The sequence below is a fragment of the Salvelinus namaycush genome, chromosome 32 (assembly GCF_016432855.1).
Source record: "Salvelinus namaycush isolate Seneca chromosome 32, SaNama_1.0, whole genome shotgun sequence".
Lineage (NCBI taxonomy): Eukaryota > Metazoa > Chordata > Actinopteri > Salmoniformes > Salmonidae > Salvelinus > Salvelinus namaycush.
The window spans coordinates 17,873,811-17,945,899 of NC_052338.1; the positions used below are offsets into that span (position 1 = coordinate 17,873,811).

The 72,089-nt window shown below is 43.0% G+C and overlaps 2 protein-coding genes and 1 long non-coding RNA gene across 3 annotated transcripts; 1 reads left to right on the forward strand and 2 right to left on the reverse strand.

Annotated features, from left to right (window-relative positions):
- Positions 1-17,517: 17,517 nt before the first annotated feature.
- Positions 17,518-34,212, reverse strand: LOC120026996 (succinate dehydrogenase assembly factor 3, mitochondrial-like). Its single transcript, XM_038971830.1, has 2 exons — positions 33,677-34,212; positions 17,518-18,508 (listed from the first exon to the last, which is right to left on the reverse strand). Exons 1-2 carry the CDS (start codon positions 33,851-33,853, stop codon positions 18,308-18,310), a joined length of 378 nt encoding a protein of 125 aa, XP_038827758.1. The 5' UTR covers positions 33,854-34,212; the 3' UTR covers positions 17,518-18,307.
- A 3,349-nt stretch (positions 34,213-37,561) lies between these two features.
- On the forward strand, positions 37,562-41,135 carry LOC120026731 (glycoprotein-N-acetylgalactosamine 3-beta-galactosyltransferase 1-like). Its single transcript, XM_038971442.1, has 2 exons — positions 37,562-38,182; positions 40,906-41,135. Exons 1-2 carry the CDS (start codon positions 37,577-37,579, stop codon positions 41,080-41,082), a joined length of 783 nt encoding a protein of 260 aa, XP_038827370.1. The 5' UTR covers positions 37,562-37,576; the 3' UTR covers positions 41,083-41,135.
- A 27,791-nt stretch (positions 41,136-68,926) lies between these two features.
- On the reverse strand, positions 68,927-70,120 carry LOC120027363. Its single transcript, XR_005473294.1, has 4 exons — positions 70,057-70,120; positions 69,858-69,890; positions 69,101-69,169; positions 68,927-68,999 (listed from the first exon to the last, which is right to left on the reverse strand). It is a non-coding gene; the product is annotated as an uncharacterized LOC120027363 (long non-coding RNA).
- Between the last annotated feature and the right edge of the window lie 1,969 nt (positions 70,121-72,089).

Here is a 72,089-nt window from a genome sequence, read left to right on the forward strand (position 1 = left end):
TATCAACAGCCAGTGGTTCAAATAGATCATTATCTTTTGATCTGATACAAGGTAATAGACTTACATTACCCAACTAGAAGAGTGAAATAGATTATACACTGATTATCTTCTGTCCCAGAGGAAGGGGTTTCTGTTTGATAATGCAGGATACTTACTTAGCAATCCAGCTCTTTTTACAGACCCTATTCTGCCATTGAATATTGACTCTTCTGCTTGTTTGTAATTTATATACACTATGGTGGCCTATGGTGTCATTCTCCTTGTGGATTCTTCATCTGTGGAAACCCTGTTTGTTACAGCATGTACACACCATATGACCATTTCCTGGATTCCATCCAATCGTGACATGAAAAAAGGCCTTGACCAAGTCTGCACATGTGACAACTTACGCAGACACCTACTCTATGACATTTTCTAAAATAATGTTCAAATCGTATTTGACATCCATTCACACCTTGACAGCAGTTCCTGATTGAATAAACATTGACTGAGTCTGTACAGTACATGTGTTGAAGAGTCATCACAATCATTACATAAAGCTGCACCATGATTGTTACATTGCTACCCCTAACCATATTCTTCCTGTCACCTAAAAATAACATGAAGTCACTCAAACCCTATCCCAGACTATGAGATATACAGTCTCTGAGTGTTAGAACCTGTGTGTGTTCAGAGAGGTGTTTTGTTGAAGCTCCCTATTGATTGAGTTGTCTCTGTCTGTGCATCATGATGCAGGCATCATCAACTGTGTGTCGCCGAAGCAAGCGTGCGGAAACATGGGGATAGATGGAACGTCATGCCTCCTCAATGAGGTGTCACTCACAACGCTGACTCCATTCTCTCCCCTGCCTCTTCACATCAGCCTCCTGATTAGCAGCAGGAAGATACATTCTGTCTCCTGTCTCCTCTCTCTGTGGCCAGCCTCTCATCCTCTGTGACGGGGTCAGTGTGTGTGTGTGTGTGTGCGTGTATTCATTCTAAGTGTCTCTGTATGGCCCAGCCTCCCTTCTCCGAGGCTCAATCTGTGGCACAAACATGGTGACCTCACTGCAGCTTTGTTCCTTTGATCAGCGGGTCAGAGTGTGTGTGCCGCTTATGCAGAGTAAAAAGATATCTGCATTTGCTACTAATTAACTCTGACCGTGGTGCTGAATCTGTGGTGTAAATTCTCTGTACAGCACTGAATGCGGAGCTGTACGTGGTGCTGAATTGTACACGTACAGTGTATTCGGAAAGTATTCAGACCCCTTGACTTTTTCCACATTTTGTTACGCTACAGCCTTATTGTAAAATTGATTAAATATTTTTTTCCCCCTCATCAATCGACACACAATACCCCATAATGACAAAGCAAAAACAGGTTTTTAGAATTCTTTACAAAAAGAAAATCATCAAATATCTAATTTACATACATTTGAAGTTGGAAGTTTACATACACTTAGGTTGGAGTCATTAAAACTAGTTTTTCAACCACTCCACAAATTTCTTGTTAACAAACTATAGTTTTGGCAAGTCGGTTAGTATATCTACTTTGTGCATGACACAAGTAATTTTTCCAAAAATTGTTTACAGACAGATTATTTCACTTATAATTCACTGTATCACAATTCCACTGGGTCAGAAGTGTACATACACTAAGCTGAATGTGCCTTTAAACAGCTTGGAAAATTCTAGAAAATTATGTAATGGCTTTAGAAGCGTCTGATAGTAATAATTTGAGTCGATTGGAGGTGTACCTGTGGATGTATTTCAAGGCCAACCTTCAAACTCAGTGCCTCTTTGCTTGACATCATGGGAAAATCAAAAGAAATCAGCCAAGACCTCAGAATTTTTTAAAATCCTGGTTCATCCTTGAGAGCAATTTCCAACCGCCTGAAGGTACCACGTTCATCTGTACAAACAATAGTACGCAAGTGTAAACACCATGGGACGTTCTGTCTCCTAGAGATGAACATACTTTGGTGCGAAAAGTGCAAATCAATCCCAGAACAACAGCAAAGGCCCTTGTGAAGATTCTGGAAAAAACGGGTACAAAAGTATCTATATCCACAGTAAAACAAGTCCTATATCGACATAACCTGAAAGGCCGCTCAGCAAGGAGGAAGCCACTGCTTCAAAACCGCCATAAAAAAGCCAGACTACGGTTTACATCTGCACATGGCGACAAAGATCGTACTTTTTGGAGAAATGTCCTCTGGTCTGATGAAACAAAAATAGAACTGTTTGGCCATAATGACCATCGTTATGTTTGGAGGAAAAAGGTGGAGGCTTGCAAGCCGAAGAACACCATCCCAACCGGGAAACACAGGGGTGGCAGCATCATGTTGTGGGGGTGCTTTGCTGCAGGAGGGACTGGTGCACTTCACAAAATAGATGGCATCATGAGGCAGGAAAATTATGTGGATATATTGAAGCAACATCTCAAGACATCAGTCAGGAAGTTAAAGCTTGGTCGCAAATGGGTCTTCCAAATGGACAATGACCCCAAGCATACTTCCAAAGTTGTGGCAAAATGGCTTAAGGACAACAAAGTAAAGGTGTTGGGAGTGGCCATCACAAAGCTCTGACCTCAATCCTATAGAAAATTTGTGGGCAGAACTGAAAAAGCGTGTGCGAGCAAGGAGGCCTACAAACCTGACTCAGTTACACCAGCTCTGTCAGGGGGGATGGGCCAAAATTCACCCAACTTATTGTGGGAAGCTTTTGGAAGGTTACCCGAAACGTTTGACCCAAGTTAAACAATTTAAAGGCAATGCTACCAAATACTAATTGAGTGTATGTAAACTTCTGATCCACTGGGAATGTGATGAAATAGATAAAAGCTGAAATAAATAATTCTCTCTACTATTATTCTGACATTTCACATTCTTAAAATAAAGTGGTGAGCCTAACTGACCTAACACAGGGAATTTTTACTAGGATTAAATGTCAGGAATTGTGAAAAACTGAGTTTAAATGTATTTGGCTAAGGTGTATGTAAACTTCCGACATCAATTGTAAGTGTTCTTTACTCGGTACTTTGTTGAAGCACCTTTGGCAGCGATTACAGCCTTGAGTCTTCTTGGGTATGACACTACAAGCTTGGCACTGTGCCTCGACACAATCCTGTATCAAAGCTCAATGGACAATTCCTTCGATCTCATGGCTTGGTTTTTGCTCGGACATGTACTTTCAACTATGAGGCCTTATATAAACAGGTGTGTGCCCTTCCAAATCATGTTCAATCGATTGAATTTACCAGAGTTGGACTCCAATCAAGTTGTAGAAACATCAAGGATGATCAATGGAAACAGGATGCATCTGAGTTCAATTTCGAGTCTCATAGCAAAGGTTCTGAATACTTACAGTACCAGTCAACAGTTTGGATGTGACCGGCTGGGTTCAAGCCTGGGTCTCCTACTAGCCACACAACTATGTTATCCCGCTGAACTAAAACCCTAGGCAGCCTAGCCCAGGGGAGCTAACACAAGTCATTGGGTCTCAAAGAAAGGTTACTCATCATGAGTGTGATTCACTGAACCACCTCTGTTACAGCGTGCAAAGACCCTGTGGACTGGAAGAAAGGCTGGGCTGAGAAATTAATGTTAGCTCACTGATATATGTGAGTTTTTTCTCCCTTCCTGAACAGTTGTGTCTGTAATAAAATACATCTCTATTCCTCAGGGCTCTGACAGTCTGTGCTGAGAAAGGCCTTTTGAGAGTCGGAATAAATAACAAACTTTTACATTGACAGATGGTTTCTGGGCATGGAGGTTTCCCTGTAGAAAATTCCTGAGAAAGTTGCTACTCTGTGGATTTTTAGTGGAGAGATGTTTGTTGAGAACGTATATGGGATGACCCACTGTTCCCTAGAAACCCTGCTTTCACAATTCAACTTCCATTAACCGCCTATTTGAATTTTAGGACCTCTGGGTATACAAAAAAAACATTTGATAAAATATTGAATTTGGCCTTTACTACTGTAGCCAATAGAAATGCATTGAATAACACATTCATAAATGGCAAAAAAGACATGAAAAAATTTACCATAAGGAATAAGGTTTTGACACATATTTAACCCCTTATTTTTCTTGGCACAAAACTACTTCCACCCATTAGTATGAGCTACCTTCAGACACGTCCCGTGACACTTGTGGAAAACACTAAACAGAGAACACCATCATGTTCGTGAGAGTCTCCCCTTTCCACAGTGGGGTCATATTAGTTTGTAGCCCAAACGGTTTGGACACTACAGACAGAAGTTGGGACATCAGGCGAGTACCGTGGGGCTTGTAGAGCAAAACGGAGAACACAATCCTGTTTATAGGCCAAACCGTTTGGAAGCTACAGATGTTTTTGTGAGAAGACCAATCTTTGGGATGTCTCATGGTCTGACAAACACAGCAGTAGCTCGGCCACCTTCCACCGCAGATGCGGCAGGCCGACATTGGCGGATTGAGACATATCTCGAGCTTAAACTGATGGATTTTGATGGGGATTTTTTTATTATGTTACTTAGATTGATGCACGGGTGCAAAGTCAATAGACTCTTAAGATAGGAATCTCTTTTAATAAGGGAGCCCTGGCATTTGAGGAGTTATTTTCAGTGGGGGAAAATGTGGTTGTTCATTGAACTTTACACCCATCATGCATTTTAAACCCTACTATAAATATGAATAGATGGGTTTTGTGTAGTAGAGGGTAATATGGTATGAAACTAGATAACTGATGTATGTGATGGAATTAAGGGAGTAGCTATTCATGTATAATTCCTTTCTGTTTTGAAAAACAACAATCAACAGGTTGTTTTATCATAAATAACTCACACGTATTGTCTGGGACAGTGTATTGATTTCTACTTCTTAGTAAAGTCCCCCACAATCCTTTAAGTGGATGTTGTACCATGGCTGACGCCGTGTATCTCTGCAGAGAGCGCATCTCTTGGGACTTTTACTACCTTGTATCAATGCCAAGGCACGAACAAATCAATGTCACTTGTGATGCCTTTGTTAAAATCTCCTCCTACCTCTCTAGAGAGAGAGAATGAGAGAACGAGAGGAAAAAGGAGAGAGAGAGAAAGGGAAAAAGAGAGCGGTAATGAGAGAGTAAGACAGAGAAAAAATAGAAGAGAGAGAGAGAGCGAGAGAGAGAAAGAGAAAGAGAAAGAAAGAAAGAGGGAGAGAGCAAGAGCACAGTTATCCACAGTGGAATCACAACTCCACTGTGGAAGCCTGTTGAATTAATTGACTTTTAATAATTAATGCTTCTTTCACCTACAGTGAGCTCCAGAAGTATTGGGACAGTGACATTTATTCTTGTTGTTTTGGCTCTGTACTCCAACACTTTGATTTGAAATGATACAATGATGATGAGGTTAAAGTACAGGCTGCTATCTTTAATTTGAGGGTATTTTCATCCATATTGGGTGAACCGTTTAGAAATTACATAACTTTTTCAACAAATGCACTTATATGTGTATTAATGTAGTGAAAATATTTGTATTTGGGCCCATATTCCTAGCATGCAATTATTATATTAAGCTTGCAACTCTACAAACTTGTTGGATGCACTTGCTGTATGTTTTGATTGTGTTTCAGATTATTTTGGGCCCAATAGAAATGAATGGTAAATCATATGGTATCATTTTGGAGTACATGTATTGTAAATTAGAAAGTTTCTAAACAATTCTACATTCATGTGGATATTACCAAGATTATGGATTATCCTGAAATATCTGTGAATAATGATGAGTGAGAAAGTTAGAGGCATATCATATCCCCCCAAAAAATAATTTTGTATTGTAATGGTGAGAGGTTAGCATGTCTTGGGGGTATGATATTTGTGCGTCTGTAACTTTCTATTCTTATTTACAATAACAGTGACTCCAAAATGACACAATACATTATTTACCATTACTTTCTATTGTACATTTGTATCATTTCAAATCCAAAGTGTTGGAGTACAGAGCCAAAACAACAAGAAAAAACGTCACTGTCTCAATACTTTTGGAGCTCACTCTACTAATTCTGTTGAAGAGTAAGTGTTACTGCTCTGAAAGAACGGAGAAGAGGCTGAACAATGATCATTGCTCAGTCTAAAGGAAGTAATGCATGCAGCGAATTCAGATATATATATATATATATATATATATATATATATAGAGAGAGAGAGAGAGAGAGAGAGAGAGAGAGAGAGAGTTAGAGAGAGAGGCGGGGGAAGAGAGAGAGAGTTAGAGAGAGAGGCGGGGGAAGAGAGAGAGAGAGAGAGAGAGAGAGTTAGAGAGAGTGGCGGGGGAAGAGAGAGAGAGTTAGAGAGAGTGGCGGGGGAAGAGAGAGAGAGTTAGAGAGAGTGGCGGGGGAAGAGAGAGAGAGTTAGAGAGAGTGGCGGGGGAGGAGAGAGAGAGTTCGAGTGGCGGGGAAGAGAGAGAGAGTTAGAGAGAGTGGTGGGGGAAGAGAGAGAGAGTTAGAGAGAGAGGCGGGGGAAGAGAGAGAGAGTTAGAGAGAGAGGCGGGGGAAGAGAGAGAGAGTTAGAGAGAGAGAGAGGCGGGGGAAGAGAGAGAGAGTTAGAGAGAGAGAGAGGCGGGGGAAGAGAGAGAGAGTTAGTGAGAGAGACAGAGGCGGGGGAAGAGAAAGAGTTAGTGAAAGAGAGAGAGAGAGAGAGAGAGAGAGAGGTGGGGGAAGAGAGAGAGAGAGAGGTGGGGGAAGAGAGAGAGAGAGAGAGAGAGAGAGAGAGAGAGAGAGAGAGAGAGAGAGAGAGAGAGAGAGAGAGAGAGAGAGAGAGATCTCCTTACATTTACATTTCCACATGTTTTATGTATCAGGCTGAGATAATCCTAGTAAACGGTCAATTCTGCCTTTTGTCGTCCTTTCTCACACCTATAGTCCCATATCTATTTCACTTCACGGAGAGTTGAGTTGTAGCAGGGTGTTGCGTTCCCTCTTCTTAGAGGCGTGCGTAACAGGGAAAACGACCCTAAAAGAATAGTAAAATATAGAAATCACCATTTCAGACAGCAACTCAGTTAATAACTTGTATTCTCCACAGCTCAGCTAAACAGTAGGTCCGGCTTTTGTATTTGGGATTCCCAATCAGATAATAAAGTATAGAATGTGATGCGTCAGCTGCCCTATTGGATTGGTACAAAGACAAAAGAAAGTAACATAATACCCTCCTAAAAAAATCACTAAAAACACCAAATGCTTTACATTACATTGGAGCAACTGAAGCAATTATATCATAAGACACGACAGCTTTATGTATTTAGGATTTGAACACACATTTGTCATCAGATTCAGTGCTTGGACAGAGGGGTTGATTGTTCACACTCAACGTTGCACGAAAAGGGAACAACATTCATGTTGAATGGAAACGCGTGGACAGCGTTCTGGAAGAGGTTGAACCATGTCGTAGAGGGTAAATAACAAGCATGTGAGAACCAGGAGTGGGTGTATGATGACAACTGCCTGAACTTTACATAGTGACATCAGACGATGCTGTTTTTACTAGTGCCGACCCTAAATACAGTCTCTTTCAAAAGTATTCAGACAACTGTGTCTTTGATGTGTCTGGGTGGTTTAATACATAATCCACAGCATATTAACTATACCATGTTTAAAGAGATATTCAATGTCTGATTTGATATTGTTACCCATCTACCAATCACTGCCCTTTTTTATGAGGCTTTTGAAAAGATCCCTGGTCTTTTGTAGTTGAATCTGTGCTTGAAATTCAATACTTGACTGAGGGACCATACAGATGTTGTATGTATGGGGGACAGAGGGAGGGTTAGTCATTCAAAAATCATGTCAACATCGATTATTTCACACAGTGAGTCCATGTAACTAATTATGTGATTTGTTAAGCACATTTGACTCCTGAAATAATGTAGGCTTGCCTAAACAAAGGGGATGAATACTTACGGAACGGCTATATTTGAGTTATGAATGTTTAATTTATAAAAATATATATAGAAGGAGAGGGACAGTGGGAGCATGTAGCGGACTAGTGTGTGTGTGTGTGATACAAGCGTAGATTGTACTCAACATGTTCTACTTGTTCTTAGCCTATACTTGAGATTTCATTTTGGTAATAATATGCTTGATAATAATATACTTATTTAAGTTATCACATTGTTCATGATATTTTTCATGTTTTATCTTCTTTGATGTATTTTGTTGAGCAACAACACAACATCCACAAATGCACGTCAACAATGATTTTTAGAGAAAGAGCGAGAGAGCGAGAGAGCGAGAGAGCGAGAGAGAGAGAGAGCGAGAGAGCGAGAGAGCGAGAGAGAGAGAGAGCGAGAGAGAGAGAGAGCGAGAGAGAGAGAGAGAGAGAGAGAGAGCGAGAGAGAGAGCGAGAGAGAGAGAGAAGCAGCTCCTCAGCCTACATGTTCTTGAAACACTGGTGCAGAAAGACAAAGAGAAACAGTTAGATAAAGAGGAGAGAAAGAACAAGTGAATAAGAGGAAGAGAGAGTGCTCTTCAACCTACATCAATTATTCAGTGAACAACAGGGCTCCAGTGAGTCACAGATGACCCTAACATCCTATGGTCCTTACAACCTCTAGCACACTCCTCTCTCTATGTTAACACAAACTATTTACATATTTGATCCACTTCTCCATTTTTTTATTTTCCCAGGTCGATGGAGCGGTCAAGTACGCAATGTTTTCTTTTCAAAGCACAGTGAAAAGCCTTGAATCCCCAAATCAATGCAAGAGTGTCCTTGTCATCCTCCAACTTTGTCTGACTGAAAATGTTGAGAGTGAATTTTCACACTACTTTTGGAGTTTAGAATGAGTTATGAAAGGAGTCTTTAGAAACAAGTTGAAGTACTGTCTTAATAGAAATATGCTGAACAAAAAGGAACTTCACTGAGTTACAGTTCATATAAGGGAATCAGTCAACTGAAATAAATGCCCTAGGTCCTAAGCTATAGATTTCACATGACTGGGAATACAGATATGCATCTGTTGGTCACAGATACCTTAAAGAAAAGGTAGGGGTGTGGATCAGAAAACCAGTCAGTATCTGGTGTGACCACCATTTGCCTCACGCTACACATCTCCTTCACATAGAGTTGATCAGGCTGTTGATTGTGGACTGTGGAATGTTGTCCCACTCTTCAATGGCTGTGCGAAGCTGATCGATATTGGCTAGGATCTGGAACACGCTGTCTTACACGTCGATCCAGAGCCACCCAAACATGCTCAATGGGTGACATGTCTGGTGAGTATTCAGGCCATGGAAGAACTGGGACATTTTCAGCCTCCAGGAACTGTGTACAGATCCTTGCGACAGGGGGGCGTGCGTTATCATGCTGAAACATGAGGTGATGGATGAATGGCACGACAATGGGGATCTCATCACGGTATCTCTATGCATTGAAATTGCCGTTGATAAAATGCAATTTTGTTCGTTGTCCGTAGCTTATGCCTGCCCATACCATAACCCCACCGCCACCACGGGGCACTCTGTTCACAACGTTGACATCAGCAAACCACTCGTCCACACAACGTCATACACATGGTCTGCAGTTGTGATCCTCGTTGGAAGTACTGTCAAATTCTCTAAAACAACATTGGTGGTGGCTTATGGTAGAGAAATTAACATTCAATTCTCTGTGGTGGATTTGTTTCTGGTGGACATTCCTGCAGTCAGCATGCCAATTGCACACTCCCTCGATTCTTGAGACATCGGGGGCATTGTTTGTGACAAAACTGCACATTTTAGAGTGGCCTTTTATTGGTGCACCTGTGTAATGCTCACTAACAGGGATGTAAACAATTGTGTGCACAACATTTGAGAGAAATAATCTTTTTGTGCGTATGGAACATTTCTGGGATCTTTTATTCAGCTCATGAAACATGGGACCAACACTTTACATGTTGCGTTTATATTTTTGTTCAGTGTAGAATGACTAAAACTATTATACGTCTTGCTGAATTCACCATGGTTACACATTTGAGTCCCAACCCTGTAATAATGTTGATGTACTGAGTCTGAGTTAGAATCCTCTCTTTGGGCATCCACCCATCTTTTTGTTGCCATTTGACATGCCTCTAACTTTCTCCCTCATTATTATTCACGACTCAGTCAGGATAATCCATCATCATGGTAGCATCCACATTCATGTAGAAGTGTTTAGGAACATACTCTATTCTTATTCACAATAACAGTGACTCCAAAATGACACAATACAATGTGCATCCAATACCTTTTAGTTGCCATTGGGGTTCCAAAATATACAGTAGTTGTAATAAAAGAAACGGGTGAAATAGGAAACAATAAAAAAAATGTAGCAAAATAAACAGAAGGAACAAGCTGTAATCCGCTCTGTGGAAACCCATGGCTTGAGGAGCAACTGTGCTGATTCTGGTTCAGATCCATTAAAAAACGACGGTTATAGTGATGCTTAACGCTTCCTCTCCCACAAAGAGACTATTTCCATAGAGAAACATTGTGTCATAACAATATCACAAAACGTTTTCCTTTTGTCATGCTAATGTGTTTACTCGGCGTGGGTGTTGTTTGTTGTTCATCCAAGACAACAAACCCCTGGTTCATGAATTATTCCCTGTGTAAACAAATAATAGAATCATCAGTGACAAAGTCTCTGGGCCCCTTCAGATAACACACACACACACAGGTGTCTCTGGCCCCCTTCAGATAACACACACACGCACGCACGCACGCACGCACGCACGCACGCACGCACGCACGCACGCACGCACGCACGCACGCACGCACGCACGCACGCACGCACGCACGCACGCACGCACGCACGCACGCACGCACGCACGCACGCACGCACGCACGCACGCACGCACGCACGACGCACGCACGCACGACGCACGCACGCACGACGCACGCACGCACGCACGCACGCACGCACGCACGCACGCACGCACGCACACACACACACACACACACACACACACACACACACACACACACACACACACACACACACACACACACAGGTGTCTCTGGGCCCCTTCAGATAACACACACACAGGTGTCTCTGGGCCGCTTCAGATAACACACACACACACAGGTGTCTTTGGGCCCCTTCAGATAACACACACACACACACACACACAGGTGTCTCTGGGCCCCTTCAGATAACACACTCACACAGGTGTCTTTGGGCCCCTTCAGATAACACACACACACAGGTGTCTCTGGGCCCCTTCAGATAACACACACACACACACACACACACACACAGGTGTCTCTGGGCCCCTTCAGATAACACACACACAGGTGTCTCTGGGCCCCTTCAGATAACACACACACACACAGGTGTCTTTGGGCCCCTTCAGATAACACACACACACACACACACACACACACACACACAGGTGTCTCTGGGCCCCTTCAGATAACACACACACATAGGTGTCTCTGGGCCCCTTCAGATAATACACACACACACACACACACACACACACACACACACACACACACACACACACACACACACACACAGGTGTCTCTGGGCCCCTTCAGATAACACACACACACACACACACACACACACACACACACACACACACACACACACACACACACACACACACACACACACACACACACACACACACACACACACACAGGTGTCTCTGGGCCCCTTCAGATAACACACACACACACACACAGGTGTCTCTGGGCCCCTTCAGATAACACACACACATAGGTGTCTCTGGGCCCCTTCAGATAACACACACACAGGTGTCTCTGGGCCCCTTCAGATAACACACACACACACACACACACACAGATGTCTCTGGGCCCCTTCAGATAACACACACACAGGTGTCTCTGGGCCACTACACACACACACACACACACACACACACACACACACACACACACACACACACACACACACACACACACACACACACACACACACACACACACACACACAGGTGTCGCTGGGCCCCTTCAGACAACACACACACACAGGTGTCTCTGGGCCCCTTCAGATAACACACACACACAGGTGTCTCTGGGCCCCTTCAGATAACACACACACACACACACAGGTGTCTCTGGGCCCCTTCAGATAACACACACACATGTGTCTCTGGGCCCCTTCAGATAACACACACACAGGTGTCTCTGGGCCCCTTCAGATAACACACACACACACACACACACTCACACAGGTGTCTCTGGGCCCCTTCAGATAACACACACACACAGGTGTCTCTGGGCCCCTTCAGATAACACACACACACAGGTGTCTCTGGGCCCCTTCAGATAAAAACCTGTCACTTTCCATTGGACAGAGCTCATCGATGCCAGTATACGCAAAGAAATAATATATTTGTATATGTCTCGTACATATTCATTTACAACTGATAACTGAATCTCTTCTCAAAATCATAGGTCTATAAAGTCAGCGATTTTAAGTAAACCATAATCACAGCGTTTATTTAAACTAAAATAACCTATTTTGTACTGTGTACACTACCTGAGGACAGAAGAACAGCATGAAGGGCTAGATGCACTAAACTATTTATCCGTTATTTCAGGTAGCCTGGCTACTTTGTGTGTGTGTCAGGTCTACTCCTGCGCTCGACGGTCTACTAACCACCAGTCCTGGCAACCCTCCTTTGTTATCACCCACCAGGCAATATTGTTTATGTTTCCGTGTTAGACGCTTCCCTTGTTTTGTATCGTTCCATGTTTGTCATTAAACTCACTAACTGCACTTGCTTCCTGACTCCCTGAGTCTACGTTACAGTGTGCATGGAGACTTTCCAACATCGAATATCACTAACATCTATCCTGAACATTTAATTGACTGTAATAAATGAAACGCTGTCTCTATTACTTCCTCCCGGGTGGTGTTCCAAAATTAGAGACAACCTCCTTCCTTACAGACAGATCTTTCACTTCCTCACCTCCGTACTGCAACCTATTTAGATCTGAAAGGGTGTATGTGCTTCCTGTCTAGCTCTAATATGGACAGAGCCTCTACAGGGGTAGATCAGACACACCATTCTAATGGAGACTATACTGTAGGAGATACAGCACATAAATTGACTAAGAATTGGTGAACCATCCAAAAGATGATATTTCTCCTGTGGCTGGGATTCCAACTAACTGAGAATCTGTGCACTGCAATTTACTCTTAAAGGGGATATCCATATGCACAATCGCCATGCGCAGGTTGTTGATCTGTGTTTATAACGTTTCAAGTAAGACCCAAATGCAGACTGTGTTGAAGTAGCAATGTTTATTACAGCAACAGAGGCAGGCAAATGACAGGTCAAGGCAGGCAGGGGTCGATAATCCAGAGTAGCGGGGCAAAGGTACAGGACAGCAGGCTGGCTAAAGGGTCAGGGGCAGGCAGAGTGGTCAGGCAGGCGGGCTCAGAGTCAGGACAGGAAAGGGTCAAAACCAGGAGGGCGAGAAAAGAGAGACTGGGGAAAGCAGAAGCTCAGACCAAAACCGCTGGTTGACTTGACAAACAAGACGAACTGGCACAGACAGACAGAAAACACAGGTATAAATACCCCGATGATAAGTGGGGAAGATGGGCAACTCCTGGAGGGGGTGGAGACAAGCACAAGGACAGGTGAAACAGATCAGGGCGTGACAGTGTTGGCTTGAATCTTGGCCAGAGTCTCCTATTTGACCCAGGTCTGTTTTTGATCCAGTGTCCCTCCACCATCACCCTGTAGATGCCCTTTAACTCCAACTCCAGTCACAGATTTTGTGAGAAGGGTCGTCGGAGGAAAAACGACCCAAACGAGGCACTGATGACGTAATCGTTCGGCCTTCAAAACGAGGCGCACCAAACAGTTGTGTGTCAGAGCGTACTCATCTGCCAACACTGCTGCCTGGGCCAATGTCGCCACTTACTGTTCATTTAAATGAACTCCAATTCTATCAGGGAGGTTACTTTTAAAATCCTCCAACAGCATCAACTCCCGAATATCAGCAAAGGTGTTAGCTTTGCTGGATGAACACCAGTGATTAAACAGACTCCTTGTCCCTAGCAAACTCAACAAACGTACGGTGAGAGGGTTTCTTGTGGTTCCTGAAGCGCTGCCTATAAGCTTCAGGCACCAACTCATAAGACCCCAACACGGTTGTTTTAACTATATCATGCTGTAAACTGTCTTCCAGGGAGAGAGCAGCTACTACTTCCTGGGCTTTCCCAGACAATTTACATTGCAACAGGAGCGGCCAAACCTCGAGTGGCCAATGCAGCACAGCGGCCACATGTTCAAACGCAGAGAAATGGGAATCAACTTCCGACTCCCGAAATGGAGGGACTAAGGCAATATTTTGACTCACTTCGAAGTGGACTTGATGATGGTTGTGGAGTCCCACTGGAGCCAGTGTCTCGCTCCAGTTGTCGGTTCCTCACGTCCTTGTCTGCTTCTATTTTCCTCATTTCTAAATCAAACTCCAGCTGTCTAATTATCTTTTTGCTCCATTTCCAAACGGGCCAGCCTCACCTTTAGCCTAGCGGTCCCGTCTGAACGACCCGAAGCAGAAGAGAAAAGGTCAAATCGGAGCAATGTAAAGGGGGTACGAGCAACCCCTTCCTCTGCGCCGTCCTCCAACTTGGCATCGGAAGGCCAACCCGTCTTCTCTCCTGAAGCCTCCCTCATCTTTCAACGAGAAAATGAATTCTCACTAAACCCTCCCTGACTAGGACCAAAAGCTCAGCCTTTATGGATTTCGTAATGAGAGTCCACAATGGTCAGCTATGGCGCAAAGGTCTACTTTACGCAGCCCCACCAACCAATCAACAGAGGGCACTTCAATAAAATTGGAGACGGCTGAGGCAGCCATTTTGTACACAGCAGCCTACTGAACACACGTAACCTAAACAAGTTATCCAAACTCACAACCTTACCACCACGCCACAATCACAGAGAGCTCAGAGCAGCAGGGTCCAGTGGGTTTAATGATCCCGGATGAGCCCCCATTATGTTACGTACCCCTCTTGGAGGAGGAAACGCAACACCCCGCTACATCTCAACTCCCTGTGGAGTGAAAAAGTATGTGATCATAGGTGCGGGGAAGGACAACAGAGGAAGAGATTAGACAGATTAAATACTAGGGGTTATGTATGCCCGTAGGCCTCTTGCCTAAACACTCCCAATGTGCGTTCCCCTTCCCCCCCTGGGAACAAATGAAAAATAATAACCAACACTTTAAGTGAAAAATGTAATCAACCAAAAACACAAAGTCCCATTGGCATACACATACCCCTGAAGGAGTGGCTACAAAATAACATCAACAAAACTTTCACTGACCAACAACCAACACAGGACATACAAAGTGCTCCTGGGGGAGGAACACTGGGTTTTATCAAGCTGGAGAAGGAGTTGGTATTGTAGAGACAACCGTTTCCCCTGACGAGGGGGAGGGGTCAGAGCGCCAATCAGTGATGGGGCTGACCAATCAGCTGCTTTAGGATTCCAGGAAGCCATTTCCTGAAATACACACACATACAAAACCACAACACAGAAACTGGGGAACGTAACAATCACGGTGTAGAACAACATATGCTTCTAAACTATGTGATCATGATGCAGGAGCATCCTTGTTTGTTTGTGCTTGTGTATCTATTGGTCTCATTAAGATTTCAGTATTACCACATAGACTGGCATTGATCAGTAAGAGGGGCAGGCGTGACTAAAGGGAATATTCCTCCATTCAGCTAACATAAAGACAGCAAATAAAGCTGTACTGGGGCCATTGATTTTTGTCACTTTGTTTAAGATCTTCTCCCCTCCTCCCTCTCTACATTGGAAGCAGCAGCAGCGCGTTGGAAAAGTTGCCAAACACGACCCTGGTTGATCACTCCTTTCCCAGTGTTCACAGACAGAGGCAGAGAGATTACACGCTACATCGCTCCTCGCCCCCTAATCCCCTGGATAGACTTCTTTTCTGGCTTGTCGGAACCGCTCAGAGCCAGGTGACATGCCCTTCTACTGACTGGTTCCGTATGGATCTATGCCCCGCTCCCTGTGTGTGTGAATCTTGCTGAAGTAAAGAGTGCTGCTTTTAAAGGGATACTTCAGGGTTTTGGCAAAAAGGCCCTTTATCTACTTCCCCAGAGTCAGATGAACTCGTGGATACCATTTATGTCTGTGTCCATTATGAAGAGAATTAGAGGTAGTTTCAAGGGGGAAATGCTAACTAGTGTTACCCCATAGACTTCTGCTAGCATGCTGTGTCTGTTAGCATAACATCGTGTGTGTTTCCTGAGCAGGGTGTGTGATCTTAGAGTCTTTGACACCTACCTCCCACTGTGTGTGCGTAATGAGGGAACATTTTCAGTTTCAGGTTTCAGTTTCAGGTGTGTGTGTGTGTGTGTGTGACAGTACAGCCATACACTACAGACCAGCGGTCCGTCAATGTGTAAGATTGAGTACATCATACTGGGATGTGAAAACCAAGTATAAAACGTCTGACCAAGCAACAGACAAAAGGAAAAACAAAATGGAACATCGGATGGAATATTGTAGATATGATCATGAAACAGAATCTTTCAGCAACAAAAAACATAGAACCTATTCTTAGATATGAAGAATATAACTCAGGTCCCAGACTGACACCAGAGCCTCAGTGCTATTGCCATTTGATAAAGCAATAATTGAATTGTGCGACAGGTAGCCTAGTGGTTAGAGCGTTGGACTAGTAACTGCAAGATCGAAACCCCGAACTGACAAGGTAAAAAATCTGTCGTTCTGCCCCTGAACAAGGCAGTTAACCCACTGCTCCTAAGCCGTCATTGAAAATAAGAGCTTGTTCTTCACTGACTTGCCTTGTTAAATAAAAAATAAAAAAGGACCCATTAGGTAAAAGCAGGCTGTCCACTGTCCATCTTGTTGATAATCCCCATTCATTTTGCCATGTGCCATTCTGTGTCTGCCCGATGCAATGTCTATTTCTTTATCCCAAAATGCTCTTCATTGTAGAATAAAAAGTGTGAGCTTTTGAGCAATATGACATGTGTTGATGCACAATGACTTCTGTCACATTGCCTTCACTCCCTTAATCTTGGTTCACAGCGTTCACTGCTACACGAGGGGACATGTTCATATTTCTACATGACTGACAATGAAACACACAGACAAAGACAGACACAAACACGATTCCCTTACAATGGATCAGATTATGCAGTGGGACCGAACAAAGGTGGCGTTATTGATTCAATCGCTTATTTTAATACTTCGCATCTTTGGAGGAAAGATGCATCTTCTCTCTTTGCTATCGTCTCCGTTTTGTCTCTATATTGAGACATGAGTACTGCTTCACGCTCCTGCGAGAAGCTTCCCATGAAGCTAATTACTGACAGTGTTAGGGTCCAAAATGGCACCCTATTCCCTAAGTAGTGCCCATGGGCCCTGGTCAAAAGTAGTGCACTATTTAGTGAATAGGGTGCTAGTTGTGACGTATCAGTGTGACAGTGTAGTGACAGTTTCAGGTCCTCTCCAGGAACCTCCGTTGTCCTCACAAACACAACAAGAGAGAAAGGAAATTAACACAGAGATACTGAGCATTCAGTGGTATTTTTATTTCACAGACAGTACTTTAATATAATTATAACATTTCCTAAAAGCTTCCATTTCATTCGGGGCTTGAGTGCAGTTCGTTTCTTCGGAGGTGTACCAGTCAGAATACCTCAGATTTTGCGGCAAGTCTAAGTCACACATCCCTTACTCTTCTCCCTGGCTCCAGCGCAATAGTCTAAAGCAGGGGGGCAACTAGAGGCCAATTTCAACCACAGGCCAATTTCTGTCATTTGCACACTGCAAATTGACCAAAAGCAAGCCCAAAAACAGACTGTATTTGAAAATAACAATAATTTCATATCTTGATTACATTGAAACACCATCACATATGTCTCTCTCTCTACATTTCTGGAAATACTTGGGAACAAATGTTCCTGAATTAAATTTTTTGGCTGAATTCCTGAAGATGCTAGTCTTTTTTCACTAAAAACTTTGTCGGGCCAAACAAAATCACTTGCGGGATGGTTTTGCCCCGCGGCTTGCCTGTTGCCGACCCCTGGTCTAAAGTGTCTTCCTCCCTCGTCACCTTTCTTCATCTGCACTGATGAATTGGACATATCTGTGGGGTGTCCACTGTGTGAAATGAAACGTCTCTCTCTTGAATAAGTGACTAAATGAGACATATAACCTGTCCTGTAAAAATACAGGTTCAATGAAAAAAAAGAAAATCGTATATGAAGGAGAGGAGACAAGGAAAGAGACACTTTAAACTATTGAGATGCACCACCTCCCTATCTGTTCAGTATGGGAGCATCCTGGTCTACTCCTTCACTTCTTGAATCCTTCCTCCTGGATGTCGAACTGTCTGTTGGGCTTGGTGGACTCCAGCATCAGCTCATACAGCTGTCCCACCTGCTCGTCCTGGAACAGTTTGAGATCCCCCTCCGACAACTCTGCTCCAAACTCCACCTTCTTCACACGGTCCCTTGCAGACTCCAGCACCTGGGTCTGCAAGGTGTCACGGTAGTTCTAGAGCAGAGACAGAGAAGGAACATTTAGACTATCCTGGTAGTTCTAGAGCAGAGACAGAGAAGGAACATTTAGACTGTCCTGGTAGTTCTAGAGCAGAGACAGAGAAGGAACATTTAGACTGTCCTGGTAGTTCTAGAGCAGAGACAGATAGGGAACATTTAGACTGTTCTAGTAGTTCTAGAGCAGAGACAGATAGGGAACATTTAGACTGTCCTGGTAGTTCTAGAGCAGAGACAGAGACGGAACATTTAGACTGTTCTAGTAGTTCTAGAGCAGAGACAGATAGGGAACATTTAGACTGTCCTGGTAGTTCTACACAGAAAAGAGAAATAAAGGATCATTAAGACAATTCATTTCCGGTAACACTTTACTTGACACCTACCGACATAACACGTTATGACACGGTCATAACCATGTCATAACAGCTGACACAACTTGTCACAATATGGTCGTAACACTGTCATGACCTATATATTTACACCTGTTGTGACATATATTGCGTTTTATGCCTGGTTATGACACCTACATAAGAGTATCAAAACCCACATTTGTTCAAATGTGTTTTTTCCCTGCCAAGAAGATTCCTTTCTATTGAAAGTTTGTTTCTTAAATTCTTTGTTGTTGTTGTACTGAATTCTTTAAAGTCATGTTTTCACACTTTGACACTGTCAAGAAGCATTATGACCATCCTGTGTCACTTTACTTGGACTAAGAAGATATGCTTTTTGACAGTGTCATAAAGCATTATGACCATCAATCATAAGCCACCCAGGCTTATCACGTACATGGCCTTATGTCAGTCATCAGTCAAAAAGAGGGTGTCTTGTCCTAATCCTGAAATGTGCTCCTGCATTCATCCCAGTCGCCAGAAACAGAGCATTGAGGTAGCTGCATGTCTGACATCAATGTGTGCACAATTACAATGATAATTTAATATGGTCAACTTCAGAAAATGCTATATAACATAAACATACTGCTGACAAGTAGGCTATGGTGTAATGGAATGTTTTGCCTTGTGTGGTAGGTTTTGAAACTCTTATGTAGGTGTCAAAACCAGCCATAAAACAACGCAATATACATATATGTCACAACAACTATAAATACATGTGTCATGACAGTGTTATTATTTATTTTATTTAGGGCTCTGGCGGTAATGACATTTTGTCAGCCGGTTATTGTCATGCAAAAGACTGCTGGTCTCACGGTAATTGATCGTTAATTAACATAAATGTTTAGCATCTCCAGGCCTCCATGAATACAAACCACTGATGAGCATCTTTGGAACATCTACAATTTAAAAATTCTAATAAATCAATTGAATATACACCATCACAATAAATCCATTATTTATTTTATTCAGGTCTAAAGAAACATTATGATATGAAGAAAATGTATTTCAGAGGAACAGAATATGAGTTGGTCTACTGTATGTTATCTGGCTATGTGCCATAGACTGTAGGCTTGTTCAGTTAGCAGACAAGATATGTTTATAAGTCCTGAGCCATTATTTTATATGATTTTAAAGTAATAAAAATATAATTTAACTTAGCTGAATAAAATAGAAAGGATATTTATCCCATTACGGAGCGAGTGTGCATATGAAGTGGCTATGTTGAGTGTAAAAGTGATCATTTGAAACAGGTCCTATATGCTAGATTTAGAGTTATTTGGCAACTTTAGTTGTGAATGATACAAATATTAGAATGTCTTAGAAATCAAAAGATATATGGGCTGCATGATGCGACTAGAGACTATTGATGACTTGAGAAAGTCCTCATCAAGTGATCGATCATATTTTCACCCATCAGATTATTCTCAATTGAATCTCGTATTTACTAATACGTAACATATATTTAGATTTAGAATGGCCCATTATTAAATGAGCAGGAACAGGGGCAGGGACAAAAAGACATATCTGCATGCATTTGAATAGTGAATGGAGGTGCTCTCCCACCGGTCCTTTTCTAGGCTACTTCAGGTTTATAGTGGAGCATGTGCTTAATATGAGCAGCTGAGAAATAAATATAACACTTATTTCACTCCACACATTACCACTGTTTGAGGCGCATGCTCTCACTGCGTGACAGGTGATATTCCTGTTTGAGGAGCATGCTCTCACTGCGTGACAGGTGATATTCCTGTTTGAGGAGCATGCTCTCACTGCGTGACAGGTGATATTCCTGTTTGAGGAGCATGCTCTCACTGCGTGACAGGTGATATTCCTGTTTGAGGAGCATGCTCTCGCTGCGTGACAGGTGATATTCCTGTTTGAGGAGCATGCTCTCGCTGCGTGACAGGTGATATTCCTGTTTGAGGAGCATGCTCTCGCTGCGTGACAGGTGATATTCCTGTTTGAGGAGCATGCTCTCGCTGCGTGACAGGTGATATTCCTGTTTGAGGAGCATGCTCTCACTGCGTGACAGGTGATATTCCTGTTTGAGGAGCATGCTCTCGCTGCGTGACAGGTGATATTCCTGTTTGAGGAGCATGCTCTCGCTGCGTGACAGGTGATATTCCTGTTTGAGGAGCATGCTCTCGCTGCGTGACAGGTGATATTCCTGTTTGAGGAGCATGCTCTCGCTGCGTGACAGGTGATATTCCTGTTTGAGGAGCATGCTCTCGCTGCGTGACAGGTGATATTCCTGTTTGAGGAGCATGCTCTCGCTGCGTAACAGGTGATATTCCTGTTTGAGGAGCATGCTCTCGCTGCGTGACAGGTGATATTCCTGTTTGAGGAGCATGCTCTCGCTGCGTGACAGGTGATATTCCTGTTTGAGGAGCATGCTCTCACTGCGTGACAGGTGATATTCCTGTTTGAGGAGCATGCTCTCACTGCGTGACAGGTGATATTCCTGTTTGAGGAGCATGCTCTCGCTGCGTGACAGGTGATATTCCTGTTTGAGGAGCATGCTCTCACTGCGTGACAGGTGATATTCCTGTTTGAGGCGCATGCTCTCACTGCGTGACAGGTGATATTCCTGTTTGAGGAGCATGCTCTCGCTGCGTGACAGGTGATATTCCTGTTTGAGGAGCATGCTCTCGCTGCGTGACAGGTGATATTCCTGTTTGAGGAGCATGCTCTCGCTGCGTAACAGGTGATATCCCTGTTTGAGGAGCATGCTCTCGCTGCGTGACAGGTGATATTCCTGTTTGAGGAGCATGCTCTCGCTGCGTGACAGGTGATATTCCTGTTTGAGGAGCATGCTCTCACTGCGTGACAGGTGATATTCCTGTTTGAGGAGCATGCTCTCGCTGCGTGACAGGTGATATTCCTGTTTGAGGCTCATGCTCTCGCTGCGTAACAGGTGATATTCCTGTTTTGAGGAGCATGCTCTCGCTGCGTGACAGGTGATATTCCTGTTTGAGGAGCATGCTCTCGCTGCGTGACAGGTGATATTCCTGTTTGAGGAGCATGCTCTCACTGCGTGACAGGTGATATTCCTGTTTGAGGCTCATGCTCTCGCTGCGTAACAGGTGATATTCCTGTTTGAGGAGCATGCTCTCACTGCGTGACAGGTGATATTCCTGTTTGAGGAGCATGCTCTCGCTGCGTGACAGGTGATATTCCGCCCAAACTCTGTATGCCGTGGGCTTAATTTGTGAAACATTAGGACCAGATGGAGGGACAATAGAGCCCTGAGTAACAGGCCGTTAGGACCAGATGGAGGGACTATAGAGCCCTGAGTAACAGGCCGTTAGGACCAGATGGAGGGACTATAGAGCCCTGAGTACCAGGCCATTAGGACCTGATGGAGGGATTATAGAGCCCTGAGTACCAGGCCATTAGGACCTGATGGAGGGATTATAGAGCCCTGAGTAACAGGCCATTAGGACCTGATGGAGGGACTATAGAGCCCTGAGTACCAGGCCGTTAGGACCAGATGGAGGGACAATAGAGCCCTGAGTACCAGGCCGTTAGGACCAGATGGAAGGACAATAGAGCCCTGAGTACCAGGCCATTAGGACCAGATGGAGGGACAATAGAGCCCTGAGTACCAGGCCATTAGGACCCGATGATCGTTAGTGAGTTGGGTACTACCAACACATGTCCAGAGTGCATGGAAGCAGACTCAACGGTCACATGGAATTTTACTGCTGGCATGACTGATGACTGCCGGTGTGGCGGTAATACAGTCACCGTAACAGCCCTATTTCTGATTACTGTACCCCTAATCACATGCTCAAAGTACCCCCTGATGTGCAAATGATCAATCGGCTTGTGTCTTCCCAAGTACCCTGTGTGGATAGGCCAGGTACACACAGAGAACCACGGCTTTAGACATATCAAAGAACTAACCATTCCATTCCCCTCCAGCGAATCCATTGCTCTGGCAAACCTATGCCTACAGAGGATTTTCAGTAGCCAATTCAACTGAATTAATGAAAACTATTAAGGAAACACAATAGATAGGCCATGTATGAATATATCACATCAATATGGAAAGCCCATATCCCTGGAGTCTATAGAGAAACATCATTGGCCTGTTTACCTGGGGAAAATATGATGTGCATGAATCAAGCCATTCTACAGCACAGATCTATTCAATATTACCACGTAAGGTTGATTGGTTATAAAGGAGTATTCTCTGATTCTTATCTCTGAATTCCTGGACTGACAGTATCATGGGATTTGATACGGACACTACAGGGGTCACTGGCGGATGATTTGAGGTCATTTTAAGGGTTAATAGAGGTCATAGCCCACACCTAACCTGCAACGCAGCCAGTCAGACCTGGTCAGAAATGGAGCGCAGGTCATACATATTGTCGCGTCAAATAAGCAATATACAGTGGTATTTGCAGAGGCGTGTGGTTCAGAACTGTTCAGGGCTAGCAGAAAATATTTTGGCAACTCAATGGTGTCCTCCAACATGCCAGTCTGTCACACTACAGTCATTCTCAAAACTTTTGGCCACGACACAATAATTAATTTTCACAAAGTCTGCTGCCTCAGTTTGTATGATGGCAATTTGCATATACTCCAGAATGTTATGAAGAGTGATCAGATGAATTGCAAAGTCCCTCTTTGCCATGCAAATGAACTGAATCCGAAAAAAACATTTCCACTGCATTTCAGCCCTGCCACAAAAGGACCAGCTGACATTATGTCAGTGATTCTCTCATTAACACAGGTGTGAGTGTTGACGAGGACAGGGCTGGAGATCACTCTGTTATGCTGATTGAGTTCAAATAACAGACTGGAAGCTTCAAAAGGAGGGTGGTGCTTGGAATCATTGTTCTTCCTCTGTCAAACATGGCTGCCTGCAAGGAAACATGTGCCGTCATCATTGCTTTGCACAAAAAGGGCTTCACAGGCAAGGATATTGCTGCCAGTAGGATTGCACCTAAATCAACCATTTATCGGATGATCAAGAACTTCAAGGAGAGCGGTTCAATTGTTGTAAAGAAGGCTTCAGGGCGCCCAAGAAAGTCCAGCAGCTTGTCCGGAGAAGACAAGGTGAACGCTACCATCAGTCCTGTGTCATGCCAACAGTAAAGCATCCTGAGACCATTCATGTGTGGGATTGCTTCTCAGCCAAGGGAGTGGGCTCACTCACAATTTTGCCTAAGAACACAGCCATGAATAAAGAATGGTACCAACACATCCTCCGAGAGCAACTTCTCCCAACCATCCAGGAACAGTTTGGTGAAGAACAATGCCTTTTCCATCATGATGGAGCACCTTGCCATAAGGTAAAAGTGATAACTAAGTGGCTTGGGGAACAAAACATCGATATTTTGGGTCCATGGCCAGGAAACTCCCCAGACCTTAATCCCATTGAGAACTTGTGGTCAATCCTCAAGAGGCGGATGGACAAACAAAAACCCACAAATTCTAACAAACTCCAAGCATTGATAATGCAAGAATGGGCTGCCATCAGTCAGGATGTGGCCCAGAAGTTAATTGACAGCATGCCAGGGCAGATTGCAGAGGTCTTGAAAAAGAAGGGTCAACACTGCAAATATTGACTCTTTGCATCAACTTCATGTAATTGTCAATAAAAGCCTTTGACACTTATGAAATGCTTGAAAATATACTTCAGTATTCCCATAGTAACATCTGACAAAAATATCCAAAGACACTGAAGCATCAAACTTTGTGGAAATTAACATTTGTGTCATTCTCAAAACTTTTGGCCACGACTGTACATTGTACAATATCAGGAAAGGCAAGAGTCTAGGGCTGACACTAACTATAAGAGATATGGGGGACGGGAATCCATTTTTATTTTCTAAAATGTCAACCCTTCAGAGTACCCTCTTGCAGCTCTCAAAGCACACACTACTGCATAAAGAGGACCAAACCACTTAACTAATACAGTGCAGTGAGTGCACTCCGCATAGTGATCACATTTGTGCAGGACAATCTGATCAATATAAGAGGCTGATCACTCTAACCGTGGAGTGGCAAATACAGGTAACAGAACAGTCAACCAATCCTTTTCAATGATTCCTTTTCCCTGGTATCCCCCTTGCTATGCTACTGGGACAGATGATGGGACACATCAAGCTAGTGTGACCTCTGCTGGACCATGTCCAAGACAACATAGTGTGTCATTAAACTCAGCCCAGACAGACATGTTAAATCTGTGTCAAGACCATTTACGAATCAACAACAAGGAGATATAGAGCAAACATCTGTTTTTATTCATACAAATTAAATACATATCCCTGTCTGGAGTTAGAACAAATGTTTGGACCTCGCATCGAGCCATTCATAAAGACATCGTAAGGTTCTGGAAGCGGTTCAATTTAACAAATAACAGGCCATTTGTCTAAAAGGCTTTCTCCTGTCTTGTACATAATGGAATTATTTAGAGTGTTGGCCAAGGGGTCATATTTTCTTGGAGACAGAGGAGAGCAGTCGTGTGCTGGAGCCAGGACAGACATTTCAATGTCACATTTATATTCAAACTTTTTTGGAAACCTGTTGACTGTCATGTAGAAATGAATTTCTCAAGGTTACAGTACAACTTTATTTGTCCATTGTAACAACAAATTCAGTATAAAGCTGATATCCAATCTATTCTACTTCCTCAGAGTAAGTTTTGAACAACAGACAATCTGTGTACTTTTTTAATGCATCTCTTCCGTAAACCTATTTAGTCTAAACTATACGACTAGATTTGCTCCAAAGCAATGTGGGTAAAGTAGTCCCTAGTCTTGCTAGGTTAGCTTTGGTTGGTCAAAACCTCCCTCTGACTCTCGACATCTCAAACGCATGGTCGGCTGCGAATCTCTCTCTCTCTCTCTAAAGGTAATTCCCACTCCACTCTCTCGCTCTCTCTCCCGAGTCCCTAACATACTGGCTGTATTAAGCAGACCTGGTCCCTGCTTCTGTGGCGTCTCTCCCCCTCATGTGAGAGCTTGTCTGTTTTGATACAGGGCGATTTATTAGGAGCAGCTCTATTCCACGGGGTCCTATGCAACTGAATCAGACTGAACACTCAGTGCTTGTAATCTGGTTAGGAGTCTGTGTGTGTGTGTGTGTGTGTGTGTGTGTGTGTGTGTGTGTGTGTGTGTGTGTGTATGTAATCACATTTAGGAGTCTCGCTCTTTGTCTGTTCTTTGGGCTCTGCCTGCCGCCCTTCTGCACTTCTCTGAGGCAGCTTGGATGGAGGAAGGGAGCGGTGATTCACCCACTCCTTAATGAATGAATAGAGAGAAAGAGAGGGGGAAGAGAGAGATGGGAGGATTCTGAATCCGAATGCATTGGTTACATCAGGGCTCTACAGCGCCACCATTTTACTGACATGTGCGACAAAAAAATATGTGCAAAATAAATTGCAGCCGTAGCTATTTTGTTTCACTGCATGGTAATCGCACAAAGAAATACCAATCCCATTTCCCATCTTGTATAGCAGCTGTGTCTGGGGGGGATGTGCGCCACAGAAATATATATATATTTTTAAATGTATACATTTTTTATTTAAATTGAACCTTTATCTAACTAGGCAAGTCAGTTAAAGAACAAATAGTTATTTTCAGTGACGGCCTAGGAACAGTGGGTTAACTGCCTTGTTCAGGGGCAGAACGACAGATTTTTTTACCTTGTCAGCTCGGGGATTTGATCTTGCAACTTTTCGGTTACAAGTCTAATGCTCAAACCACTAGGCTACCTGGGTTCGAGGTTCCAAGCCCGTTCTTTCATTCTATTTGGGGTAGCAGGTGGCCTAGTAGTTAGAGCGTGGGGCCAGTAACCGAAAGGTTGCTGGATCGAATCCCCGCGCTGACAAGGTAAAAATCTGTTGTTCTGCCTCTGAACAAGGCAGTTAACCCGGTAGGTTAATTGTGAATAAGAATTTGTTCTTAATTGACTTTCCTAGTTAAATAAAGGTAAAATTAAAAAATGTGACTAGTAAACTCAGCGGTACACTTAATGGCTGCCTGGTATTGTGATGCAATAATTTGACCAGAAGAAGATCTGTTTGGGATGGAAACGTTGTCAGTAAAGCTGTGAAGTGGGAGCTTTAACAGTGTGAGGGCCTTCAGGTTCTAGACTAGCATACTTTATTAGCCCAGCACTATGTTTTTTAAGGATGTGCGTATGACCACAAACTTTTCAACGTAAAGATAACTGCTAAAATAATGGAAACACTTGAGTAAATGAGGGATACAAAGTACAGTGCATTCGGAAAGTATTCAGACCCTTGACTTTATCCACATTTTGTTAAGTTACAGCCTTATTCTAAAATTGATTAAATAGTTTTCTTTCCCCTCATCAACCTACACACAATACCCCATAATGACAAAGCAAAAATATGTTTTTAGAATTGTTTACAAATTCTTCATTAAAGATTAACTTAAATATCACATTTAAATAAGTATTCAGACCCTTTACTCAGTACTTTGTTGAAGCACCTTTGGCAGCGATTACAGCTTTGAGTCTTCTTGGGTATGACGCTACAAGCTTGGCACACCTGTATTCGAGGAGTTTCTCCCATTCTTCTCTGCAGATCCTCTCAAGCTCTGTCATGTTGGATGGGGAGCGTCGCTGCACAGCTATTTTCAGGTCTTTCCAGAGATGTTCAATTGGGTTCAAGTCCGGGCTCTGGCTGGGCCACTCAAGGACATTGAGACTTGTTTCCAAATCCACTCCTACGTTGTCTTGGCTGTGTGCTTAGGGTTGTTATACTGTTGGAAGGTGAACCTTCGTCCCAGTCTGAGGTCCTGAGTGCTCTGGAGCAGGTTTTCATCAAAGATCTCTCTGTACTTTGATCCGTTCATCCTCCCCTCAATCCTGACTAGTCTCCCAGTCCCTGCCGCTGAAAAACATCCCCACAGCATGACGCTGCCACCACCATGTTTTACTGTAGGGATGGTGCCAGGTTCCCGCCAGACGTGACGCTTGGCATTCAGGCCAAAGAGTTCAATCTTGGTTTCATCAGACCAGAGACTCTGGTTTCTCATGGTCTGAGAGGCTTTATATACCTTTTTGCAAACTCCAAGCGTGCCTTTTACTGAGGAGTGGCTTCCGTCTGGCCACTCTACCGTAAAGGCCGGATTGGTGGAGTGATGCAGAGATGGTTGTCCTTCTGGAAGGTTCTACCATCTCCACAGAGGAACTCTGGATCTCTGTCAGAGTGACCATCGGGTTCTTGGTCACCTCCCTAACCAAGGCCCTTCTCCCCCGATTGCTCAGTTTGGCTGGGCAGCCAGCTCGCGGAAGAGTCTTGGTGGTTCCAAACTTCTTCCATTTAAGAATGATGGAGGACACTGCGTTATTGGGGATCTTCAATACTGCAGACATTTTCTGGTACACTTGTCCAAATCTGTGCCTTGACACAATTTACCACAGGTGGACTCCAATCAAGTTGTAAAAAGATCACAAGGATGATCAATGGAAACAGGATGCACAGGATTCGAGTCTCATAGCAAAGGGTCTGAATAATTACGTAAATAAGGTTTTTCTGTTTTGTATTCGTAACATATGATACGAATCAGGCACCCATTATGATACCATTGACTTGAATGAGGATGCCCATTCTATTCTTTCTATTTCTATACTATGTTTGCACTGTAGATCTAAGTGAAGTGCTGAAAGTTTAACAAAATTAAGCCTTACCACAGAGAAGTTTGTCTAATTTAGCCGGAAGTCTAGTAGTGTGACTTTGTCCTCGTGCTGCTTGGCTATTTACATCCTTTTGTTCACACACCAAGTTATTTTTCAATGTTAGTTTGAGTTTGCTGCATGTGCTAGCGAATAACAGAGATTCAGTCTCATTCAGAGACATGCGAGTTTCACTATTACTACGGCAACCTTAAAGGGACAACTGAACATTGTCTCAACTAAGTGACTAAAATATTTGGGGGTGCATTGTGCCTGATTGAGCATGGACCACGACAAAAACATTTTATTATTAACATTTTAGTAATTTCTTATCATTAAAACACTCTTCCTCAAATACATTGATTGTACCCCTAAATTTATTTTTATGCTCCTACTTTTTTCAACTTAAGGGCACATGCACCTTGTAAAAAAAGTCAGCATACATTCCAAACCACTCTTATCCTGTAACTCCTACTGTCATTGTCCAATGTTCACAGTTAGAAAAAAATGATGTTTTTGCATCTTTCTTTGATCCCATTTCCCTCTGTATCTTTTCACTACAACGTATCTAGGTTGATAGGTACACATACTGGGGCTGTGATGTTACCAGTACCGCAATACTTTTTCCATGGCAAAAATGAAAACACGAAGAAGACCAAACTCTTTGGTTCTTTTAAAAACCTGTTGTATGTCAAATATTGTGTTCTATAGCTTGGAATATGCATAAATGTGACTCTGGATGACAACATAATGATGGTTATGTACATCACTAGGGCTGTTTTTCTAAAGAAGTTAAATCTGCTTTGTGTTTAGTTTCCTTGCCACGATACTAACGAGCATCGCAATACTGGTATCGTCCCAGCCCTATCACATACCATGTCAAGGAGCAAGGCCCGCTGTTCACACTGCTCATGTAGCTAGCTATAAATCTAATTTTGTCACGTGCGCTCAATATTTGTCACGTGCGCCGAATACAACAAGTATAGATAGACCTTACAGTGAAATACTTACTTACAGACTCTAACCAAGTGCAACAAAGTATTAGGTGAACAATATGTAAGTAAAGAAATAAAACAACAGTTAAGACAGTGAAAAAAACAGTAGCGAGGCTATATACAGTAGAGAGGCTATATACAGTAGCGAGGCTATATACAGTAGAGAGGCTACATACAGTAGAGAGGCTACATACAGTAGAGAGGCTATATACAGTAGAGAGGCTATATACAGTAGAGAGGCTATATACAGTAGAGAGGCTATATACAGTAGCGAGGCTATATACAGTAGCGAGGCTATATACAGTAGAGAGGCTATATACAGTAGAGAGGCTATATACAGTAGAGAGGCTATATACAGTAGAGAGGCTATATACAGTAGAGAGGCTATATACAGTAGAGAGGCTATATACAGTAGAGAGGCTATATACAGTAGAGAGGCTATATACAGTAGAGAGGCTATATACAGTAGAGAGGCTATATACAGTAGAGAGGCTATATACAGTAGCGAGGCTATATACAGACACCGCTTAGTCAGGCTGATTGAGCTAGTATGTACATGTAGATATGGTTAAAGTGACTATGCATATATAATGAACAGAGAGTAGCAGTAGCGTAAAAGAGGGGTTGGCGGGTGGTGGGTGGCGGGACACCACGCAGATAGCCCGGTTAGCCAATGTGTGGGGGCACTGGTTTGTCGGGCCAATTGAGGTAGTATGTACATGAATGTATACATTAATGTATGGAGAGTGGGGAACGTGGTGAGTCATGACTCATGATTTAGCCTAGGCCTAAAGATAAACCATTTAACATAAGCCATTTCCACTGATTTTTAAAAACCTTTTATTTACCAAGGCTACGATCATATGAGAAAAAATATATTCTGCGAGAGCAACTGGACCAAGACAACCGCAAGTGATGAAGATATTTGTATGTAGCCAGGAAAGGATGAGGAGAAGAGAAGAGAGGAGAAGAGGAGAAGAGAGCAGAAGATAAGAAGAGAAGAAGAGAGGAGAAGATGAGAAGAAGAGAGAAGGAGAGAAGATAAGAAGAGAAGAAGAGAGAGGAGAGAAGATGAGAAGAAGAGAGAAGGAGAGGAGAAGATAAGAAGAAGAGAGGAAGAGAGAGGAGAAAAGAGGAGGTGACAGACAAAAGAACTACATTCTCTCTGCTCTGGCATCCAGCTGCCATTCCATCACCACTTCATTTGACTCATTAATGCAGGACGATGGACTCCCTTCCTCTCTAATTCATCATTACACTGGAAAAACACTATGTTGGTACCTCACAGACAGTCATTGTAGTACTGGGCCATATCTGGCTTCAGTTTACCACTATATCATATGAAGCATATTGAACAGCTGGTAGAAAGCACTAGGCTAAATCAATCCTATCAATTATGATTAGTTCATGAATAAGGATAATTCATTAATGATGACCCCCTGTAAGACAAATGAGATACATAATTATTGGTTAGATATATTATACATAAATTAATAAATGGTTTGCTAAACAAATCCTCGGAGGCTATCAGGACACAGGCCTATGCCAGTCTGCCTGTAAGGCAATTTTACAGACAGATACAGACAGAGCCAGTACCTGTCACAAAATACCTGTTGGATGAGTGTGTGTGTGTGTGTGTGTGTGTCTAACAACATAGACCCAACGTCTTAGAGCAGGGGTCCCCAAACACCGGGCCGCGGACCGATACCGGGCCGCACGGAAAGGATAAATACATTTTTAGCCGAAAGAGGAACCTGTGCTATCATTTTAGCTGCAGCCTCTCCTAAGAGTTCACAGCAAATGTCCTTAGCAGCAGGTAGAATCAACTCCTCGCCAATAGTGAAATGCTTCTTGGCCTTAGCAATACAGCTAGCCACTAAGTATGACTCTCTCAGTGCAGCCACGTTTGTTGATGCGTTGGCTTTCAAGACTTGCTTCTGTCCTTCTTGTTCACGTTTTCTTTGCTTTCTTCGCTCAAAGAATTCAACAGGTTTGTCTTTAAGTGCAGGGTGCTTGGATTCGATGTGCCGAAGCAGTTTTGAGGGCTTCATTGCCTCGTTAGATAGCCTATCTCCACATACTACGCACAGGGGGCTTGGAGCATGCGAGTCACCTGTCACAATAAAGACATATTTTAGGTATAACATCATATTTTCCATTGAATAAGGCTCTTTTTTTTCGCAGTCTCGGGCTCCGCTGTCTGCATTATCAACATCGTTGTTGGGCCTTTTATCTCCCTTACACCTTCCGAAGAAGCTCTCCAGCGACGTTGGTTTGTTTTTATTCATGTCAGCTAACATAGCTAGCTAGTACAAAGTTGTCGGGCAACACAGCTCACGCAGACCGCGATGAACTCGCTGCGCACGCATTACTCAAGTTCAAAGTCTGTGAACTGTTGTGGGCCTGACAGAGATATTAGAGTGGTAAGAAAGGGACCAACAGACTGCACCAAGTTCAATGTAATTACTGCACAAATAGCCTAAAATTGTATATAATTATTATTTTCTTTTACTGATAAATATATATATATATATTTATCCTTTCCGTGCGGCCCGGTTGCGAATGTCCGCGGCCCGGTGGTTTGGGACCGCTGCTAAGACTACAATATTATGCAAAGCTAGTATTGATGATATTGAACAACATTTCTTTATTGCCGTTTACATTTTGTGCTACTGCACCCTTTAAGCCAGTGGTCACCAACCGGTCGATCTCGATTTCATGTGTCTGAAGGTACAAATCAAGTGCACTATATGCCGACCGCTGGCATATTGGATGGCTCAGATTACCGTGTCTGCATTAACATAGTAGGCGTAAAAGAAAGTTACAGCAAAGTTGATACGGTGAGATTTCAAAACATTTAAAACCACGACCAGAGAGAGACTGTCAACGAACAGAGCAAAGAGCTTCTGTTTTTAAAAGTGAGTTTATGTTTAAGTTCTTACTCAGCACTGTCAACACTTTTTATTCAACACTTTTATAAGCCATAAAATGTGCGTTCTTCCTATTTCCACTCCTGCTACAACCAGCACTGCAGCTGTAATGAAGGAGCAGCAACGTGGATCACGAATTTGTGCATGATGCGACTCGAGTTTCGCCATCAGCTGGAAGACAGTTTTGGTGGAGGAAAGGGAGAGCGGAGGGACGTTGAGGTGGACCCTGTGACTGACCATCAGTATAATGTTTTTAAATGGTCTGAACAACAATAAATGTGCACGGTAGATCTCGGCTTGCATTTTGACTCAGAAAGGGATCTTGACTCAGAAAAGGTTGGTGACCACTGCTTTAAGCTCACCTGAGATAAATGTCAAACTGACAAAAATGGTATCTATGTATAACAATGCAAGGTTCATTTAACAGTAAAATAAGACAAAATGCATTTCAAAATGTAAGCTGTGAATGCCTGAAATCTATTATCTTGTAGTAGTTAACCAAATGATGCTGCTATTGTGTGACTGTGACATACAGACTCAATAACTAGCATGAAAAATATTTTAAATTGGTAAGAAATAGTAATTAATACCCATGAAATGTGCTATCCTGTGCATATTTATGCACATTAATATTTTAACTGTACATAAAGTATAATCTGAGAAGATACAAAACATATCTGGAAAATGTGTTTATCTGGGGGTCACCTCAACACCAACGTTTTTTTACAGCTTTGAAATTTGTCACTAGTGGGTACTTACACTGCTGTCAATAACCTAATAATAAAACATCTGAATGGCTTAAAATAAAAACGGTTATGGATATAACAACCAGATAAATTGGTTGAACCCAAAGATTGAAGTGGGCTTATGATGATAGATAACGTATGTTCATTGTGTGTGCTGTGCTAAAATCTTGAATCAGAGATGCAGAGATATTGTCTAGGCTCTGGAATTATGGCAAACACCGCCATCGTGCGGCGAGGGATTAAACGGCACATGTTCTTCTATAAAAGTGACCAACGATATTGGTTAAATTTCCTGTCCCCTCAAATATCCTCTATTCAAGGCAATAACTAGCATGACCATAAATATAAGTACGTGCTTATCAATTTCATTTATTAGCTACACATGTATATGTATTGACCGTGCACATGCAATGACAAGCAGTTCTGTAGTGTTGCCAACTTACCCCCCATTCCCTCATGAAGACAGTGACCTCCTCGGGCGCCGCCGTTTTGTTCCTTCTGAATTCATCTTTGACATACTGGTCTCCCAGCGCTCTCAAGTCAATGGGCAGGAACCGGTGCAACAGTAGAATCCTCTTGTACAAAGAGAAAACTCTTGATACATGGGAAGGATTCGCCATGAAGTTGTTGGCAAGAGAAACACGCAAAACAAATAAATCTAGTAAGATCACTAGCCAACTATGTATGACGGTTAGCTACTTGACTTTCCTTCAAAGACAACTTGGTGGCTGATTGTATGACAGGTGAATGTTAACTAAGCTAGCTATACTAATCTGTGATTGCTGGCTCGAACTCACAACTTTCAGGTTTCAAGCTAAACGTCGCGTTCACTACTATTTAAGTCCTTTCGTGACAAATGTCGCATGACACATTCAGATAAAAGCAAATACCTCTGTAGATGTGCAGTTTTGGCAACTTAGTCACATTAAAACAAGGACAGTTATTCAACAAAACAGCGTGCGCTTGTTTATCCCGGAAGTAGAATTTTCTTTGACTATTCATACTTGGATGGGAAAACCTCAAGATGACTGTTTTCTTATAGTGCCCCCTAGCGGTGAATTCGTATTTGGACGTACCGTTATTAACGTGAATTTCATATGTTCCAGTTATAGGAAATGACTTGCACCAAATGATATATGCATTGCAGCACTAAGCAGTAGCCTAAACGACAAAAACCAAATCAGTCAGGGGATTCTCAATGTCCATCGTAACCTGAGACAAGTATTATAAAGAGTGGTTATGAAAATGTTATAGAACTGTTACAAAAACAGGACATTTTTATTTGAGCTCCCTCTTCCAAAATAAAGAGAAAAAAAATAAAGGCGACACTGACTAAAACGATTTTTGTTTCCTAGAACATTCTTGTGATTGCAGGTAAATGGATGAAAGCACGATCCGTGTACCGTTCGTTCAATATCGGAATTTAAACAACAAATACGGATACCATTTGGATCCGTGGATATGATCACGCACAGACTGAAAATGTGTGAATTATAGCCTACTAGTGTACATACATACTTGCAGTCTCATCATCAGATGTATCAGGCAAGGCAAAATCAAGACAAACTGCTTGGTAACATTCCATGCATGAGTATAGGAGGTACCTGATAAACCGTGAGTTAATCTGCCTATAAAACTCACTCCCACCGCTATGTGCTCTTATTCTTGTCACTCCATGCTTCTACTCCGGCGTTATCCACAATCAGAGGAGAATATTTGTTTTAAACATTTTTGTGTGAACAGGTAAGCCCATTTTTCCCCAGCAAAAATTACCAACGATAATATCAAACTATTTTAATATCAAAATGTTGCAAGATGTGTTATTGTAACTTTAAAAGTAACAATAACGTTGATTGAGAGTCATTATGTATTTAAAATCCTTTATTTTAAATACATCCCCCCCTTGTAAACTGATCTTGAACAGGATAGCACAATCAACGTCAGTTGTATACTGTATATAGCATATTTGCTAATTATTTTTTGACAGGTTGGAATTAACAAGTGTTTGTTCACCTGCCCTAACTCACTTTTTTTTTTGTATCCCTCACAGGGTTTGGTCTGAAAGAGGGGAATTATGATCACTCTTTCACTTGTACCCTTTGTGTCTGGGCTGTGTATAGGATTTCTGTCTGTTCAATACTTTGTTTACTCAGACACCAGCACTGCAAAACGAGCTGTTTTCTCACTGGGTTACTCCAGTGGAGTTCATTATGACAAAAGGGTTCCAAGACACATACACTCAGGTAATTGACTTCTGAATATCCATTCACTGCATTTTAATTGTGGCTTTCTTAATCACAATATTGAAATAAAATGTTATTCATCAAAAACGAATATAAACAAATGCGTTTTGAGGTTTTCTCCACTTCCTATGACGATGTAAGGTCTAAGTCTAAGTAGAAAGCTTTTTTTTGTGTGTGTGAGAGAATCTTCTAACATCTGTGATTCCTGAAAGATTTCTGGTTCCAAGAGGCCAGTGGATTAGAGCACAGTGCTGGGAACACTACGGTTAGGGGTTTGATTCCTGCACAGGCCACATGTAGTTGTTTCAATGACACAACCAAATACTTTGGATAATAGCATCTGCTAAATCAGAGTTTCCCAAACTTGGTCCTGGCCCCCCAACAAAAAAACGTGGGTGCCCTAGCACTACACAGCTAATTCAAATACAGAGCCTTCAGAAAGTATTCATACCCCTTGACTTTTTCCACATTTTGTTGTGTTACAGCCTGATTTAAAATTGAATAAATCGAGATTTTGTGTCACTGCCCTACACACAATACCCCATAATGTCAAAGTGGAATTATGCTTTTAGACATTTTTACAAATGTATAAAAAATGAAAAGCTGAAATGTCTTGAAAAGTTGAAATGTGCTTAAGAGGTCAAACATAATAAATTCATGGACTCACTCTGTGTGCAATAAGTGTTTAACATGATTTTTGGTACCTCAGTCGAGCAGTGAAGTTCAAACATAGATTCAACCACAAAGGCCAGGGAGGTTTTCCAATGCCTATCAAAGAAGGAAAACCCATCTATTGGTAGATGGGTAAAAACTAAAATGTGACATCGAATATCCCTTTGAGCATCGAGAAGTTATTCATTACACTTTGGATGGTGTATCAATACACCCAGTCACTACAAAGATGCAGGCGTCCTTCCTAACTCAGTTGCCAGAGAGGAAGGAAACGGCGAAATGTCGGAATATTGCTGTGGAGACTTGCTTCCATTAAGCCACAAGAGCATTAGTGAGGTCGGGCACTGATATTGGGCGATTAGGACTGGTTCACAGTCGGCGTTCCAATTTATCCCATTGGCGTTAGATGGAGTTTAGGTCAGGGCTCTGTGCAGGCCAGTCAAGTTCTTCCACACCGATCTCGACAAATCATTTCTGTATGGACCTCGCTTTGTTCACAGGGGCAATGTTATGCTGAAACAGGAACGGGCCTTTCCCAAACTGTTGCCACAAAGTTGAAAGCACAGACTCATCTAGATTGTCATTGTACAGAATGTACATATAGGTAAGGATAAAGTGACTAGTCAACAAGATAGATAATAGACACGTAGATCCCCTGAACGCAGCTCACTCTCCAGATCCCAATCACCTGTTCACACACCTGTATGTCATTATCACACACTATTTAGTTCAGTTCTTTGCACCCTATCATTGTGAGGTATTGATTGTTTTCTGGCACACTTCCAGTTGGAGTTCTGGTTTTACTGTAATTTAATCCTCCCATGTATGATAGTTTTGGCCTGCCTCACTAAAAATGCATTTTGCCTATTCCCTGCCTGTACCTAAGCCTATCGGATTATATTTTTTACAAATAAACACCTGCTGTGCCCTGCGCTTGAAACCAGCTCTCTGTCTCCCATCATGTTCATGACAACAGCAGAGTATGTGACAGAGGAACTTGAAGCTCTCAACCTGCTCCACTACAGCCCTGTCGATGTGGATGGGTGCGTGCTTAGTCCTTTGTTTCCTGTAGTCCACAATCAGCTCCTTTGTCTTGCTGATGTTGAGGGAGAGGTTGTTGTCCTGGCACCACACTGCTAGGTCTCTGACCTCTTCCCTGTAGGCCGACTCATCGTCATTGGTGATCCGGCCTACCACCGTCGTGTCGTCGGCAAACTTAATGATGGTGTTGAAATTGTGCGCGGCCACGCAGACGTGGGCAACAGAGAGTACAGAAGGTGTCTAAGCACGCACCCCAGGACCGAGTTTGGGACACCATGTGCTAATTGATCACACTTTTTATTCATTATTTTTAAATTAACTCTTTCAGATGAGGACAGGAGTGTTGCAGCCAACCTGTCCCAAAATGTACGACTACTATGTTGGATCATGACTGGGCCTAAGAACCTGGAGTCCAGAACCAAACACATCCAGGCCACCTGGGGCAAACGATGCAACAAAATCCTCTACATGAGCTCAGTGGAGACAGAATTCCCCACAGTGGGGCTCAACGTAACTGAGGGACGAGACCAGCTCTACTGGAAGACCATCAGAGCCTTCCAGTACATCTACCAACACCACCGCAACGACTACGACTGGGTCCTCAAAGCCGATGATGACACGTTCGTGGTCGTCGAGAACCTCCGACACATATTGTCTAAACAGGACCCGTATAAGCCTGTATACTTTGGGCGAAGGTTCCGCCCGTTCGTCCAGCAGGGTTACATGAGTGGTGGAGCCGGCTATGTCCTCAGTAAAGAAGCCGTCAGAAGGTTCATCAAGGGATTCGACACGGGGAAATGTTCCCACTTCTCCACCATAGAAGACATGGCTCTGGGGAAGTGTATGGAGATGATGGGTGTGGAGCCGGGGGACTCCAGAGATGTGAAGGGAAGGCAGACGTTTCATCCCTACCCACCAGACATGTACTTGATCAAAGAGCCACCCAGAAAACTGCCCTCGCATCTCTTATACGACCACTACAAACCAAGAGAGGTAAGCATAGCCTAACCCTAATGAAGTAGACATTTACATCAAGTATAATCATACATACCATTCTATTCAATTATATTTCAAGCTCTGTGTGCGGGTGGTATACTCCCTCAATCATGTGTAATGTATATTGAGAGGTGTCATAGATGCTTTGGGTTTGGCATTCAAAGTGTTTTATGGTTGAGTAGCTACAGTAAATATTTACTCATGGATTTGTACTTATTATAAGTAAGTAGCCAAGCTTGTGCGAGCCGGACAGGCTCACAAGACAAGAGCCTATATCTTGTTACTGTATCGTGAGGCAGCATGATGTACAAGTCTATCGCAGGGCCTTATATAAACACTTGTATAATGTTTTATACAGGCTTAATACAGCATTTGGTATACTACCTAAACCAACCTTTCTTAAAGTATGGGTCGCGACGTGTCAGTGTAAATGTATAATTATTGATTAGGCCAAGTGCATCTGCGCTCTCTGCTTAGCAGCGGTCTCTGCTCAGTTTGGCAGCTGCGCGAGTGTGAGAGGGAGATGCCCGTGTACTTCGCGGTTTACCAGATCTTTTTTCTGCAGTTTTCTTGAAGATCACTCCGCGACCCACCCGATACAGCGCTGTCGTTCAGGCAGCGGATGATGCGCTGTTAGCCATTGGCTTGTCATTCCCAATCACTCACCGCTGTTATCAAATGGACTCATATCAAATGGACTCATGCTAGCCACAAGTTCTGACTGAGCTCAATTGTCATGAAACGCATATACAGCGATGAGTTTCTCTCTCTTTCATACAAACTTATAACAATGTGTCTTGTGTGTGGAAGTGCTTAGTAATGAGTCTCTCATAACGAACAAATTAATAAAACGACACGTCCTGACCAAACATCCACAGCATGATGGTAAACCCAGGGAGTTCTTTCAGAACAGGACAGAATGCTTCAGGAAATAGTGCTTCGACAGTGGAAAAGTAAGTCAGCTAGCAAGGCATTGTTGTCATTTTATAACAGGTGATGAGAAGCAGAAATAAGGGAGTACTAACTCTCATAGTAGTAGATGTGAGTTTCTCTTTCAAACAATCCCCTGGCCTTGTACACAGCTAATAGCTAACATTCGCCAAAGCAAGCTAGCTACTGAGAGTGCAACCCTAGTAACAGTACAGATGAAGATGAAAAATGATCAGGCCTACTGAAAGAGATTTGCGTCAGTTCAAATCTGGCATCAGGACAAAATGTGATTCATAGTCACCGAATATATTTTAAGTATTTTAATTAAACTCAAACGATAAATGGTACATGCAATTTTCGTATATACGGGTTCACTGGATCTCCGCGCAGGGTAGATCAGAGAACTGTGGAATGTACTCAAAATAGTAGTTTTATACTATGACCCTTTCATTCTCAACTCGTCCAGTTGGCCTATCATAGTAGAGGTTTAGCATGGTTCATACTCTTGCTCCTCCTTTGTGGGCCCCCAAACTTGTCCAAGCCCCTTGGCGTTTTCCTTCTCCACATCTGGTTGTTGGGTAGAGCCGCTCCATCTTGTGTCCCCCTCGACCATTCACTGAAACAGTTCCTAATATGGTATTGTCCAGTATTCTAAACTCCTGGTTGGTCTAGAGAGATGCACCCCTCCCCTCTCCAGACTGTCCACAGCTTTTATGGCCTGTGGTGGTAAATCCTTACCCACCTTCACACCCACCCCTCTATATTGTGTGTGTGTGTGCAACAAAACATCATTCACCTTTAACCAATATGCTAACAGCCTATAGTGCATAAACATAAATCCTAACAATTTTGTATATCTTACTGTAGAAATTATTGTTGAAAACTAGTCTAGGTTGGAACTGTTGCTGTTAAAATACAATAATAATTGTTATTCTTAACTGGAATAAACTGATTGAAGCAAGATGCTTTTTGAGGCAAACACACTCACACAGTTCTGGGTTGCTCATCTACAGGAAGTGGTCTCCTGCCTGACTGAGAAAGCAGATGATGTTCTGGTCCAGTTTGGGACCACATACCTATGCGAGTCAGGGTTCTCAACTCTGACATACTTAAAAAACAAGTACAGAAACAGTTTGAAGGCTGAGCACGACCTCAGTGTTGTACTGTCTAAAACAGAGCCCAGAATAGACATGCTCATTAGGACTGCTGTGTGTGTTCTGGTCTACATCTGTGTGATGTGATCAATCCGTTTATTCCAGTTCAGAATAAAACATATGTATTGTATTTTAACAGCAACAGTTCCAAACTAGACTTTCTTTCCACAATAATTTCTACAGTAAGATGTACAGTAGGCCTGATCATTTTTTTAAATCTGTACTGTTACTTAGGGTTGCACTATCAAAAAGCCTGTGTGTGTTCTGTTATTCATCTGTGTGATGTGATCAATCAGTTTATTCCAGTTCAGAATGAAAATAATTGACTGTATTTTAACAGCAACAGTTCCAACCTAGACAGATATGAGTGTTTTTAATGGGGGAAATTAACATTAATATATATTTATATGGATATTTAATTTCATTGTTATTTGTTTTTGTCTATATTGCATTTGTTTTAGGCATAAGTGCAATGAAATGTACTGATATTTATATATAGTTGCATATTTTCCTATGCTTGGGTCCCAGGAAAACACAGAATTTCTCATTTGGGTCCCAGGCTGAAAACGTTGAAGAACCCCTGACCTAAACGACTATTAATATACTTAATCAGACTGTCGTTCTTCTTTCCCCCAGGGCCCAGAATGTTGTTCAGATCACATCATATCATTTCACTACATCTACCCTGTAGAGATGTACACGCTGGAATACTTCACCTATCATCTACGGCCCTATGGATACAAGTACAGGTACAACCCTGATGCTGCAGCAGCTGAAATTGAGAGTAACACCACCACACCTGTCTCTGCTTAACACAGAGACATCACAGACGGACTACTGCACTGAAGAAAGCACTTATTACAGTGTCATGTTTAAATGCTGAAACAACAGCCTGACATTGCCACTTTCTTTGGTAAGCTGAGCAATGATGGAACCACTATCAAATTCATTGACATGGTAGTTTTAAACATATTTTGAAGCTATACATTGTTTGTTTACATAGACAACAAATACATGAATAATAGAGTAATATAGTTTTTTTGTGACGGGGAGACAGTTGTACTAAGTTGAGTTCATTCTGTTGATAGAGTTTCACATTTCCTTTGCTTTTGTTGTACAATGTAAACAAATATCTATTTTACAGTCGAGTGTTCATTTTTTACAACTTACAGTAAAACAAAGGTTAACATGATATTTTGTTCAAATGAAAATAGAAGTATGTACTTAATGTGTTCCCCAGATTTCTGGAGGTCTAGTGAAATATTCAATTCAGATTGTTAGCTAAAGATGAAATTTTGACTAAGTTCAGTACACAACAGATCATTTTATGTCATGATACTCCTGACCTGTGAGAATCTGTTCAGTGTTTTTGGTTTGGAAGTTAAGGTATCTTTTAATGGACAATTATTTGAAGCAACACAATGAGTAAAAACAAGAGTGTGTGAAAATATAAAAAATATAAACAGGTTGAATATTTATACAGTACAGGGGGTGGTTCACAGACTACATAAAGAACACAATAGAGAAATAGAGTATACAGGTCCTCTCTGGAGCATCAGTGTAGCAGTGCTGTCGTTCACCTGAGCTTTGGTCAAACTGTAACTGATAGAGAGACTGTGTCCCGATTCTCCACCCTTATCCCAAAGTATGGACTTACACACTCCACATCCTTGGGAGAATTGGGATGCAGCCATAGATAGATAGGAGCCCATGTCCTCAGTGCATCCCTCTGACATCAACATTGGGAAATGTGCAGGCTTTGCACACGGCCCAACTCTCTTTAAACAAAGCACAACTGTCTGTTACATGAACTGGTTTTGTAACATTATGACGTAATCTGAACAAGGAAACAGATCTGAGTCTACCATAGACAAAACATTTATAGTGGGTGTATGGAAATGTGTGAAGAAATCCATGTACAGATGAGACAAACAGCAGCTTACTCCAGGGCTGTGCCAAGATACACAGTTTAACAAAGACTGTCATCAACCTCAAGCTAATTTCAAGCTATCAAATTATTAAAGTCATCCAGGGAGTATCAAAATATAACTTTTTCCCAAATGTAACTTTAAACAGGCCACGCAGTGAGCATAGTTGGGATGTGATGAGACATTATCTATAACGTTTAAAGAGTTTACAATACTGCAACTATGGTGACTGCTTTACATGCAATGCATTTTCACACTGTTTGTTTAAACTCAAATACTTACATTTTAAATAATCGCTGCTCTCTCACAGACGTCATAAACCAAAGGGTTATATAAAGGTTTTTAACATCATCGAGTTATTGTCAAAGCAATTTTGGCCCTGTGCCATGCCGATCTACAGAAACAAGACATCCACATCACAAACCCCTTAAGGGGCTCTTCATTTGTGTTGTTAGAATAGGTCCCTTGTCTGTTCTTGCCACACTCTGATTGTTTTCACCTGTCTTTGTGCTTGTCTCCACCCCCCTCTAGGTCTTGCCCATCTTCCCCATTATCCCCTGTGCATTTATACCTGTGTTCTCTGTCTGTTTCCAGTTCGTCAGGTCTTGCCAGTATGTTTTCCCGTCTTCCTGTTCTCTCAAGTTTCTGTTAACTAGTTTCCCCGGTTGTGACCATTCTGCCTGCCCTGACCCCGAGCCTGCCTGCCGTTCTGTACCTGCCTGACTCTGACCCGATTACGAACCTCTGCCTGCCCTTGACCTGTCTTTTGCCTGCCCCCTGTTTGGGTCAATAAACATCTGTGATTCTAGCTGTCTGCATCTGGGTCTTATCCTGAGTTCTGATAGTTATTTTATCAATGTATTTAGATAGGCCTATGTTATTTGCATGGATTCCATGTTGTATTGACTGCTATGAGTGTCAGTGTAAATAAAACTTAACTAGAACCATATACTAGGCAGTCTAGCATCTAGACTTGAACTTGATCTAGATTCTTGAACTTGATCTAGAATCACATACTGGGCAGAGTCATGAAGTCGTCGATCAGGTACACGTGCTCCTCATCTGGGCCAGAGGTGATAGCAATCATCTCAGCCTGGAATTCTGCGTACAGCGGGTCTTTCTTATTTACCACTCTGATGACAAACATCTCAATGCCGGCGGCGTCCTCAGGCTGCACTGCATCACGCCGGTGTGCCTGCCCATCGGTTAGTACCACGGCGACTTTATGAACACCGGGCCGCAAGGCCTGGAACAGCTGGTTGGCTCTCAAGATGGCACTACCCATAATGGTGCCCTCGCCCAGGTATAGCATCTTCCTCACCGCAGTCAGAGAAATTACATAGATTGAGAGAAATTACATAGATAGACAGACAGACAGATATACCAGTGGATGAATGTGTGAGTGTAATTAACATCACTCTGTGGGAGGAAGAAGAAAACGCTATTAAGATATAAAAATATGGTTGAGCGACTTAACAAAAGGTGCCATTATGAAACAGTATGCATGTTGTGCCACACAGGACTGTAACTGCCAAACAAACACACACAGACCGGTTCAATGGCAACATGGACACACACAACCATTTGCTGTTCACTATGAATGTTCTTGTTGATGTGCTTAACAATACTGTCATATTACTGTACACAGGGAGATTGGTGGAGACTGTGGGAGGAAAGGAGACAAGGGATAATTTGGAGAGCCAGGGTCTATAGGACCCATGGTATGATAGCCTTCTGGTCCCATCATGGTTATAAAATAACATACAGTTGAAGTTGGAAGTTTACATACACTTAGGTTGGAGTCATTAGAAGAAACTTTCTGTCTCATGTAACCATACCAAATATAACATGTCACACTAATTTGAGTGTCCAGGATTTAGATTTACTATGCTATGTCCAGTGGTGACCAGTCATTCAGGCCAGGTGGGGCCCCAAAATATTTTTTGGGGGGGCTTTTCTGTTTTGCATGTTATTTTGGCATTAATTCGTGTCACATATCAGTTTGCAAACAATGTAAAAAATAATATATCATTGAGTTAATAAAGCTGCATAGAAACGTGGTCTCTTTTCTTGAGTAAGGCAGCTCCAAAATGCAGGTGTTTCAGCGTAGCTCAGTGTTTCCTGTGGTGGTTTTGCGCCGTGATTGTCTCAGTGTTCTGTCACTCATGAGGACACTACGTCATCACCAAGTCTAAGGGTAGAGCTAGAACATTCTAGCCTAGAGTTACAATAGAAGTGCCCATCCAAGAAGGCTCAAGGTCATTGGCCACTGATAAAATGATGTCAAATCACATTACATCTACAATAGCTTTGATTGCACTGATCATGTCAACATCATACTTTCAAAATCTTAGCTAACAGTCATCATCACGAATCAAGTCGACAATCTACTGGCAAATCCTTTATAATACTTGTCATATGAAAAGAAGTAATGAAGAGAAATTATAGATAAAACTTATCGGTGCTCATCGGCCATTGGACATAAACATTACACAACAAGTTGGAAATCGCAAATTCAACAATGAGTGGTTTGGAAGGAATCAGTGTGGCTAACAATCAATCAGTGTGGCTAGCAATCACTAGCCTGCTATTCAGTGGAGTGGCTGTGTGGTCCAAAGTCTAAGATTAAGGGTCTCTTTTCCTAGTTTAAAATTATAAACATTCAACATTGGCCATGCTGTCAATGAAGCATGATTTGTGCCGTGCTCAAAACAACTGTTAACTCGGAACTGCAAAATCGGACTTTAGTGAGTTCAAGACAACTGGGAATTTGGGAAAAACGAGCTATGACTGGGAAAATACATTTTGAACTTTCATCCAACTTGGAATTGTAAATTCGGAACTCGGGCCTCTTTCTAGAGCTAACACCTGAAGGTCACTGACGTCATCATGATTCAACCTTTTTTCCCCCCAGAGTTCCCAGTTGTCTTGAAAGCACCCTAAATCCAGAGAATGCCAGACTAGGACAGCCGCGCTACCTTCCTGTTCAAGTGAGCACAACAAGGTGAGTCCAAAAAATGTATTGTATGCTGCTGCGTAAATGATGTAATATGCCAGGGAGATATGTATACTGTAGTTAAGAAAGTAAGACAAAGTGTATGTTGTGTAGTAAGCTGTTAGTAGCCCATGTGCCTCACGCTAATAATTTGGTCTATTTACCCCTCTTAATTTTGCCTACTGTTCTGACTTGGTGGTGCACATGTAGCCTATAACCTGTTTTGAGAAATGCAATCATCAAATATTGTAAGAGCTTTCATTGTCTGCTTATATGCCCCCTTTATTTATCCTACGGTTCTAACTTGGAGTACAGGGAGAACACTGTAAGAACGGCCCATGTTCTCAATTCTGTTGCTGTACATTTCAAAAGTGCTGAACAAATAGTTATATTGACTATGTCCGTCCTAGCTCACTCATTAATGTCGTAATCGAAATTACGGATTGCCTCTTATCCGCTTGTCGTCCTCTTATGCCATAGTTTGTACATCTCAATTGTCAGTAGAAACCACATTTGTTTAAGCAAATCAGCCATAATCAGCTATGTTTTTTTAAAAGGCAGTAAATGAGGCTGAATGACCTATTTTGCTGCCAGACAAGGCTCCGCTGATAGCCAGGTGTAGCAGTGGTAAGGTGTTTGGACTGCTCAAATCAAATCAAATTTTATTGGTCACATACACGTGTTTAGCAGATGTTATTGCGGGTGTAGCGAAATGCTTGTGCTTCTAGTTCCGACAGTGCAGCAATATCTAACAATTTCACAACATATACCCAATACACACAAATCTAAGTAGAGGAATGGAATTCAGAATATATAAATATATGGACGAGCAATCTCAGAGCGGCATAGACTAAGATACAGTAGAATAGTATAGAATGCAGTATATACTGTACACGAGGAGTAATGCAAGAAATGTAAACATTATTAAAGTGACATTACTAAAGTGACTAGTTTTCCACTTATTAAAGTGGCCAATGATTTCAAGTCTGTGTATATAGGCAGCAGCCTCTCTGTGCTAGTGATGGCTATTTAACAGTCTGACGGCCTTGAGATAGATGCTGTCCGTCTCTCTGTCCCCAGGGTGAACAGGTAGTGGCTCGGGTGGTTGCTGTCCTTGATGATCTTGTTGGCCTTCCTGTGACATAAGGTGCTGTAGGTGTCCTGGAGGGAAGGTAGTTGATGCGTTGATGCGTTGTGCAGACCGAACCACCCTCTGGAGAGCTCTGCGGTTGTGGGCGGTACAGTTGCTGTACCAGGCGGTAATACAGCCCGACAGGATGCTCTCAATTGTGCATCTGTAAAAGTTTGTGAAGGTTTTAGGTGACAAGCCAAATTTCTTCAGCCTCCTGAGGTTGAAGAGGCACTGTTGCGCCTTCTTCACCACACTGTCTGTGTGGGTGGACCATTTCAGTTTGTCAGTGATGTGTACGCCGAGGAACTTAAAACTTTCCACCTTCTCCGCTGCTGTCTCGTCGATGTGGATAGGGGGGTGCTCCCTCTGCGTTTTCCTGAAGTCCACAATCATCTCCTTCATTTTGTTGACGTTGAGTGAGAGGTTATTTTACTGGCCCCACACTCCCAGAGCCCTCACCTCCTCCCTGTAGGCTGTCTCGTAGTTGTTGGTAATCAATGCTGTTGGGACAAACTAACAGTTTGTGGGTACCGTTCGTCACCGTTATCGTGCAATTAATGTATTTTTTTGTGTTTTATTGTGTAGTGGCTTTGCTGGCATGCATCCCAGCATAGATTTTTCCCCCACCAAGATTTCCATGCTAAAATCACCACTGGTTATGTCTAGTCTATGATACCAGGCTGTAAAATGCAGTGAAGCAAAACAGCGGTTGCTGGCTTCTTGTCAATGCTTCTGGGAAACCTGGCGGAAACAGTGCACATATTTGGAATATTGGGCAGGCGTTTGCATAGAGGGCCTGATTGAAAATGTAGATAGGCACAACTTAGACTTTCTTGATGTCAATGGGAGACTTTCTTAAAAATGTTGTGTGAAGATCTCAAGTCCGAAAACCACTCAGACTGAAAAAGTTGAAGAATTCCAAGTGGCATTCCACACATGAAGGGAACCTCAGATGACACTCATAACAGCCATATAATCGAACCCTATACTTAGCCCATAGAATTTCCTTCAAAAAACACTTAAAACCAAACCCAGGCATAAATCCTAATGCCTCCTCTATTAAAGATGACCCACCTTAAACCCTAACATTCTCTAACATCTACAGCAGGGATGGGCAACTTTGATGGGTGTGGGGGCCACTCAAAAACCAAACTCATCATAAGGGGCCCAGTGGCTCGTGTGTCTGTGTACCCACGTCCATACCCCTCCAACTTGCGAGCAAAACATTTTAGCGGCCCCCTCGTAATAGCGAAGGGGGGGAAAAAATCTGTTTTAAAGTTAGTTTACTGCAATTCTGCACATTTTGCCATGGGGCATAGAGAAAATGTTGCAGTTTTAAAGCAAGTTTGCTACATTTCTAATCATTTTGCCACGGGGCGGAGATAACATTGTGCAGTTTTACAGCTAATTTCCTGCAATTCTACACATTTTGCCATAGGTTGAAGGCAAATGTTTGCAGTTTTTAATACAATAGCTGATGATCAATGGGCCCCACCCCGCTCGGTAATTCGAACATGCTTACTACAAGTTTAGATAGCTGGCCACTACACTAACTTACCAACCTAAAAAAAAAAAAATGACATGGGCTAGTTGAGTGACTGGTGATGCACAACCAAATTTCGAAATTGCACCTTGTGTATTCTATTATTCTAACTATCAACAGTAAGTTGAGACTCCAAGTTTTTTGGGGGGGGGAATTGGTCTGAGGGCCTATAAAAGGGGACTCCAGTCTATAATTTTCCACAGCAGTTGTGACCAACCAGCCGTTAACCCTAACATTTCCCATATTACCTGCTCAGGTAGCTAGCCTATAACTAGGACCTGGACAAATTCTTGACCATTTTGGTCGTCATTGTCAAAGGTTTCACTGCAGAAGTCATAGAAAGGACCCAGTTCCACAAGAGTGCAGTGGACCACACTTTAAGGGTATAAGATGTTATTTTGGACATCCAACCCTGTCTGGATTCTCTGAAAGCACCACTATTGTGTTTAAGCTTCTGTTATCAATACAGGTGCCATTCATAACTTATCATATTTCATTATGACGCATAATATTGCTTGGAATTGCCTTTCAAAGGTGAAGCACCAGTCAGGGAGTCTAGTTGTAGTGGATAAATATTGACTTTGTGTTCAGGAAATGTTCATTCAGCGAGCCTGACGTATAGGGCATGTTCAATATTTTGTCACGCAGGAGAGGGTGACTGGTAAACTCACTCAATTAAGTTGTGTAAGGCCCAGCACAATATTTGTCCATCCTGTACTTCAAAGGTTGACTATTCAGGATATCCTTGAGTTAATCAGTATGACTCTTATACTGGAAGCAGACAATGCTGTGTTTAACGTAGGTGTATGCAGGTAGGCCAGAACTACCAAAGGTTTCTATAGGACTGTGGGTGGTTGTCTGGGTAAACATTCTAGATCCCCCAAACCTTCAAAAAATAGAACTCTACCTTTTCTCCAGGAATTCCTTTCCCACGCACCCTCTGTCCCTCGCAGTCCTGGCAAACCAATCTCACCCTGTTTCAAGACACAAAGAAAATGCAGACAATAAACAAGTTAACAAGTTATGTAATAACTATTTCAAATGTCTGTGCTCTTTATACTCTATAGTAGATGTACAATGGGGCCTAATGAACTTTGACCTCTAAATTAACTTTGACACCATGCTTACCTTAGGGTCGACCGCTCCATCTTCCCCAAGTATACCAGGTATCCCAGAGGATCCGTCAGGTCCTGGTTCACCCTGGAGACGACCACAGATCAGACACACACCTCCACATTCAACACCTGCTCATCTCAGCTGTATATTGTATGCTGCATTGGAGACCTTGCCACACACTCACCTTTGTCCCTGGCTCCACGACTCCTCTCTCTCCCTGTGGTCCGTGCTGCCCTGGGAAGCCCTGGTCACCCTGTGGAGAAGACAACTGAATCAGTCCCTGATTAGAGGACCTGGACCCTCTCTTTCTAAAATTATCTGCCGCAATTGTTGCAACCCCTATTACTAGCCTGTTCAACCTCTCTTTCATATCGTCTGAAAACCCCAAAGATTGGAAAGCTGCCGCGGTCAGGAAAACCCATCAATCCTGGCAACCCTGGGGCTCCTGTGTTTCCCTGGAAGTCAGAAGTTAGAGGATCAGGGGATAAGAGGTAATCCCTTAGTGCAGGGGTTCCCAATTTTTTTTTTTGCATCGGGACCCCATTTATGATAGCAACCTCATGAAGGACCCTGTCATAATATCAGAACACAACTCCTACTACAGTGTGATAAAAATGGCATACAAGAGGTTTTACTATGACTTCTGCAGTGCATGGCCGGACTTATCAAGTCTCGGCCCCGGGACTGAACATTTAAAAGGCCCCCCTCTTGGCATCAGAGACAATTTTCACCTTTTAAAGCACATTTCCTGCTATTCTACAAATTTAGACTTGGGGAAGAGAGACAATTCTGTCGCCGGACCCCCTGCATTACCCCACTTTGAGAACCCCTGCCTTACTGTACGCCATGTTTTCATGACCATCATCACCATAGACACACAGCACTTCAATACCTCCCATCTTGAGGTGGTTTAGGTTAAGGTCAGGGTTAGGGTCAACATACCTTGTCACCTTTGAACCTTGAACCCATGTCATCCTGAAACACATAAGACACTGAGCCATTATCTAGGTACATACTTCACTGTATGAGTATGAGAGTACTCCAGTACATGTCATATCTCACATACAGCATAGCGTACACATACAGTACATATCCAAGCTAGACTATCAGTGGGTTGAACAGCTAGTGATGGTGTCTCACCTTAGGCCCTGGTAGACCCTCTCCTGGGAACCCTTGCGTTCCCTGAAGCCCTGGAGGACCAATCAGACCCTAGTAGACATACTAAAGAAGATCAGGTCTTCCCTGGTTTCCTTTATCACCCTAGGTGTTCTGACACAGGATAAGTTAGGGTTAGAGTCTGAGAGATTACTAGAGAGATCACTAGAGATCGTATGATAGAAAAGAGGTAGAAGTCACCCCTAACAACAGATTTAAACTGGCCTTAGGTGTAGGAAACCCAACGCCAGTATCCCCTGGAGGTCCCATCACTCCACTAGGTCACCCTGGGAAAGAGGGGCATCATTCACCTTTCCCCAACTTTCTCTGTACATTTTAGCTGTATCTTTATCTAGAACATTTCTGGAGGTATAGGAAGTTTAGCATCATCCTTACTTTAGTTCCTACAGGTTCTTCAGGGCCCTGGTCCCCAGGACCTCCACTAAGTGGTGCAGCGGTCTAAGGCACTGCATCTCAGTGCTAGAGGTGTCACTACAGACCCTGGTTCGATTCCAGGCTTCTTTCCACTCCTCTCCTCTTTTGACCTCACCCTCTCACCTTCCCCCCCTACTCACAAGGCAGGCAATACGCTTGACCTCATCTTTACTAGATGCTGTTCTTCCACTAATCTCATTGCAACTCCCCTCCAAGTCTCCGACCACTACCTTGTATCCTTTTCCCTCTCGCTCTCATCCAACACTTCCCACTCTGCCCCTACTCGGATGGTATCGCGCCGTCCCAACCTTCGCTCTCTCTCCCCCGCTACTCTCTCCTCTTCCATCCTATCATCTCTTCCCTCTGCTCAAACCTTCTCCAACCTATCTCCTGATTCTGCCTCCTCAACCCTCCTCTCCTCCCTTTCTGCATCCTTTGACTCTCTATGTCCCCTATCCTCCAGGACGGCTCGGTCCTCCCCTCCTGCTCCGTGGCTCGACGACTCATTGCGAGCTCACAGAACAGGGCTCCGGGCAGCCGAGCGGAAATGGAGGAAAACTCGCCTCCCTGCGGACCTGGCATCCTTTCACTCCCTCCTCTCTACATTTTCCTCTTCTGTCTCTGCTGCTAAAGCCACTTTCTACCACTCTAAATTCCAAGCATCTGCCTCTAACCCTAGGAAGCTCTTTGCCACCTTCTCCTCCCTCCTGAATCCTCCTCCCCCTCCCCCCCCTCCTCCCTCTCCGCGGATGACTTCGTCAACCATTTTGAAAAGAAGGTCGACGACATCCGATCCTCGTTTGCTAAGTCAAACGACACCGCTGGTTCTGCTCACACTGCCCTACCCTGTGCTTTGACCTCTTTCTCCCCTCTCTCTCCAGATGAAATCTCGCGTCTTGTGATGGCCGGCCGCCCAACAACCTGCCCGCTTGACCCTATCCCCTCTTCTCTTCTCCAGACCATTTCCGGAGACCTTCTCCCTTACCTCACCTCGCTCATCAACTCATCCTTGACCGCTGGCTACGCCCCTTCCGTCTTCAAGAGAGCGAGAGTTGCACCCCTTCTGAAAAAACCTACACTCGATCCCTCCGATGTCAACAACTACAGACCAGTATCCCTTCTTTCTTTTCTCTCCAAAACTCTTGAACGTGCCGTCCTTGGCCAGCTCTCCTGCTATCTCTCTCAGAATGACCTTCTTGATCCAAATCAGTCAGGTTTCAAGACTTGTCATTCAACTGAGACTGCTCTTCTCTGTGTCACGGAGGCGCTCCGCACTGCTAAAGCTAACTCTCTCTCCTCTGCTCTCATCCTTCTAGACCTATCGGCTGCCTTTGATACTGTGAACCATCAGATCCTCCTCTCCACCCTCTCCGAGTTGGGCATCTCCGGCGCGGCCCACGCTTGGATTGCGTCCTACCTGACAGGTCGCTCCTACCAGGTGGCGTGGCGAGAATCTGTCTCCGCACCACGTGCTCTCACCACTGGTGTCCCCCAGGGCTCTGTTCTAGGCCCTCTCCTATTCTCGCTATACACCAAGTCACTTGGCTCTGTCATATCCTCACATGGTCTCTCCTATCATTGCTATGCAGACGACACACAATTAATCTTCTCCTTTCCCCCTTCTGATAACCAGGTGGCGAATCGCATCTCTGCATCTCTGGCAGACATATCAGTGTGGATGACGGATCACCACCTCAAGCTGAACCTCGGCAAGACGGAGCTGCTCTTCCTCCCGGGGAAGGACTGCCCGTTCCATGATCTCGCCATCACGGTTGACAACTCCATTGTGTCCTCCTCCCAGAGTGCTAAGAACCTTGGCGTGATCCTGGACAACACCCTGTCGTTCTCAACTAACATCAAGGCGGTGACCCGTTCCTGTAGGTTCATGCTCTACAACATTCGCAGAGTACGACCCTGCCTCACACAGGAAGCGGCGCAGGTCCTAATCCAGGCACTTGTCATCTCCCGTCTGGATTACTGCAACTCGCTGTTGGCTGGGCTCCCTGCCTGTGCCATTAAACCCCTACAACTCATCCAGAACGCCGCAGCCCGTCTGGTGTTCAACCTTCCCAAGTTCTCTCACGTCACCCCGCTCCTCCGCTCTCTCCACTGGCTTCCAGTTGAAGCTTGCATCCGCTACAAGACCATGGTGCTTGCCTACGGAGCTGTGAGGGGAACGGCACCTCCGTACCTTCCGGCTCTGATCAGGCCCTACACCCAAACAAGGGCACTGCGTTCATCCACCTCTGGCCTGCTCGCCTCCCTACCTCTGAGGAAGTACAGTTCCCGCTCAGCCCAGTCAAAACTGTTCGCTGCTCTGGCACCCCAATGGTGGAACAAACTCCCTCACGACGCCAGGTCAGTGGAGTCAATCACCACCTTCCGGAGACACCTGAAACCCCACCTCTTTAAGGAATACCTAGGATAGGATAAAGTAATCCTTCTAACCCCCCCCCCTTAAAAGATTTAGATGCACTATTGTAAAGTGGTTGTTCCACTGGATATCATAAGGTGAATGCACCAATTTGTAAGTCGCTCTGGATAAGAGCGTCTGCTAAATGACTTAAATGTAAATGTAAATGTAATGCATCACAATCGGCCGTGATTGGGAGTCCCATAGGGCGGCGCACAATTGGCCTAAAGTCGTTAGGGTTTGGCAGTCATTGCAAATAATATTTTTTTCTTAACTGACTTGCCTAGTTAAATAAAAATGTATTCATTAAAAAAGAGAAGACAAACACCTCGGTCAATGCGTGAATATAAATCCTCTGCAGTGGGCTATAATCACAGGGCCTTGAGGTTTTCACAAATATTTTATAATACAAAATAAGAAAACCAATCAGTCAGGGCCTCCCAAGTGGCGCAGCGGTCTAAGGTACTGCATCGCAATGCTATAGGCGTCACTACAGACCCGGGTTAGATCCCTGCAGGCTGACCTCGGTCGTCATTTAACCCTCTAAGTTTATTTAGTTTTAAAAATGTCTCTCTCCTGGAAATGCGTGTGAGTAAGAACAAAGTAAGCTTTAGTGTCACATTCTCTGGTCAATTCTATGGCATGGCAAACAGGTCATGTATATTTTGGAGGGTCAGGATGTGGTCAATCAAATGATGTTTCCACTCCCCATGGGAACATGGTCTGGACCAGGGCTAAAACGCAAATCTAAAAACCACCAACCATATTCAGACGATGGACTGATGTCGTCATGGCAACACTGGAAGGGCGTGAAAAGCATTTAAGGAGGAATTAAGGGGGGGGGGGGGGGGGGGGGTGGATAACATGTGCATGTGCGAAACACTAATCCTGCTGGACAATAGTCTGGTGGGAGATAAAGACAGTGCACTGCAGGCTTGGAGTGACAGCTTTAGATAGGCTCCATTAGGACTGGGATAAGGACTTAGCCAGGACTCACATTACACAAGTGCAGACTGGGAGAAGAGCTTCATACTCAGTGTGCATGTCCATGAGATACTGATGGTTCCAGTGGAGGGTCAGATGTGGGGGTGTAGACACAGGAATCGTTCAATTTGACCCCTCACTCATTCACACACACAGGTATGAATGGGCAGTGTTGTGTGGGGAGTGGGATTTATGGCCTGTGTATAGGTGTTGTGTTGTAATGTCAAAAACAGAGCCCAGAATAGACCTGCTCATTAGGACTGCTGTGTGTGTTCTGGTCTACATCTGTGTGATGTGATCAATCAGTTTATTCCAGTTCAGAATAAAACATATGTATTGTATTTTAACAGCAACAGTTCCAAACTAGACTTTCTTTCAACAATAATTTCTACAGTAAGATGTACAGTAGGCCTGATCATTTTTTAAAATCTGTACTGTTACTTAGGGTTGCACTATCAAAAAGCCTGTGTGTGTTCTGTTATTCATCTGTGTTATGTGATCAATCAGTTTATTCCAGTTCAGAATGAAAATAATTGATTGTATTTTAACAGCAACAGTTCCAACCTAGACAGATATATGAGTGTTTTTAATGGGGGAAATTAACATTAATATATATTTATATGGATATTTAATTTCATTGTTATTTGTTTTTGTATATATTGCATTTGTTTTAGGCATAAGTGCAATGAAATGTACCGATATTTATATATAGTTGCATATTTTCCTATGCTTGGGTCCCAGGAAAACACAGAATTTCTCATTTGGGTCCCAGGCTGAAAACGTTGAAGAACCCCTGACCTAAACGACTATTAATATACTTAATCAGACTGTCGTTCTTCTTTCCCCCAGGGCCCAGAATGTTGTTCAGATCACATCATATCATTTCACTACATCTACCCTGTAGAGATGTACACGCTGGAATACTTCACCTATCATCTACGGCCCTATGGATACAAGTACAGGTACAACCCTGATGCTGCAGCAGCTGAAATTGAGAGTAACACCACCACACCTGTCTCTGCTTAACACAGAGACATCACAGACGGACTACTGCACTGAAGAAAGCACTTATTACAGTGTCATGTTTAAATGCTGAAACAACAGCCTGACATTGCCACTTTCTTTGGTAAGCTGAGCAATGATGGAACCACTATCAAATTCATTGACATGGTAGTTTTAAACATATTTTGAAGCTATACATTGTTTGTTTACATAGACAACAAATACATGAATAATAGAGTAATATCGTTTTTTTTGTGACGGGGGAGACAGTTGTACTAAGTTGAGTTCATTCTGTTGATAGAGTTTCACATTTCCTTTGCTTTTGTTGTACAATGTAAACAAATATCTATTTTACAGTCGAGTGTTCATTTTTTACAACTTACAGTAAAACAAAGGTTAACATGATATTTTGTTCAAATGAAAATAGAAGTATGTACTTAATGTGTTCCCCAGATTTCTGGAGGTCTAGTGAAATATTCAATTCAGATTGTTAGCTAAAGATGAAATTTTGACTATGTTCAGTACACAACAGATCATTTTATGTCATGATACTCCTGACCTGTGAGAATCTGTTCAGTGTTTTTGGTTTGGAAGTTAAGGTGTCTTTTAATGGACAATTATTTGAAGCAACACAATGAGTAAAAACAAGAGTGTGTGAAAATATAAAAAATATAAACAGGTTGAATATTTGTACAGTACAGGGGGTGGTTCACAGACTACATAAAGAACACAATAGAGAAATAGAGTATACAGGTCCTCTCTGGAGCATCAGTGTAGCAGTGCTGTCGTTCACCTGAGCATTGGTCAAACTGTAACTGATAGAGAGACTGTGTCCCGATTCTCCACCCTTATCCCAAAGTATGGACTTACACACTCCACATCCTTGGGAGAATTGGGATGCAGCCATAGATAGATAGGAGCCCATGTCCTCAGTGCATCCCTCTGACATCAACATTGGGAAATGTGCAGGCTTTGCACACGGCCCAACTCTCTTTAAACAAAGCACAACTGTCGGTTACATGAACTGGTTTTGTAACATTATGACGTAATCTGAACAAGGAAACAGATCTGAGTCTACCATAGACAAAACATTTATAGTGGGTGTATGGAAATGTGTGAAGAAATCCATGTACAGATGAGACAAACAGCAGCTTACTCCAGGGCTGTGCCAAGATACACAGTTTAACAAAGACTGTCATCAACCTCAAGCTAATTTCAAGCTATCAAATTATTAAAGTCATCCAGGGAGTATCAAAATATAACTTTTTCCCAAATGTAACTTTAAACAGGCCACGCAGTGAGCATAGTTGGGATGTGATGAGACATTATCTATAACGTTTAAAGAGTTTACAATACTGCAACTATGGTGACTGCTTTACATGCAATGCATTTTCACACTGTTTGTTTAAACTCAAATACTTACATTTTAAATAATCGCTGCTCTCTCACAGACGTCATAAACCAAAGGGTTATATAAAGGTTTTTAACATCATCAAGTTATTGTCAAAGCAATTTTGGCCCTGTTCCATGCCGATCTACAGAAACAAGACATCCACATCACAAACCCCTTAAGGGGCTCTTCATTTGTGTTGTTAGAATAGGTCCCTTGTCTGTTCTTGCCACACTCTGATTGTTTTCACCTGTCTTTGTGCTTGTCTCCACCCCCCTCTAGGTCTTGCCCATCTTCCCCATTATCCCCTGTGCATTTATACCTGTGTTCTCTGTCTGTTTCCAGTTCATCAGGTCTTGCCAGTATGTTTTCCCGTCTTCCTGTTTTCTCAAGTTTCTGTTAACTAGTTTACCCGGTTCTGACCATTCTGCCTGCCCTGACCCCGAGCCTGCCTGCCGTTCTGTACCTGCCTGACTCTGACCCGATTACGAACCTCTGCCTGCCCTTGACCTGTCTTTTGCCTGCCCCCTGTTTGGGTCAATAAACATCTGTGATTCTAGCTGTCTGCATCTGGGTCTAATCCTGAGTTCTGATAGTTATTTGATCAATGTATTTAGATAGGGCTATGTTATTTGTATGGATTCCATGTTGTATTGACTGCTATGAGTGTCAGTGTAAATAAAACTTAACTAGAACCATATACTAGGCAGTCTAGCATCTAGACTTGAACTTGATCTAGATTCTTGAACTTGATCTAGAATCACATACTGGGCAGAGTCATGAAGTCGTCGATCAGGTACACGTGCTCCTCATCTGGGCCAGAGGTGATAGCAATCATCTCAGCCTGGAATTCTGCGTACAGCGGGTCTTTCTTATTTACCACTCTGATGACAAACATCTCAATGCCGGCGGCGTCCTCAGGCTGCACTGCATCACGCCGGTGTGCCTGCCCATCGGTTAGTACCACGGCGACTTTATGAACACCGGGCCGCGAGGCCTGGAACAGCTGGTTGGCTCTCAAGATGGCACTACCCATAAAGGTGCCCTCGCCCAGGTATAGCATCTTCCTCACCGCAGTCAGAGAAATTACATAGATTGAGAGAAATTACATAGATAGACAGACAGACAGATATACCAGTGGATGAATGTGTGAGTGTAATTAACATCACTCTGTGGGAGGAAGAAGAAAACGCTATTAAGATATAAAAATATGGTTGAGCGACTTAACAAAAGGTGCCATTATGAAACAGTATGCATGTTGTGCCACACAGGACTGTAACTGCCAAACAAACACACACAGACCGGTTCAATGGCAACATGGACACACACAACCATTTGCTGTTCACTATGAATGTTTCTGTTGATGTGCTTAACAATACTGTCATATTACTGTACACAGGGAGACAGGGAGATTGGTGGAGACTGTGGGAGGAAAGGAGACAAGGGATAATTTGGAGAGCCAGGGTCTATAGGACCCATGGTATGATAGTCTTCTGGTCCCATCATGGTTATAAAATAACATACAGTTGAAGTTGGAAGTTTACATACACTTAGGTTGGAGTCATTAGAAGAAACTTTCTGTCTCATGTAACCATACCAAATATAACATGTCACACCAGGATTTAGATTTACTATGTTATGTCCAGTGGTGACCAGTCATTCAGGCCAGGTGGGGCCCCAAAATATTTTTTGGGGGGGCTTTTCTGTTTTGCATGTTATTTTGGCATTAATTCGTGTCACATATCAGTTTGCAAACAATGTAAAAAATAATATATCATTGAGTTAATAAAGCTGCATAGAAACGTGGTCTCTTTTCTTGAGTAAGGCAGCTCCAAAATGCAGGTGTTTCAGCGTAGCTCAGTGTTTCCTGTGGTGGTTTTGCGCCGTGATTGTCTCAGTGTTCTGTCACTCATGAGGACACTACGTCATCACCAAGTCTAAGGGTAGAGCTAGAACATTCTAGCCTAGAGTTACAATAGAAGTGCCCATCCAAGAAGGCTCAAGGTCATTGGCCACTGATAAAATGATGTCAAATCACATTACATCTACAATAGCTTTGATTGGCACTGATCATGTCAACATCATACTTTCAAAATCTTAGCTAACAGTCATCATCACGAATCAAGTCGACAATCTACTGGCAAATCCTTTATAATCCTTGTCATATGAAAAGAAGTAATGAAGAGAAATTATAGATAAAACTTATCGGTGCTCATCGGCCATTGGACATAAACATTACACAACAAGTTGGAAATCGCAAATTCAACAATGAGTGGTTTGGAAGGAATCAGTGTGGCTAACAATCAATCAGTGTGGCTAGCAATCACTAGCCTGCTATTCAGTGGAGTGGCTGTGTGGTCCAAAGTCTAAGATTAAGGGTCTCTTTTCCTAGTTTAAAATTATAAACATTCAACATTGGCCATGCTGTCAATGAAGCATGATTTGTGCCGTGCTCAAAACAACTGTTAACTCGGAACTGCAAAATCGGACTTTAGTGAGTTCAAGACAACTGGGAACTCGGGAAAAACGAGCTATGACTGGGAAAATACATTTTGAACTTTCATCCAACTTGGAATTGTAAATTCGGAACTCGGGCCTCTTTCTAGAGCTAACACCTGAAGGTCACTGACGTCATCATGATTCAATCTTTTTTCCCCCCAGAGTTCCCAGTTGTCTTGAAAGCACCCTAAATCCAGAGAATGCCAGACTAGGACAGCCGCGCTACCTTCCTGTTCAAGTGAGCACAACAAGGTGAGTCCAAAAAATGTATTGTATGCTGCTGCGTAAATGATGTAATATGCCAGGGAGATATGTATACTGTAGTTAAGAAAGTAAGACAAAGTGTATGTTGTGTAGTAAGCTGTTAGTAGCCCATGTGCCTCACGCTAATAATTTGGTCTATTTACCCCTCTTAATTTTGCCTACTGTTCTGACTTGGTGGTGCACATGTAGCCTATAACCTGTTTTGAGAAATGCAATCATCAAATATTGTAAGAGCTTTCATTGTCTGCTTATATGCCCCCTTTATTTATCCTACGGTTCTAACTTGGAGTACAGGGAGAACACTGTAAGAACGGCCCATGTTCTCAATTCTGTTGCTGTACATTTCAAAAGTGCTGAACAAATAGTTATATTGACTATGTCCGTCCTAGCTCACTCATTAATGTCGTAATCGAAATTACGGATTGCCTCTTATCCGCTTGTCGTCCTCTTATGCCATAGTTTGTACATCTCAATTGTCAGTAGAAACCACATTTGTTTAAGCAAATCAGCCATAATCAGCTATGTTTTTTAAAAGGCAGTAAATGAGGCTGAATGACCTATTTTGCTGCCAGACAAGGCTCCGCTGATAGCCAGGTGTAGCAGTGGTAAGGTGTTTGGACTGCTCAAATCAAATCAAATTTTATTGGTCACATACACGTGTTTAGCAGATGTTATTGCGGGTGTAGCGAAATGCTTGTGCTTCTAGTTCCGACAGTGCAGCAATATCTAACAATTTCACAACATATACCCAATACACACAAATCTAAGTAGAGGAATGGAATTCAGAATATATAAATATATGGACGAGCAATCTCAGAGCGGCATAGACTAAGATACAGTAGAATAGTATAGAATGCAGTATATACTGTACACGAGGAGTAATGCAAGAAATGTAAACATTATTAAAGTGACATTACTAAAGTGACTAGTTTTCCACTTATTAAAGTGGCCAATGATTTCAAGTCTGTGTATATAGGCAGCAGCCTCTCTGTGCTAGTGATGGCTATTTAACAGTCTGACGGCCTTGAGATAGATGCTGTCCGTCTCTCTGTCCCCAGGGTGAACAGGTAGTGGCTCGGGTGGTTGCTGTCCTTGATGATCTTGTTGGCCTTCCTGTGACATAAGGTGCTGTAGGTGTCCTGGAGGGAAGGTAGTTGATGCGTTGATGCGTTGTGCAGACCGAACCACCCTCTGGAGAGCTCTGCGGTTGTGGGCGGTACAGTAAGGCGAACAGCTGGTTGGCTCTCAAGATGGCACTACCCATAATGGTGCCCTCGCCCAGGTATAGCATCTTCCTCACCGCAGTCAGAGAAATTACATAGATTGAGAGAAATTACATAGATAGACAGACAGACAGATTACCAGTGGATGAATGTGTGAGTGTAATTAACATCACTCTGTGGGAGGAAGAAGAAAACGCTATTAAGATATAAAAATATGGTTGAGCGACTTAAACAAAAGGTGCCATTATGAAACAGTATGCATGTTGTGCCACACAGGACTGTAACTGCCAAACAAACACACACAGACCGGTTCAATGGCAACATGGACACACACAACCATTTGCTGTTCACTATGAATGTTCTTGTTGATGTGCTTAACAATACTGTCATATTACTGTACACAGGGAGACAGGGAGATTGGTGGAGACTGTGGGAGGAAAGGAGACAAGGGATAATTTGGAGAGCCAGGGTCTATAGGACCCATGGTAGATAAGTTGTTCAGATCACATCATATCATTTCACTACATCTACCCTGTAGAGATGTACACGCTGGAATACTTCACCTATCATCTACGGCCCTATGGATACAAGTACAGGTACAACCCTGATGCTGCAGCAGCTGAAATTGAGAGTAACACCACCACACCTGTCTCTGCTTAACACAGAGACATCACAGACGGACTACTGCACTGAAGAAAGCACTTATTACAGTGTCATGTTTAAATGCTGAAACAACAGCCTGACATTGCCACTTTCTTTGGTAAGCTGAGCAATGATGGAACCACTATCAAATTCATTGACATGGTAGTTTTAAACATATTTTGAAGCTATACATTGTTTGTTTACATAGACAACAAATACATGAATAATAGAGTAATATAGTTTTTTTGTGACGGGGGAGACAGTTGTACTAAGTTGAGTTCATTCTGTTGATAGAGTTTCACATTTCCTTTGCTTTTGTTGTACAATGTAAACAAATATCTATTTTACAGTCGAGTGTTCATTTTTTACAACTTACAGTAAAACAAAGGTTAACATGATATTTTGTTCAAATGAAAATAGAAGTATGTACTTAATGTGTTCCCCAGATTTCTGGAGGTCTAGTGAAATATTCAATTCAGATTGTTAGCTAAAGATGAAATTTTGACTATGTTCAGTACACAACAGATCATTTTATGTCATGATACTCCTGACCTGTGAGAATCTGTTCAGTGTTTTTGGTTTGGAAGTTAAGGTGTCTTTTAATGGACAATTATTTGAAGCAACACAATGAGTAAAAACAAGAGTGTGTGAAAATATAAAAAATATAAACAGGTTGAATATTTGTACAGTACAGGGGGTGGTTCACAGACTACATAAAGAACACAATAGAGAAATAGAGTATACAGGTCCTCTCTGGAGCATCAGTGTAGCAGTGCTGTCGTTCACCTGAGCATTGGTCAAACTGTAACTGATAGAGAGACTGTGTCCCGATTCTCCACCCTTATCCCAAAGTATGGACTTACACACTCCACATCCTTGGGAGAATTGGGATGCAGCCATAGATAGATAGGAGCCCATGTCCTCAGTGCATCCCTCTGACATCAACATTGGGAAATGTGCAGGCTTTGCACACGGCCCAACTCTCTTTAAACAAAGCACAACTGTCGGTTACATGAACTGGTTTTGTAACATTATGACGTAATCTGAACAAGGAAACAGATCTGAGTCTACCATAGACAAAACATTTATAGTGGGTGTATGGAAATGTGTGAAGAAATCCATGTACAGATGAGACAAACAGCAGCTTACTCCAGGGCTGTGCCAAGATACACAGTTTAACAAAGACTGTCATCAACCTCAAGCTAATTTCAAGCTATCAAATTATTAAAGTCATCCAGGGAGTATCAAAATATAACTTTTTCCCAAATGTAACTTTAAACAGGCCACGCAGTGAGCATAGTTGGGATGTGATGAGACATTATCTATAACGTTTAAAGAGTTTACAATACTGCAACTATGGTGACTGCTTTACATGCAATGCATTTTCACACTGTTTGTTTAAACTCAAATACTTACATTTTAAATAATCGCTGCTCTCTCACAGACGTCATAAACCAAAGGGTTATATAAAGTTTTTTAACATCATCAAGTTATTGTCAAAGCAATTTTGGCCCTGTTCCATGCCGATCTACAGAAACAAGACATCCACATCACAAACCCCTTAAGGGGCTCTTCATTTGTGTTGTTAGAATAGGTCCCTTGTCTGTTCTTGCCACACTCTGATTGTTTTCACCTGTCTTTGTGCTTGTCTCTTCCCCATTATCCCCTGTGCATTTATACCTGTGTTCTCTGTCTGTTTCCAGTTCGTCAGGTCTTGCCAGTATGTTTTCCCGTCTTCCTGTTCTCTCAAGTTTCTGTTAACTAGTTTCCCCGGTTGTGACCATTCTGCCTGCCCTGACCCCGAGCCTGCCTGCCATTCTGTACCTGCCTGACTCTGACCCGATTACGAACCTCTGCCTGCCCTTGACCTGTCTTTTGCCTGCCCCCTGTTTGGGTCAATAAACATCTGTGATTCTAGCTGTCTGCATCTGGGTCTTATCCTGAGTTCTGATAGTTATTTTATCAATGTATTTAGATAGGCCTATGTTATTTGCATGGATTCCATGTTGTATTGACTGCTATGAGTGTCAGTGTAAATAAAACTTAACTAGAACCATATACTAGGCAGTCTAGCATCTAGACTTGAACTTGATCTAGATTCTTGAACTTGATCTAGAATCACATACTGGGCAGAGTCATGAAGTCGTCGATCAGGTACACGTGCTCCTCATCTGGGCCAGAGGTGATAGCAATCATCTCAGCCTGGAATTCTGCGTACAGCGGGTCTTTCTTATTTACCACTCTGATGACAAACATCTCAATGCCGGCGGCGTCCTCAGGCTGCACTGCATCACGCCGGTGTGCCTGCCCATCGGTTAGTACCACGGCGACTTTATGAACACCGGGCCGCAAGGCCTGGAACAGCTGGTTGGCTCTCAAGATGGCACTACCCATAATGGTGCCCTCGCCCAGGTATAGCATCTTCCTCACCGCAGTCAGAGAAATTACATAGATTGAGAGAAATTACATAGATAGACAGACAGACAGATATACCAGTGGATGAATGTGTGAGTGTAATTAACATCACTCTGTGGGAGGAAGAAGAAAACGCTATTAAGATATAAAAATATGGTTGAGCGACTTAACAAAAGGTGCCATTATGAAACAGTATGCATGTTGTGCCACACAGGACTGTAACTGCCAAACAAACACACACAGACCGGTTCAATGGCAACATGGACACACACAACCATTTGCTGTTCACTATGAATGTTCTTGTTGATGTGCTTAACAATACTGTCATATTACTGTACACAGGGAGACAGGGAGATTGGTGGAGACTGTGGGAGGAAAGGAGACAAGGGATAATTTGGAGAGCCAGGGTCTATAGGACCCATGGTATGATAGTCTTCTGGTCCCATCATGGTTATAAAATAACATACAGTTGAAGTTGGAAGTTTACATACACTTAGGTTGGAGTCATTAGAAGAAACTTTCTGTCTCATGTAACCATACCAAATATAACATGTCACACTAATTTGAGTGTCCAGGATTTAGATTTACTATGCTATGTCCAGTGGTGACCAGTCATTCAGGCCAGGTGGGGCCCCAAAATATTTTTGGGGGGGGCTTTTCTGTTTTGCATGTTATTTTGGCATTAATTCGTGTCACATATCAGTTTGCAAACAATGTAAAAAATAATATATCATTGAGTTAATAAAGCTGCATAGAAACGTGGTCTCTTTTCTTGAGTAAGGCAGCTCCAAAATGCAGGTGTTTCAGCGTAGCTCAGTGTTTCCTGTGGTGGTTTTGCGCCGTGATTGTCTCAGTGTTCTGTCACTCATGAGGACACTACGTCATCACCAAGTCTAAGGGTAGAGCTAGAACATTCTAGCCTAGAGTTACAATAGAAGTGCCCATCCAAGAAGGCTCAAGGTCATTGGCCACTGATAAAATGATGTCAAATCACATTACATCTACAATAGCTTTGATTGCACTGATCATGTCAACATCATACTTTCAAAATCTTAGCTAACAGTCATCATCACGAATCAAGTCGACAATCTACTGGCAAATCCTTTATAATACTTGTCATATGAAAAGAAGTAATGAAGAGAAATTATAGATAAAACTTATCGGTGCTCATCGGCCATTGGACATAAACATTACACAACAAGTTGGAAATCGCAAATTCAACAATGAGTGGTTTGGAAGGAATCAGTGTGGCTAACAATCAATCAGTGTGGCTAGCAATCACTAGCCTGCTATTCAGTGGAGTGGCTGTGTGGTCCAAAGTCTAAGATTAAGGGTCTCTTTTCCTAGTTTAAAATTATAAACATTCAACATTGGCCATGCTGTCAATGAAGCTTGATTTGTGCCGTGCTCAAAACAACTGTTAACTCGGAACTGCAAAATCGGACTTTAGTGAGTTCAAGACAACTGGGAACTCGGGAAAAACGAGCTATGACTGGGAAAATACATTTTGAACTTTCATCCAACTTGGAATTGTAAATTCGGAACTCGGGCCTCTTTCTAGAGCTAACACCTGAAGGTCATTGACGTCATCATGATTCAACCTTTTTTCCCCCCAGAGTTCCCAGTTGTCTTGAAAGCACCCTAAATCCAGAGAATGCCAGACTTTGATGACAACATTTTCCCACGAAGGACAGCCGCGCTACCTTCCTGTTCAAGTGAGCACAACAAGGTGAGTCCAAAAAATGTATTGTATGCTGCTGCGTAAATTATGTAATATGCCAGGGAGATATGTATACTGTAGTTAAGAAAGTAAGACAAAGTGTATGTTGTGTAGTAAGCTGTTAGTAGCCCATGTGCCTCACCCTAATAATTTGGTCTATTTACCCCTCTTAATTTTGCCTACTGTTCTGACTTGGTAGTGCACATGTAGCCTATAACCTGTTTTGAGAAATGCAATCATCAAATATTGTAAGAGCTTTCATTGTCTGCTTATATGCCACCTTTATTTATCCTACGGTTCTAACTTGGAGTACAGGGAGAACACTGTAAGAACGGCCCATGTTCTCAATTCTGTTGCTGTACATTTCAAAAGTGCTGAACAAATAGTTATATTGACTATGTCCGTCCTAGCTCACTCATTAATGTCTTAATCGAAATTACGGATTGCCTCTTATCCGCTTGTCGTCCTCTTATGCCATAGTTTATACATCTCAATTGTCAGTAGAAACCACATTTGTTTAAGCAAATCAGCCATATCAACTATGTTTTTTTAAAAGGCAGTAAATGAGGCTGAATGACCTATTTTGCTGCCAGACAAGGCTCCGCTGATAGCCAGGTGTAGCAGTGGTAAGGTGTTTGGACTGCTCAAATCAAATCAAATTTTATTGGTCACATACACGTGTTTAGCAGATGTTATTGCGGGTGTAGCGAAATGCTTGTGCTTCTAGTTCCGACAGTGCAGCAATATCTAACAAGTAATATCTAACAATTTCACAACATATACCCAATACACACAAATCTAAGTAGAGGAATGGAATTCAGAATATATAAATATATGGACGAGCAATCTCAGAGCGGCATAGACTAAGATACAGTAGAATAGTATAGAATGCAGTATATACTGTACACAAGGAGTAATGCAAGAAATGTAAACATTATTAAAGTGACATTACTAAAGTGACTAGTTTTCCACTTATTAAAGTGGCCAATGATTTCAAGTCTGTGTATATAGGCAGCAGTGCTAGTGATGGCTATTTAACATTCTGACGGCCTTGAGATAGAAGCTGTCCGTCTCTCTGTCCCCAGGGTGAACAGGTAGTGGCTCGGGTGGTTGCTGTCCTTGATGATCTTTTTGGCCTTCCTGTGACATAAGGTGCTGTAGGTGTCCTGGAGGGAAGGTAGTTGATGCGTTGATGCGTTGCGCAGACCGAACCACCCTCTGGAGAGCTCTGCGGTTGTGGGCGGTACAGTTGCTGTACCAGGCGGTAATACAGCCCGACAGGATGCTCTCAATTGTGCCTCTGTAAAAGTTTGTGAAGGTTTTAGGTGACAAGCCAAATTTCTTCAGCCTCCTGAGGTTGAAGAGGCACTGTTGCGCCTTCTTCACCACACTTTCTGTGTGGGTGGACCATTTCAGTTTGTCAGTGATGTGTACGCCGAGGAACTTAAAACTTTCCACCTTCTCCACTACTGTCCCGTCGATGTGGATAGGGGGGTGCTCCCTCTGCGTTTTCCTGAAGTCCACAATCATCTCCTTCATTTTGTTGACGTTGAGTGAGAGGTTATTTTACTGGCCCCACACTCCCAGAGCCCTCACCTCCTCCCTGTAGGCTGTCTCGTAGTTGTTGGTAATCAATGCTGTTGGGACAAACTAACAGTTTGTGGGTACCGTTCGTCACCATTATCGTGCAATTAATGTATTTTTTTGTGTTTTATTGTGTAGTGGCTTTGCTGGCATGCATCCCAGCATAGATTTTTCCCCCACCAAGATTTCCATGCTAAAATCACCACTGGTTATGTCTAGTCTATGATACCAGGCTGTAAAATGCAGTGAAGCAAAACAGCGGTTGCTGGCTTCTTGTCAATGCTTCTGGGAAACCTGGCGGAAACAGTGCACATATTTGGAATATTGGGCAGGCGTTTGCATAGAGGGCCTGATTGAAAATGTAGATATGCACAACTTAGACTTTCTTGATGTCAATGGGAGACTTTCTTAAAAATGTTGTGTGAAGATCTCAAGTCCGAAAACCACTCAGACTGAAAAAGTTGAAGAATTCCAAGTGGCATTCCACACATGAAGGGAACCTCAGATGACACTCATAACAGCCATATAATCGAACCCTAAACTTAGCCCATAGAATTTCCTTCAAAAAACACTTAAAACCAAACCCAGGCATAAATCCTAATGCCTCCTCTATTAAAGATGACCCACCTTAAACCCTAACATTCTCTAACATCTACAGCAGGGATGGGCAACTTTGATGGGTGTGGGGGCCACTAAAAAACCGAACTCATCATAAGGGGCCCCAGTGGCTCGTGTGTCTGTGTACCCACATCCATACCCCTCCAACTTGCGAGCAAAACATTTTAGCGGCCCCCTCGTAATAGCGAAGGGGGGGGGGGGGGGGGGGGAATCTGTTTTAAAGTTAGTTTACTGCAATTCTGCACATTTTGCCATGGGGCATAGAGAAAATGTTGCAGTTTTAAAGCCAGTTTGCTACATTTCTAATCATTTTGCCATGGGGCGGAGATAAAATTGTGCAGTTTTACAGCTAATTTCCTGCAATTCTACACATTTTGCCATAGGTTGAAGGCAAATGTTTGCAGTTTTTAATACGATAGCTGATGATCAATGGGCCCCACCCCGCTCGGTAATTCGAACATGCTTACTACAAGTTTAGATAGCTGGCCACTACACTAACTTACCAACCTAAAAAAAAAAAAATTACATGGGCTAGTTGAGTGACTGGTGATGCACAACCAAATTTCGAAATTGCACCTTGTGTATTCTATTATTCTAACTATCAACAGTAAGTTGAGACTCCAAGTTTTTTGGGGGGGGGAATTGGTCTGAGGGCCTATAAAAGGGGACTCCAGTCTATAATTTTCCACAGCAGTTGTGACCAACCAGCCGTTAACCCTAACATTTCCCATATTACATGCTCAGGTAGCTAGCCTATAACTAGGACCTGGAAAAATTCTTGACCATTTTGGTCGTCATTGTCAAAGGTTTCACTGCAGAAGTCATAGAAAGGACCCAGTTCCACGAGAGTGCAGTGGACCACACTCTAAGGGTATAAGATGTTATTTGGGACATCCAACCCTGTCTGGATTCTCTGAAAGCACCACTACTGTGTTTAAGCTTCCGTTATCAATACAGGTGCCATTCATAACTTATCATATTTCATTACGACGCATAATATTGCTTGGAATTGCCTTTCAAAGGTGAAGCACCAGTCAGGGAGTCTAGTTGTAGTGGATAAATATTGACTTTGTGTTCAGGAAATGTTTATTCAGCGAGCCTGACGTATAGGGCATGTTCAATATTTTGTCACCCAGGAGAGGGTGACTGGTAAACTCACTCAATTAAGTTGTGTAAGGCCCAGCACAATATTTGTCCATCCTGTATTGCTTAAGTTTGAGTTAATCAGTATGACTCTTATACTGCAAGCAGACAATGCTGTGTTTAACGTAGGTGTATGCAGGTAGGCCAGAACTACCAAAGGTTTCTATAGGACTGTGGGTGGTTGTCTGGGTAAACATTCTAGATCCCCCCCAAACCTTCAAAAAATAGAACTCTACCTTTTCTCCAGGAATTCCTTTCCCACGCACCCTCTGTCTCTCGCAGTCCTGGCAAACCAATCTCACCCTGTTTCAAGACACAAAGAAAATACAGACAATAAACAAGTTAACAAGTTATGTAATAACTATTTCAAATGTCTGTGCTCTTTATACTCTATAGTAGATGTACAATGGGGCCTAAAGAACTTTGACCTCTAAATTAACTTTGACACCTTGCTTACCTTAGGTTCGAACGCTCCATCTTCCCCAAGTATACCAGGTATCCCAGAGGATCTGTCAGGTCCTGGTTCACCCTGGAGACGACCACAGATCAGACACACACCTCCACATTCAACACCTGCTCATCTCAGCTGTATATTGTATGCTGCATTGGAGACCTTTGCCACACACTCACCTTTGTCCCTGGCTCCACGACTCCTCTCTCTCCCTGTGGTCCGTGCTGCCCTGGGAAGCCCTGGTCACCCTGTGGAGAAGACAACTGAATCAGTCCCTGATTAGAGGACCTGGACCCTCTCTTTCTAAAATGATCTGCCGCAATTGTTGCAACCCCTATTACTAGCCTGTTCAACCTCTCTTTCATATCGTCTGAAAACCCCAAAGATTGGAAAGCTGCCGCGGTCAGGAAAACCCATCAATCCTGGCAACCCTGGGGCTCCTGTGTTTCCCTGGAGGTCAGAAGTTAGAGGATCAGGGGATAAGAGGTAATCCCTTAGTGCAGGGGTTCACAATTTTTTTGTTGCATCGGGACCCCATTTATGATAGCAACCTCATGAAGGACCCTGTCATAATATCAGAACACAACTCCTACTACAGTGTGATAAAAATGGCATACAAGAGGTTTTACTATGACTTCTGCAGTGCATGGCCGGACTTATCAAGTCTCGGCCCCGGGACTGAACATTTAAAAGGCCCCCCTCTTGGCATCAGAGACAATTTTCACCTTTTAAAGCACATTTCCTGCTATTCTACAAATTTAGACTTGGGGAAGAGAGACAATTCTGTCGCCGGACCCCCTGCATTACCCCACTTTGAGAACCCCTGCCTTACTGTACGCCATGTTTTCATGACCATCATCACCATAGACACACAGCACTTCAATACCTCCCATCTTGAGGTGGTTTAGGTTAAGGTCAGGGTTAGGGTCAACATACCTTGTCACCTTTGAACCTTGAACCCATGTCATCCTGAAACACATAAGACACTGAGCCATTATCTAGGTACATACTTCACTGTATGAGTATGAGAGTACTCCAGTACATGTCATATCTCACATACAGCATAGCGTACACATACAGTACATATCCAAGCTAGACTAATCAGTGGGTTGAACAGCTAGTGATGGTGTCTCACCTTAGGCCCTGGTAGACCCTCTCCTGGGAACCCTTGCGTTCCCTGAAGCCCTGGAGGACCAATCAGACCCTAGTAGACATACTAAAGAAGATAAAAATAATTTCTATCCATCAGCAAAGAGCAAAGCTCAATTATTTACAATATGTCCCCGCCTAGTGGACATCCTGACACACTGCAGGGTAATTCTACAAGAGGGCTGTCAAGCATTGACGTAAAAAAGATATCTTGTCATAAAATCTAAGGAACGCTGTGAACCTACCGGCAGTCCTGGTTCACTCATACCCATGGGATTGGTGGGTCCAGGTCTTCCCTGGTTTCCTTTATCACCCTAGGTGTTCTGACACAGGATAAGTTAGGGTTAGAGTCTGAGAGATTGCTAGAGAGATCACTAGAGATCGTATGATAGAAAAGAGGTAGAAGTAACAACAGATTTAACAACAGATTTAAACTGGCCTTAGGTGTAGGAAACCCAACGCCAGTATCCCCTGGAGGTCCCATCACTCCACTAGGTCACCCTGGGAAAGAGGGGCATCATTCACCTTTCCCCAACTTTCTCTGTACATTTTAGCTGTATCTTTATCTAGAACATTTCTGGAGGTATAGGAAGTTTAGCATCATCCTTACTTTGGTTCCTACAGGTTCTTCAGGGCCCTGGTCCCCAGGACCTCCACTAAGTGGTGCAGCGGTCTAAGGCACTGCATCTCAGTGCTAGAGGTGTCCCTACAGACCCTGGTTTGATTCCAGGCTGCATCACAATCGGCCGTGATTGGGAGTCCCATAGGGCGGCGCACAATTGGCCTAAAGTCGTTAGGGTTTGGCAGTCATTGCAAATAATATTTTTTTCTTAACTGACTTGCCTAGTTAAATAAAAATGTATTCATTAAAAAAGAGAAGACAAACACCTCGGTCAATGCGTGAATATAAATCCTCTGCAGTGGGCTATAATCACAGGGCCTTGAGGTTTTCACAAATATTTTATAATACAAAATAAGAAAACCAATCAGTCAGGGCCTCCCAAGTGGCGCAGCGGTCTAAGGTACTGCATCGCAATGCTATAGGCGTCACTACAGACCCGGGTTAGATCCCTGCAGGCTGACCTCGGTCGTCATTTAACCCTCTAAGTTTATTTAGTTTTAAAAATGTCTCTCTCCTGGAAATGCGTGTGAGTAAGAACAAAGTAAGCTTTAGTGTCACATTCTCTGGTCAATTCTATGGCATGGCAAACAGGTCATGTATATTTTGGAGGGTCAGGGTGTGGTCAATCAAATGATGTTTCCACTCCCCATGGGAACATGGTCTGGACCAGGGCTAAAACGCAAATCTAAAAACCACCAACCATATTCAGACGATGGACTGATGTCGTCATGGCAACACTGGAGGGGCGTGAAAAGCATTTAAGGAGGAATTAAGGGGGGGGGGGGGGGGGGGGGGGTGGATAACATGTGCGAAACACTAATCCTGCTGGACAATAGTCTGGTGGGAGATAAAGACAGTGCACTGCAGGCTTGGAGTGACAGCTTTAGATAGGCTCCATTAGGACTGGGATAAGGACTTAGCCAGGACTCACATTCCACAAGTGCAGACTGGGAGAAGAGCTTCATACTCAGTGTGCATGTCCATGAGATACTGATGGTTCCAGTGGAGGGTCAGATGTGGGGGTGTAGACACAGGAATCGTTCAATTTGACCCCTCACTCATTCACACACAGGTATGAATGGGCAGTGTTGTGTGGGGAGTGGGATTTATGGCCATAAAAGTTGTATTGTATTATACTGAGTCACCTGCTCTCCTCTGGGTCCCCGAGGGCCTGGACGTCCGTCTGGCCCCTGTGGGAACAGGTCACAGTCAGGAGGGGAAAAGGGACAAAACAGCCTATTGAGGATATGTGCAACTCTCACTCACAGTTACAAGCTTATAGCGTATAGCTATTTCTTCACATCACAATGTAATTCATCTACAGTCAGAAAGCCAAAAGAATGCACTGAGCAGCAGTTAGCTGTGGGGAGAGCCATTCACAATGAACAGAGCAGAGG

What these genes read in the sequence shown, in the direction of transcription:
- LOC120026996 (XM_038971830.1), bottom strand. Translation starts at nt 33,853, where the DNA reads ATGGCGAATCCTTCCCATGTATCAAGAGTTTTCTCTTTGTACAAGAGG. An exon ending in TCTTCATGAGGGAATGGGGG is followed by an intron (nt 18,509 to 33,676) that starts GTAAGTTGGCAA and finishes TCTCTGCTCTAG; the next exon opens with AACTACCGTGACACCTTGCA.
- LOC120026731 (XM_038971442.1), top strand. Translation starts at nt 37,577, where the DNA reads ATGACTGGGCCTAAGAACCTGGAGTCCAGAACCAAACACATCCAGGCC. An exon ending in ACCACTACAAACCAAGAGAG is followed by an intron (nt 38,183 to 40,905) that starts GTAAGCATAGCC and finishes TCTTTCCCCCAG; the next exon opens with GGCCCAGAATGTTGTTCAGA.